A 72,089-nucleotide genomic window follows, 5' to 3' on the forward strand; every position below is an offset into this window, starting at 1 on the left:
AGAAGAAACCCGCGGAGACATTCCGCGAGTATGCTACTCACTGGAGATCAAAAGCTGCTAAGGTCAGACCGACTTTAGAAGAAGAACAAATGAACAGGTTTTTCATCCGAGCTCAAGACCCACAGTACTATGAAAGGTTGATGCTGATTGAAAGCCAGAAATTTTCCGACATCATCAAGCTAGGTGAGAGGATCGAGGAAGGCATCAAAAGTGGTATGGTCACAAACTTTGAGGCTTTGAAGGCAACCAACAAAGCTCTACAGTCTAGTGGCACGACCAAGAAAAGGGACGTGAGCACCGTGATGGCTGCATAGAGAACCAAGTCCCCTATCAAATACCAAACCTACTCAATGCCTCCACTCACATATCAACCTACCCCAAATTACCAAGCACCGTCGCCCTCTTACCAAGCTCCACCTCCTACTTACCCATCACCTTCACCGCCCACATATCAGCCTACTTCACCCAGATATTCCCAACCCGCACATATCTACCAAGCCTACAATACTCAACCCTCTCACTATCAATCACCTCCTACTCGCCAAAATTTTCCTAGACCCCGACCAAATTTTGACCGGAGACCTCCCAAACAATTTACCGCTATTGCCGAACCAATTGACTAGCTGTATGAAAGGCTTAGAGCTGCTAGTTATGTCACCCACATCCCCACTATAAATCCTAAAAACCCTTCCCAATGGGTCAATCCTAATAAATCCTGTGCATACCATTCCGGCATGAAAGGGCATGCCATTGATGAATGTCGTTCTCTGAAAGATAAGATCCAGGCACTGATCGATAACAAGATTATTGTGGCAAAGGAGCCTACTCCGAATGTCTGCAACAACCCTCTGCCCGACCACAAGGGTGGAGGCATTCACATGATTGAGATAGAGGATGATTGGGACCTCAAGGGATCGATCAGATTGATCGCAGAATGTGATGAGCCAAAGAAACCAACAGTCACTCTTAATCCGATTGTAGTCCAGATTCAGCCTTCTGGGGACGCCGAAGTGAATATGTCCATACCACTTAAGTTCGAAGCACCCTCTTCTGCAAAGACGCCAGCACCGATTGAGGTCGAGTTTGGGTCTCCAGCAAATGCACCTGCACCATTTGAAGTTGTTGTGTTATCTTCCAAAACACCTACTCCATTTGGAGTAAAAGTGCCAATTCCGATAGCAATGTCGGCTATAACCCTATTCCATACAAAGGCCATCCCTTGGGACTACATAGCCGAGGCAAGAAGGAAAGGGAAAACCAAATTCGGAGAAGCAGTTGCAGCATAGGGTATGACAAAAACTGACAGGGTCTATACTCCGGAACATTTGACTGAGCCAAGCAAGCAGACCTATGGTCGGCCGACCATCACTGAAACCGGCCTGATGATCTCTGGAGGAAGATACAAGCAAAGGAGTACTTAGTCATTGATTAGTTGAACAAAACACCGGCACAGATCTCTATCCTAGCTTTGCTGCAAAGCTTCGATGCACATAAGAATGCTCTGTTAAAAGTGCTAAGTGAGGCATATGTACCGAGAAACATCACTGGAAGAGAAATGGCAAATATGGTAGGGCAGGTATTGGAGAGTCACAAGATCACGTTTCATGAGGATGAGTTATCGCTAGAAGGGTTGAGTCACAACAAGGCGTTGCACATCACTGTGCAGTGCGAGGATTATTTATCACCAGAATCCTAATTGACGGAGGGTCCAGCCTCAACATTTGTCCATTGGTAACGCTCAGAACATTGCGAAAGAGACTGCATGAGATCAAGGATGGGGCCATCAATGTCAAAGCTTTCGACGGTTCCCAAAGGTCTACTATTGGGGAAATTAGCTTATGTCTGCAAATGGTGCCTACTTGGTTTGATGTTGATTTTCAAGTAATAGACGTTCCATCATCTTACAACTTGCTTTTGGGACGGCCTTGGATTCATGCTGCTGGGGCTGTAGCATCGACCCTACATCAGGCAGTGAAGTTTAAGTGGAACCACCAAGAGGTAATCATTCACGGTGATGGTAGCAATCCCATATACAGTCACCAAACCATCCCAGCGATCGGAGGTAGAAGAAAGATAGGCGAGGAAACCTACCACCACATCGATCGAGTCAACGTAGTTGCTAAGGACAAATGGTGGGACAACAAAATTGAAAGCATATTGAACTGGAGTGGATATGAACCTGGCAAGGGACTTGGCAAGAACCTCCAAGGAATCACCAAACCTATCAAGTTGAAGAAACATGGCACCACTTTTGGTCTGGGATACGAGTACACTTGAGAAGAGCTCAACAACTGGTCTCCACCATGGCGTAGTCCTTACTACCCACTGGAGCATCCGATACCCCATTTGGAACAGACTTTCCAGCCAACCGATGTCATATATGATTCGGAAGAAGAGGAAGCACTGGCAGCAATGAGGAATTTGTTCCTGGAAGACGATAACATGGATTGTTGTGTCATTTTAGAGGAGGAGGGGGAGGAAGGCCCTTCTATACAAGCCGTAAGCTGAGGAGAATGCCTTAACAATTGGCTCGTCATAACCACCAGAGCCCGGAAAGCTTCGGGGTAGCAAGGCTGAACAAAGCACCATGCATTATCTTTTATTTTCGCTAGTTGACTTTCTTTTCGCATTTTTTTTTAAAAGAAGAGCTCCAATGTTCAAAACAGTTATGAAATTTATCAAAGCACTTCAGTTTCTTATAAATCTTACTCTTATTACTTTCTCTCATTTACTTTATTTATACAGCATTACTATTACTTATCTTGATGAACCGATGATTGTGACATGTAACGAGACAACGCAACAAATGAATATAGATTCAGAGGAAGATGATATACCGGAAGAGATTGTTAAAGAGGTTGAAAATTTTGAGAATAGACCTAAGTCCAATCTGGACTAGACTAAGATTGTTAACCTATGAGATGCAGAAAATGTCAAAGAAACGCGCATCAGTGTTTATTTATCACCGTCAGAAAAGGAAGAATATGCAAAATTTCTAAGGGAATATGAGGACATATTCGCCTGGTCATATGACGACATGACTGGTTTGAATACATCTATTGTAGCACACAAACTGCTGACTGATCCGACATGTCCACCGGTAAAGCAGAAGCTTAGAAAGTTCAAGCTTGACATAAGTTTGAAAATCAAGGAAGAAGTCACTAAGCAAGTCAAAGCTAAGGTTCTCAGGGTAGTAGAATATCCGACATGGTTAGCCAACATCGTGTCAGTGCCGAAAAAGGACAGGAAGGCCAGAGTCTGTGTCGACTATCGGGATCTCAACCGGGCCAGTCCAAAAAATGACTTCCCTTGCCAAACATACACATCCTAATTGACAATTGCGCCAAGCACGAGTTGCAGTCATTTGTGGATTGTTTTGCTGGGTATCATCAGATCTGGATGGATGAAGAAGATGCTGGGAAAACGGCTTTCATTATGCCATGGGAAATGTACTGTTAGAAGATGATGTCGTTCGGGTTAAAGAATGTTGGGGCCACCTACATGAGGGCCATGACTACTATTTTCCATGATATGATACATAAAGTGATCGAAGTGTATGTAGATGATGTCATCATCAAATCTAAGAAAGCCACTGATCACATGGAAGATTTGAGGAGGTTCTTCAATAGACTGAGAAGGTACAACTTGAAGCTAAATCCCGCAAAATGTGCATTTGGGGTTCCTACCGGAAAACTACTTGGGTTCATTGCGAGTCGCCGAGGAATAGAACTAGATCCATCAAAGTCAAAGCTATTCAAGATTTGCCACCGCCAAAGAACAAGAAAGAAGTAATGAGTTTCTTGGGGAGACTCAACTACATCAGCTGGTTCATAGCTCAATCTATTGTCATCTGTGAGCCAATCTTTAAGATGTTGAAGAAGGACACCGCTACCAAATGGATTGATGACTCCCAGAGGGCCTTCGACATAATCAATGAGTACTTGTCCACACCGCCAATTTTGGTCCCGCCCGAGCCGGGTAGACCCCTATTACTCTACCTTGCAGTGCTGGATGGAGCATTCGGTTGTGTTCTTGGGAAACATGATAAAACAGGGAGGAAGGAGCACGCCATCTATTATCTCAGAAAGAAGTTCACCCCGTACGAGGCCTGATATTCTATGTTAAAACGCACTTGTTGTGCTCTAACTTGGGTAGCTCAAAAGTTGAGGCAGTATTTCTGTGCATATACTACATATCTCATATCAAGGATGGATCCGTTGAAGTACATCTTTCAAAAGCCCATGCCCACTGGCAAGCTGGCCAAGTGGCAAATCCTGCTGAGCGAATTTGACATTGTCTACGTAACTTAGAAAGCAATCAAAGGACAGGCTTTTGCAGATCATCTTGCCGAGAATCCCGTGGACGGAGAATATGAACCCCTAAAGACGTATTTTCCTGATGAAGAGGTATCATTCATAAGAGAAGATATTGCAGAATCCTATGACGGTTGGAGAATATTTTTTGATGGAGCAGCTAATTTCAAAGGAGTCGGCATAGGAGCAGTCTTAGTATCAGAAACTGGCCAGCATTATTCGGTGTCTGCTAAACTTAGGTTCCCGTACACCAACAGCATGGCTGAGTACGAAGCCTGCATTTTGGGACTCAAGATGACCATTAACATGAACATTCAAAAGTTGCTAGTGATCGGGGATTTAGACTTGCTTATACATCAGGTCCGAGAAGAATGGGCGACCAAGAACTCCAAGATACTCTCTTATCTGCATCACGTACAAGAGTTGTGAAAGAGGTTCACAAAGACAGAGTTTCAGCATGTTCCCAGAGTCCAAAACGAGTTTGTCGATGCATTGGCTACCCTATCATCCATGATACAGCATCCAGACAAGAACTTCATTGATCCTATTCCGGTAAAGATCTATGACCAGCCAGCTTATTGTGCTCATGTCGAGGAAGAAGCAGACGAAAAGCCTTGGTTTCACGATATCAAGGAATACTTGGCAAAAGGAGAGTACCCAGAACTTGCAAACACTACTCAGAAGCGCACACTTCAAAGGTTGTCTCACAATTTCTTCCACAACGGAGGAATCCTATATAGGAGGACTCCGGATCTGGGATTACTAAGGTGTGTCGACGCAAGGGAAGCATCTAAATTGCTAGAAGGGATCCATGCCGAAACCTACTGTCCGCATATGAACGGCTTTGTCTTAGCCAAGAAGATACTCCGAGCTGGTTATTTTTGGATGACTATAGAAACGGACTGCATCCAGTATGTCCGAAAGTGTCACCACTGTCAGATACATGCAGATATGATAAATGTGCCTCCAAACGAGTTTAATGCAACAAGCTCACCGTGGTCGTTCGCCGCTTGGGGAATGGATGTTATTGGACCAATCGAACCTGCCGCATCAAACGGGCACAGGTTCATCCTAGTGGCAATTGATTATTTCACCAAATGGGTTGAAGCAGCATTGTACAAGGCAGTGACTAAGAAAGTCGTGGCAAACTTTGTCCACGACCGTATCGTTTGTCAGTTTGGAATTCCAGAATCAATCATTACTGATAATGGTTCCAATCTCAACAGTGATTTGATGAAAGCCATGTGTGAAATCTTCAGGATCAAACACAAGAATTCTACAGCCTACAGACCTCAGATAAACGGAGTCGTCGAAGCCGCCAATAAGAATATCAAAAAAATACTAAGGAAAATGATAGAGAAGCATAAGCAGTGGCACGAAAAGTTGTCATTTGCTTTATTGGGGTACCGCACCATAGTTCGCACATCAACTGGGGCAACTCCCTATATGTTGGTTTATGGTACAGAGGCGGTCATTCCCGCCGAGGTAGAGTTCCTTCCTTAAGGATCATACAGGAAGCAGAACTCGACGACACAGAATGGGTGAAGAGTTATTACGAGCAGATGACTCTTATAGATGGAAAAAGAATAAATGCAGTTTGCCACGGTCAACTTTATCAGAGCAGAATGTCCAGAGCCTTCAACAAAAGAGTCAAGCCGAGACAATTCACACCGGGGCAGCTGGTGTTAAAGAAGATATTCCCGTATCAGGATGAAGCCAAAGGGAAGTTCTCTCCCAACTAGCAGGGTCCGTACATGGTCCACCGGGTTCTAACAGGAGGAGCCCTCATACTTGTACAAATGGACAGAGAAGTTTGGCCAAAGCCGGTCAATTCAGATGCAGTCAAGCGATACTATGTGTAACCTTTATGTTTTCCTTTATGATGTAATTTGAACTACGCCTGACCTGATTCCTGTTTAAGAGGGGATACGTAGGCAGCCCTATGGGTTCGGTCACAATGCTATAAAATTTTCATTCCCCCCCCCCATACAATTGGAAACTGGGGCAGAATTTTGAGGAGGACCCTCAAAATTCTGAAGTCGATTTCAGCCATTTACCGCAAGAAACCGTCAGAAGTACCAGCCCAGTAAACTGGGGCAGAATTTTGAGGAGGACCCTCGAAATTCCGGAGCAAGAGAGGTTGCAATGTCTTGAACCACGTCGCAGTCGTCGGTTCATATAAAGAAAACTATTTATGTTATATTTTTACTAAATCATGCATGTCTATTATCAAAATTGCTTTGTTTAGCGACGCTGCCCCAATGATGCATACAGTATCACCAAAACAGAGCTAAGCAGGACAAGCGAAGTCAACGGGAATACGAACTAACCTTCCCCCTTTACAAAACTCACGATTTTTCTTTGGATGCAGGCACCCAAGTCGCGAAATCGAACACATTTATACACTCATACTTTTAAGGAATACAACCCTCAGAACCATCACACCTATTCACAGTTTGCTATCCGTGCACAACATCCCCGGTAGCCACAATATCGCAATCAGCTATCAGCTAAGAAATTTTACTACTATTCGCTTTTTATCTTGCATTGCATAAGCTACCATTCTGCCTTCCGAGACTAAGCTCTGTCTCCATCTGTATTCTCTGCATTGCATAAGGCTACCATTTTGCCTTCTAAGACTAAGCTCTGTCTCCATCTGCATTCTCTGCATTGCATAAGGCTACCATTCTGCCTTCCGAAACTAAGCTTTGTCTCCATCTGCATTCTCTGCATTGCATAAGGATACCATTCTGCCTTCCAAGGTTAAGCTCTACCTCCATCTGCATTCTCTGTATTGCATAAGGCTACCATTCTGCCTTCCGAGGTTAAGCTATACCTCCATCTGCATTCTCTGAATTGCATAAGGCTACCATTCTGCCTTCCAAGATTAAGCTTTGTCTCCATCTGCATTCTCTGCATCGCATAAGGCTACCATTCTGTCTTCTGAGGTTAAGCTCTACCTCCATCTGCATGGCTGAAATATCACCACTTCATTTACACCTTGCATGGCTGAAATATCGCCACTTCATTTACATCTGCATGGCTGAAATATCGCCGCCTCATTTATACCTTGCATCGGCAGAAAGATCGACACTTATTGCATTTCATCGGTTAAAAGATCGCCGATTCATTTATACCTTGCATCTGCTGAAAGATTGCCACTTTATTTACATCTGCATGGCTGAAATATCGCCGCTTCATTTATACCTTGCATCGGCTGAAAGATCGCCACTTATTGTATTTTATCGACTGAAAGATCACCGCTTCATACCTTGCATCGGCTGAAAGATCGCCACTTATTGCATTTCATTGGCTGAAAGATCGCCACCTATTGCATCTCATGGGCTGAAAGATCGCCAAATTGTCCAAAGGCATCATTGTTCAGAGGCACCATTTTCATAGCCCGAGAACGCCATTTCATGGCCTGAGGACCCCTTTTATCTTTTGCATATCATTATTCAAAGACATCATGGTTCGGAGGTATAATTCTCATAGCCCGAGAACATCATTTCATGGCCTGCGAATCCTTATCATACGCTTCATGGCCCAGGACGTTATGGTCTGAGGACGTCATCCTAACCGTCCAAAGACAACATTCATGGTCCGACGGGAACTTGCATCATGTTTAATTTTGCGCACAACATACACTTGTGTTGCTTATTTGCAGGTAAACCGGCTAGCAACAGCTGTCTCAGCATGAGCGATCTCGCTCCAGTTCCCGCAGCCCTGTTAGACTTTAACCATCCATCCCAACCTAAATATCGCGTCCGTCTTTGAAGAAATCTCCATCGGCATATTCCGCCGACGGATCCTGAACTACATATGGCCTGATTCCTGTAAGACCAGGGATATGTAGGCAGTTCAGGAACCAAAGCAAGGTCAAGTTCTTCAAACCGTTTCGTTCGGTCAAATTGGCCATCATATCTTTACCCGACAACACTTTCATCCTTCCCGGGTAAAGAGGGGCATCTGTTGATGCCCAATTTTTTTCTATGTATTTTTACATGCAAATACTTTCAAAATAGTATATATATATATATATATATATATATATATATATATATATATATATATATGCATATATAAGTATGTCCAAGTGTTTCAATAATTTTTCTAATTTCTAAAAGATTTTTAAACTGATTTATTGCCCATTTTAGTAGTACAAAAACCAATAATTATTCCCAAAATTATTATTTTGGTGAATAACTTACTTTATTCTCATATTTATACCAAAATATAGCTAGGGTAATTTTTATACATCTGTGCTCGAGGTTCTCTACGAGGTTCTCTCCGATTTTTTCTTAGATCTGTCACGTATCTGTGCTCTACTTAGGTTTTTAAATGGTTTCCACAATTTTTCTTTCAAAAAATTATCTTTGTAAAACCATTTCTCTTCGATTTAGGGTTTTCTGAAAGGTTTAAAACGTTTTTCCGACTTTTCTTTTTCTTTCTTTGTGTGTATTTGTATCCACTGTGCTCATATATTTCTGTCCTTTTACCACACATGTGCTTCTACCGCTTTCTTATACTTTCCTACTACTATACATGTTCTTCTGTGCTTTCTATTGTTTCATTTTTTCTACTGTGTTTCTACACCACGCTCTCACATGTTTATCTTACTATATTTCCCTATGTGTTCTTTTGCTATGCTTTTCCGATATCCTTGTGTTCCTCTACTGTATTTTCTACTAAGTTTTTAAGTTCTTTGTTTTCTCTTCTACTGAACCCTGTTTAAGTCCCTTCTAAAAGGTTTTTCTTAAACATGTTTCTTCTACTACCATGTTGTTCTCTCATTTGTGCTTTGAAGTTAGTTCATTCACTCTGTTTGCTTTGAATTTTCTAATGTATTTGCTTGTCTTCTCATGAGATTCTGAAAAGAAATCTCTGAGCCTGTTGCCTCCTCATCTCTGTATTTGACTCGAGCTGAAAACCCTAGAATTTGGGGGGTTCCTCCGAGTTTGGGCATATGATCGAACTAGGGTTCTGTTTGAGAACCCTTGACTCTTTTAGACTAATTTCTGAATCTATGAACTAAGTGTGAACTTCTTTTATTTGCACACAATTTTGATTCTCCTACACTAGACTCTTCTGAATAGCATGACAAATTTCTTCATGTTTAACGTGTCTGTATGCTTTTATATATGAGGAATCTTCCTTCAGAATGGTTTTCCAACTTGTGATTGATTCAGAATTCCTTTTAATAAGTCTAATTGATTGGTACTGATTTTCCTTAAGTTGAAATCTTTCCCATCTTTTTGACTTGGTTCATTCATACAAAATCTTCAATTTTCGATTTTCTTGGTTGTTAACTGATTTCCTTTCCTTATTTACACAAATCGTATGTTGTCAAGACCTTGTCCTTAAATAGGCCTTTATGTATTTACCCCTTTTATGATGCATTGAAAAAGTATTTGATGAATCTCTTTCCCTAATTAGTTTTGCCCGTTTGAAATCAGAATCCCTTAATTAGGAGGAAACCTTGTGTAATTGATTTTCAAACTATTTTCTTACCTATTTCTGCTTGTTTTCTACACTATAAAAGGGCACGACCCTTTTTCACTTTAACACACCTTCAGTTCAACACTTTTACACTTCATACTTCACCCTTACAAACTCATGATTCTTTTCTAAGATCATAGCATTCTGACTGCCTGTTTGCACTTTGGCTTTGCAAGACTACTCCTTTCTTTCACTTGTTTCTTTGAGACTGGTATGTTCTAATTTTAGCTTCAGCATCATCCCAATATGTTCACATATAGCCTTTACATCCATGTCCACTTTACTATCTATATAGAGTTGAATGTTTAATTAGCATGTTAATTTCTTTTACTTATTTCTGCTATGAATCCCTGTACCCCTATTCCCCTCTATGTGATTTGAGTTGTAGTTCATGACATGACAATATGTAAGTTATTGTTCATGTTTGGACTTGATCCCTTAGAGGATCCCGACTCCCAAAACAATGTGTTCTAACAGGTTTGTGGGGTGTGCCAGCACTTCCCATTGCTAGGTATGCCCACTAGCATGTCCCTGTTTTTCTACCACTTCCCCTTTCCCCTTTTCAAACTCTGCACTTACACTTACTCTTCGCTTCTAAGCTCTGCCCCCCTCCTGTAAGCCTTGCCTTGGGACCTTGAGTTCCCTCTGAACTTGGATACTTGAGGGCTGGCCCTTCTACATTACACTATGTTCTTAATCCTGTATGTGTTTGGGTGTGAGCACTGCCCAGAGTCTATTTGAGGCTCTTAGGGAACTTTGACTCATCCAAATAAGAGAAAGGCTTTGGATCCTGATCTTTGGAGTTGGTTCATCTCATATTTCAGACCTGGAGTCTGAATTAGGCTCCCCTTGGTTGTACTTTAATTTCTGATGTAATTTTGCTTTTCTTATTCATTCTGGGTTGTAATAATTTGTAATAACTATTGGGGCTATTAGTGAAAAAGGGAGGGTCAATCGTGCATGCAAAGGGGTAGATACCATGTTCATAGGGGATTACTATACTTCTGCATTCACGTATCCTGCTTTCAGCTTTCGCTTCTGCATTTCATATAGATACCATGTTCATAGAGGATTACTATACTTCTGCATTCACGTATCCTGCTTTCAGCTTTCGCTTCTGCATTTCATATAGATACCATGTCTATAGGTTTTTGCACTTCTGCATTTCATATAAATACCATGTCTATAGGTTTCTGCACTTCTGCATTACATAGAGACCATGTCTATAGGTTTCTGCACTTCTGCATTATCATATAGATAATATGCCTATAGGACTTCCTGCATTTTGCACCTGCATTTGTCACCAGGCAAATGAGTTTATAGGCTTAAACAATCAACTGCATATAGATGACCTGCCTATAGGATTCCTGCACGCCAATAACAGTGTTTTAAATTAACAACGCCTAGAAAGTATGCCTATAGGAACTATCAATCAAATCTGAATCGCCTCGCTCGTTTTAAGTTTAATTTGCAGAACTTGGTAAAAAACTAGCAACCTTCCTGTAATCAGTTTACTGCTTTATTTCGGAAAATAATAGATATCATGCCTATAGGTTTCGCCTAACACCTAAGCAAGCTTTAGGGTAAAAGCTATAACTGCGCTAGTCTTTGATAATTACAACCAGCGGGCAGGTCTAATTCGGACTTCTTATCTGAAAATATGTGATAAATCAGCCTGCTTTAACCTTTTAAGTTTAATCAGACCTTAATCAGTACGTGTAAGACATGCTAAAACTATATGCTTTCTTTGATTTAAGGAGGTTTATTTGAGTCGTATATGTTTACATGCTTTCCCAATACTTGCTATATATGTTTTGATTGTCGCCTTAGAATTTTGTCCTTTAAAACTGCAAAACCTCATACCCCTTCCATTTTAGGATTAGTAGTCCCAAGTAACTCCGGGACTGATAAAAATGGGGCAGGTAATAGCATGCAATAAGTAACGAAACCATTCAGCGCTTTAATACCTTAACGGGGTGGGAAAGGGTAGATATGGATATGATGACCACACGATAACATCTCGCGTAGCCCCTCTTTGAGGAGTGATTACCGGATGTTGTGTGGCGTGATCCATATTATTTGTAAACCTAGGACCCCCCTGTCCTTTTAGTGTTTATTTTTCAGAATTTTCAAACTATTTTCCTCAAAAATTCAGCTTCCTTTTGTTTTCTTTAAACTTTAATCTATTTGCAACCATTACGTGAAAACCCCTTATATTTGAAACTTCTATTTGCCTACTTGTTACTTAAAGTCACAATTGTAGCATGGCCGAGAATTACTGTAGTGAATCTTGAGGGGTGCCTAACACCTTCCCTTCGGGATAGTTTCTAGCCCTTACCCAATCTCTAATTTTCTAGATCAATTCCTTCCTAGTGTCCTAATGCACTTTAATCATTAGGTGGTGACTCTCCAATTCAAACCCAATTCCCGAAGGGGAACGAGTTGTCCTCCCAAATATCCTAAACCCGATTTCGCAAGAAAAAGGGGGGGCGACACAGATCAAATTTGAAACGCAAATCCTATATCTTCAATTTAAAATCAAATTACATAGACTCTTTTCTGCAAAAATTCTGTTCTTCGATATTTTTCCTTAAGCCACAAATCAAAAAAAGATAAAATCATCAACAAATTCGAATCAAATTGTAGAAATCAGTTCTGCAAAAGCTCAGTTCGTCGATATTCTCTCTACATCTCTCTCTATTTCTCAATCGCAAATTTCAGTAATACAAAGCAAATGAAAAGAGAGCAGCAATTCCACCATTGATAGTCATTAAAAAGCTTGAAAGCTTTGAATTCAAATTTGGGTTTTCAAAAATCATTATTTGTTTGGATTGGGTGTTGTTGAAAATAATCGGGAATATGGTTTGGAGTTTATATCTCAATTTTGAGGGGTTTTGGTGAAGATTAGACTTGGTTTTGACTGAATTTCAGATTGAAACTCGAAGAAGAAGAAGAAGAAGAAGAATTATTTTATGTTTTTGGTTTTGACTGAATTGTAGATTGTTTGTATTCTGATTGTAGATGCATTATTTTCTGTTTTCACAAATTCAAAACGACTAAAACTTCTACAAAATCTTCTGCAAAAAACATAATTATGTCGAAAATACCAATTAAGCTACAATTGAATGGGAATTGGGATATTAAAATTCAATGTACTCGGTTTGTAAATATTTTATAGATAAATTGTAGATTATTTGTATTCTGATTGTAGATGCATTGTTTTTTGTTTTCACAAATCCAAAACGACTAAAACTTCTACAAATCTTCTGCAAAAAATGCAATTATGTCAAAAATACCAATTAAGCTACAATTGAATGGGAATTGGGATATTAAAATTCAATGTACCCAGTTTGTAGATATTTTGTAGATAAATTGTAGATTATTTGTATTCTGATTGTAGATGCATTATTTTCTATTTTCACAAATCCAAAACGACTAAAACTTCTACAAAATCTTCTGCAAAAAACACAATTATGTCGAAAATACCAATTAAGCTACAATTGAATGGGAATTGGGATATTAAAATTCAATGTACCCAGTTTGTAGATATTTTGTAGATAAATTGTAGATTATTTGTATTCTGATTGTAGATGCTCTGTTTTCACGGCACAGGTAGTATGTTTACCTTTTACCCTTAACTTATCCATGATCCGGCAGTTACTTGTTTATTCCCTTTATCTAATCTAATGTATGCTACTTGCTTTCATTAGCGTGCAAAGATGAAAGAGTTAGCCAGGCAGCGTGCCTTACAGCTACAGAAAGAAGAGGAAGAACGAAGTAAACAACAGAAAGCCAAAGCTCTTGCTAAATTGGAGGAATTGAATCGCCATATGCAGGCAGGTGATGCTTTGTCTCAGAAGGCTATAAAGGATTCGTCACCTGATGTTATGAGGCAAGATCTGGAAGGCTCCTCACCCCCTGAACCAGTGGTGCCTAGTATCAGTACATAAACGTGGGTGAGGGTGAGGTTTTGGGAGAGAGAAACGTGGGAGGGGTGGGATATACGGTACCTTGAATTAAGGAGGGATATACGCTGCATTAATTGTACCCTTAAAATACACTATGGTATAGAATTGGTAATTTGGTATACTAAGTGTAATTAAGTCAAACCTAAAACATTGAGAGTAATAAGCTTTCCTATGTGGCATAGGAATGTAAAAATTCTTTTAATATAAATGCCAAGTAAAGTGAACGGAGGGACTACGGACTAAAATCCAAATTTAGCAATGACCATAAGACTAAAGTGTCATTTCCTAAATAATAGAACACAGATGCGCGTGTGTATAAATTAATATAATCTGCAACTTGATATTTTGGCATAAAGCGAGTGGTAATAAGAATAAGTCAACTAACCAACTTAAGAGCAAATAGTTAAGAGCAAATTTCATGAAAAACATACACCTAATAGGAAATTGTACAATATTTTGTACCAAAACATGCAGATACACCTGGAGAAGTTAGCTGGCACGTCAAGATCTAATTATAAACAATGCAGATACTTGCTTTTCATTCTGATAGTCATTTATTTTCCTTGCAGATAATAATAAAGAATCAAATATGAAATCTTATCTTCATTGAGAAAATGTCATAATAAGAAGTTAAGGTGAAATCACAGCTTTAATAAGTCATTATTTGGATCATTGAGCACAACATGTTTTTCAGAACTAGTGAGACCGGAGAATAAAGGGGCATTTCAGCAACTCACTTACCTTTTCATCATTCAAGTTAAAACTGCAATTTTCCTTGGCTTTAAAGGAATAAAAAGCATTCAGCAACTTTTAAATGGTAACATCAATATGCATATACTTGCAATGTCCAGAGGCCCACAAACTCTTCAAGAAATCAAAACTTGCAAGTAATAGCTTATAAGTTTACCCGTATAACTCATCTGCCTTAACTTGTAGCCGTATTGATGGCAAAATGGATAAAAGAAAATAGTTGTCCCCCCATATTATTCATTAAAAAATTGGTTGGATTATGAACTTTTTAAAAAAACGGGTCAAATATGGATAAGAACCATATTATTCATTTAGAAAATGGATAACTAATGAGCTTAATTTTTACATTTGTAAAGCCTCAAATTGGGGTTCCTCAAGTTTGGGAGACTATGAATTCTCCCAAAAGTGATCATATTCAAGAAGCCATATTATCCGTCGGTTAGCCCATTTTTTATCCATATTAAATATGGGTCAGGTCAGATAATTTATCCGTTTTTGCATTACCCGTTTTCGACCTGCCCATATCCGACTCCACCTGCTTGTTTGTCACCCCTACTTGTAGGTGATCATTTCTATTGGTCTGGAAACAAAAGGTGTTTCTTGCTTTCTTTGCCCTTTACATGGGATTGAAATGTCCTGTCCACCCTTTCAACTTTTTTTTCTTCTAACCCTCAGATTTCTGAAGCTCACTAATCCGGATTCGTGCCTAGTAGGGTCCATTAAGGGAGTAAAGTATTCCCTGGTGAATGGTTCTCATTCACAGTGCATGACCTTTTCAAATTTCGATGGTGACAATTAGCATATAAACCAAGCTCAGTATGAACTACCTTGTGCAGTGACAAAGAGGGCTTCAGCATTTCACTTCACCACACGGAGGGAGTCACAGAGAAAATCCACAGACTTTAATATAATGCAAATATGGCACTCCAAGCAAAGTTCAGTGGCCAGATACCACTGCCCCTTGAAGAAAGTATTATAAGATCAATCGAGCCAAGCTATTTAGTACTAGTATTCTTTAGTGCTCCATCAGTATGCATGCTCTTAAAAGGTATTCATGTCACAAATTTTATCCTACTATAGCTTCTGCGAGATTGACGCTTTTCCAAAACAATCCAGCTACCTGTTCCATAACATGCAATTCATTTAAAGTTCCACCAGGTGATGGCATTTTACCATCAAAACTGCACCAGCACCTTGAAAATGAAATCTTTTACCAGCTTATCGATGTTCCTACATCAATTACCTACATAATATACACTGATATCAAATTTCTTATTCTATTTGAAAGCATAACATCATGACACATTGGCCCAACATTTTTCTGTAGTTAGTTAGTGTGCCTTCACCTATATTATATGGCCTGATCAGTTCAACACAACATTCCCTGCAAAACAAAATTAGCACCCAAACCAGCTCGGAGGGACAATGACCTTTCCAGAAATTTCAGAAAATGAGTAGTAATTGGAGTAATTAGAGCCACAACAAACTGAATTCCAACATAGTAAAACAACATTTTGGTGTTCCAAAGAATAGATGCAAATAAATTAAGACGAAGAATCAAACTTGATACAACTGGTTTTTATAACTAAGGGTCCAGTCAGAATCTGCAGAAGAAACTAAGCCACCACCTTCAGTCCATATGGACTCTGCACATAAATTAACTTCTGGGGGAGGAGCCTTTGACTTTCCATTCCGAAAATGCTCGTGTTTGTGCTCTAGAAATTCAGGAGACTGTAGACCACTCTCTGGTAAAAGATCATTTTCTTCAACAAGATTTGTATTTGCATTAGCGTGACAATAACCCCCGTTTTCATCATCTGATAAGCATCTGCAGCAATCTAAATCATCCGTCTCAAAAATCCGACTCACTACTCCATCCCTCCATGATATCCTCATTTGAGATTGTGATACATTATCTAACGTAGAATCAGAAACCCAGGAGGTACTGGTAAACTTAAAAAGCAGATTAGGCTGATCCCAAGCTGATGTTGTCTGAGTCGTAGGTGATAAGCTTGTTTTCTGAAGACATTCTGCCACTGAATCAAGTTCAGACCTAAAGTTCTTTCCACGATCACCTGAATGTAACCATGAGAAGCCACCACTCTTGCCTGAGCTCGATTCTGATTTGGGGGTTTGAATAACATTCCCACTGCTTAAAGAAGCCGTAGAGCAAGGAGAATTCTCTCTAACAAGACTGCATGAACATTTCCACTCATCCGGGACTTTTACATCATTACAACAAGATATAGCTTGGGGAAACAAATTCCTCTCCCGCTTGTCATATGACGAATCTTTAAGTTCAGAACTTCTTGGAGAGAGCAAAATAATCCGAGCTTTTCCACCACTTCGTGCCACATCCTGATTCACACTATCACTGTACTTTCCTCTGTGACGTACTAAACCAAAAGAACTACCAGAACATGTTGAAGTTGAATACGGCATTTGAGACGTGGCAGATCCCGTCAACATTCTAAATTCGCTTTCAGAATCGCCCTCACAAACGTCATTATTCTCGCGGCGTGGAGATAGAAGCCAATGCATAGAAGCCTCGGCAGGCAAAGGAATCAAAGAATCCCTACTACACTTACTATCCTTTGAGCCACCGGCTTTTTCGCAGTCAACTAAAGTTCCTATAGTAAGAATACCTCTAGGCTTACATTTTCTTTTATCACTGACACCAGAGAGAACATGGCCAGCAGCATAACAAGGTGTTGCAGCTGAAACCAACACATTTGATATCCCACATTGTATCTCAGGAGACACTGAAGCCTCAATTGGAGGTGTTTTCGTAGTATTACTACTAGTTGCATTTGAGTTCTCTCCTATATTAGTATGATTTACTAATTTACCAAGAGGAGTACAATTTGCATAACTAATTAAATTACTATCTAAATCCAAAAGCTGAATATGCTCACCTGAACCATTTCCTCCCTCCTTTTGCTTCAAACTCTTCCCTTTAACCCCAATCCTTGCTGACCCAAATGCTGATTTCTTCACAGGATTGCTCAACTGAGAATAAAGATTTGATTTTTGGGAGGTGGTTTTTTTCCCAGATAGGAAAGGTGGGATCCTTTTGGGTTTTTGTGAAAAGGGTCTTGGTAAATCATTCTCATTGGTGGATTTAGATCTCAAACGTGAAGATTTAGGCACTGGATTTGAAGTTCCGTATAAAAATTTGGGCTTTTTTTGGAGAGGAGTTGTGTAAGAAGAAGAAGATGATGAGGAAGAAATTGAATTTGAAGAGATGGACATGGAAGAGGAAGTTGAACTACACTTGCTTTTACATTTTGGAATAACATTGAGATCTTGCAAAGGGCTTCTCTTTTCACAACTCCATTTCTTCTGCTTTTTCTTCTTGTCTGTGTTGGAATTTTTCTCCATTTTTGATTTTGTGATGACAGTAATGGTCTGTCTAATTGGGACCTTTTTTAAATCAGTGTTAACTGAATGGAGAAACAGTAGCTAGGGCATAAGATTGAGGTTTTGTGTACTGTGAAAATGGTGGGTTTCAAACTCAGAAAAAGAGGATTTGTTCTTTTGTGTAACGTCTATCTTAGATCCTGAACTCCGCTTTTGTCAGTTTGTGACAGTGCCTTTCGGACTGGCCCATGTATTTCCTGGGCTGGATGTTGTACGTTTTCAGCAATATACCACTCAAACAACAATCAAATAGCCTTTCATCTAATCCCTTAAATCAAAAATAATCCGCAAATATATAATATATGTATAATTCATGTATCACATGTATAGGGCAAAATATATTGACAATCCCTTAAAGTTATCCACACTTTTCACTTAAACATTCCATATTAAGTTTGTTCCATTTGAACACCCCAACCACAGCTCAAATATGTCTGCTAGATACGATTTGGTGATATGGCATTATGCGCGTCGCACACTTCTTTAGAGAGCGTGACATGTATGTATAATGCTATTGCTGTGGGTCCCAAAGAATAAGTGCCAATAAAAAAAATCAAAGCAACTTTTTTTTGTTTCACCTAATCATCTTGTTACACCCCATATTTGCGTGCGTGGAAGTACGACATAAGTAAAGTGATGAAAGTCCGGAAATGAGATATTATATTCCGTATTTTCACATGTTAAAGCGCCGTCGTACGTTAAAGCTTCGTCATAAGATTAATCGACGTAAGTTCGGGAACGAGATTTATTTTGGGATTATAAGTATTACACTATTTCAAATAAGTGATAGGTAAATTCGTGAAGATGAGAAGGGAAGCGAGTCACAGAAAATAAATTTTCGTCCAAGTTTGGCATGTTGGGATAAAGTACGAGCCGAGCGTTAATACACGATATTTATGGACTAGTACCATACAAGGTACTACATGGCCATGATAGTAAGGTGTATAAGGTATATTGAAAGTGAATAGTATTTTAAGTAATTTGAGATAATTCTTAATTGTGTGGATAATTGGTTAATTATTGAATTAGTGGGATTAATAAATTAATTAAGATATTTGGTGGATAATATTAAGGGAGGCACTACCCCTCAATGTGGCAGCCAAGAATTTTATATGAAGGTGACTCTTGAATTCACATGAAATATGGTAAAGTTTGATGCATTTTGTGGCCAAGTCTTGCTAAGTGGGGAGAAGGGGGCACACTCAAATATTAAGAGAAACATTCCTAGTTCTTAATGGAATCTCTACAAAGCTCAAGAAAGGTTCAGCAAAACAAAGTACATAAGCATTCATATATTTCCATCTTGGATGAGATATAACGTGACTACTATTTACATAGCAGAAACACAACATCAAATGGATATAACTTCAACATGAATTTAAATTGTAGTAGCAGCCAACGGTCACCCAATGTTTACCAACTTCAAATTATTCTTTAGCAAATTAAGTTCACTGCTGCAGTGAAGATTTTTATTCTTCAACCAAAATCCAACGAGATTTCTTAGCACACTAGCAACATGAGATTTTGCGATTCTAAGGGAGTACGGTGCAACCTTTTCTAAGAATATCATAAGGATTTTTCCCTACTCCAGGTATGTTAAGGCTATCCCTTCTTTCTTTTTGGCATGATCCAAATAATACAAATGAAACGAGCAAAATACGCAACTTTCATAAATGACTCTATTCATAGAAATACTAGGGGTATCTATATTCTTAATTCCCCACGTGAATTATTAGTATATCTTCTGTGCATGAGTCTCGGAAAAATACGTATTTGATAAAGTTTATCCGAAAGGTATATTGATTTTTGTGGCATTCCAAAAAAAATTTATTAATGTATTTCATATGCATTTCATGCATTTATACATGCACATTAACCCATGACCAAATGGCGTTATATATGCGTGTGTGTGTGTGTGTATATATATATATATATATATATATATATATATATATATATATATATGGGGGATATGGGAAAGGTTATGGCGTTATATATGCACCACCACTTGATCAGCTGGTATACGTTGATGATTTTGCCCACAGTGGCCAAGATGATATGATGGGACGCCCTCAGAGGCTTGATGATAATATAAACCCACGTACTTATGCACGACATGATATTCATATGCATTTGCATGAAACTATAAGTATTTCATGATTTACAGAGTTGTCCTTACTTACAGGTTGAGTCATGTACTCTATATTTCTTCCATGTCTTTTATGCACTTATTTATGTGCCTTACATACTCGTTACATTATTCGTACCGACGTCCCTTTTGCCTGGGGATGTTGTGTTTCATGCCTGCAGGTCCTGAAAGACAGGTCGAGAGCCCTACAAGTAGGCTATCAGCTCAGCGAAAGATGTTGGTATGCTTCATTTGCTTTGGATTTGTTTGTTTGGTTAGTATGATTTAGACGTGTATTGTTTGGTATGGAGGGACTTTGTCCCGACCTTTATAAAAATTATGTATTCTTAGAGGCTTGTAGATAGATGTCATGTGTGTAAAAGATTGTATGGACTTGTCGGCCTATGTTCAGTGTACAAGTGGTTATTTTGGTCTTATAGGCCCGTATGTCTTACGTATAAGTTGGTATTATATGTTGTATTCTACTTAACTCATGGCAGCCTTCCGGCTCAGTTATCTATGATAGTATGACATAAAAAGATATGTTATGTTGGTACTCGATTGAGTAAGGTACTGGGTGCCCGTCGAGGCCCATCGATTTGGGTCGTGACAAAAAGTGGTATCAGAGTAGTTCTGTCCTAGGGAATCTACAAGTCGTGTCTAGTAGAGTCTAGTTTATGGGTGTGTCATGCACCACACTTATAAGCAGGAGGCTACATGGCATTTAAGACTGTCACTCTTTCTTCTTACTCTAGATTGTGTGATAAAGCTCAGTTGTAAAAATTCAAACTCCTAAATTTGATTTATTCGTAACACGATGATACCTATATTTAGAAAGACGATCAATAAGTGATATAGTTGTGGAAATGTTGAGTTAGAGGAACTCAATTTTGCATCTTGCTTATAATGAGTAAATGTGAGGTCTTCAACAGATTATGCGTGTACTAAAAGGTGTAAGGTTCTTAATAAAGAGCTTTAAGGAAGGAATACTTATCCACTCATACGGTAAAAAGGAATAACAGGATCGGAAGTTAGACACAAGTTTCAACAAGTAAAAAAAATCAAGGTGAATAAGGGAACGAAGTACCCACTTAATGAAGATTATCGGTATTTACAATTCAAAAAGAAAAATATCAGCGTTTTGATTTACCTTCAATTGTAAGAAAGGTATGTACAATTGGCCACATCCATCTCATTTATGCCCTATATAAGCTAACATAAGTAGTACAAGAGAAAGACGGATAGCAGGATCCGGCTAGGGTTAGAGTGACCCAAAATGGTGGATAGATTATTTGCATTTCCAAAGGATAAAGTGCTAAAAGATCTCCTTGTGAGACACCCCGATGGTGCACTCTAAAATAGTATAGCTAGCTATGGGTACTACAAGGATAGGCACTGGAAGCCTGAAAAGGATAAATATCATCTTAGTATGACTCCCTTCCCTAGTAGAGAGATAATGTTAAGCAACCCGAAGAGCCAGTGGATGGAGCAAAGGGGAGCTAAAAGCAAAAGAATATCATATCGGTAAGTTTTTCAGAATAAAGTAATAAACAGAAATGATAGCAGGAAATAAGAAGAGAGTGTATTATGAGTAAGATGTGATACATAGATGACAACGGTAGATCAAGACAAAAAAATAACAATATTACAGAGTTTGTAGTCAAGTGAAGGAAAAGACAAGAAGTAACAAGCCTTGAGACAACAAAAAAGTACAGGCCATAAAGTCATAACCTCATTTCGAGAAACAAGTTCGTGAACAAAAGGAAAAGTTAGACCCCCAAAGTAATACAAATCAGAATGGCCAGGTGAACAGGATAACTAAACGTGAATTAAGGACTGAGTGATTGGATAATAGTCAGCATCATCAGAATTTCAGATTTTGTCCCGGCATTAATAGAATGGACAAAGAAGAAAATTCATGAGAAATTCAGAAAATGGTCATTTAGGAACACACTTCCCTAAAGCAAGCAATGTGAGCAAAGTTAATCTGAAGGGACTATGCGTTCCAGTTACACTAGGTGTCTCCCTCTTAAGTAAGGAAATTTGTTATCCTTGGTACAGAACGATTACCGCAAGGCGAGTAAGGGTCATCGATAATGTGAAAAGACGCCAAAGATGAAGAGTTAAAACATTTATATGTAGATCATCATAGCACTAAATGTTAGTACCCCCCCTAAATGGGGGATATGGAGTGATGTCCCATGAAGTCAGAATTAAGTGGTGCTAGTAACCATGGAATGGTAAAGGAAGAATGCAGTAAAAACGAAAAAGGAATGAGATTACACTTATTCAGCTTCTACGTATATGCTACGATTCCAGAACTTGAAGTAAACATGACGCCAAGGAGATGAAGTAAGGGTTTCAGCCCGGGATGTTATTGATAAATAAAGAGCCAGCACAAGATATAAGTTAAGACAAAGGAAATAACTTAAGAAAGACTACGCGGAGTATTGATATGAGAGTGGACCAACGAGCAATTAATAGTTGATTCAGGAAGAGTCTAGTTATGGCTAGACAAGAGGATAAAGACAAATCAGCAGATCAATGTAAGATAAACACGGGGAACCCCAACATAGGGAATTCATCCTCGCAGTTATGACATTGTAATACTTGAGATATATTCGTATAAGAGTTGGGGAATTTAAAAAGGTATTGTATGAGTATTACGGAAATAAAAGAGAATGCCACTGGGAAGACAATCAAAATATCAGTTCAGAAGCAACCCTACAAGCACAAGGGCATGGAGGTAAGTAACTACGGATAATTAGAGGTGAGGAAGAACATCAAAAACTCCATCGGGTATAAGATGTAATAAGCTCGTAGCTTTACAAGAGTCAGAGGGTCCTCCTTAAGTACTACAATGAAAGACTAGTTGAGGAAATAAGAAAGAAGGCTTCAACCTAAACATATAAACTCGAAGTAGAAATGGTCATGCAAAAACAGTATCACTACAAAAATTGTATGCACTCCAAAAGAAAGTGGCACCTACCATGGCCAATGAACGGGGAGAAAAATCGAAGGTAATTCGAGACCATATGAGTTGCACAAAAAAAATTCTGGCATGCGTGGGAACTAGGATAAGTTAAGTATACACGCAACAAGGGGCAGAAAGACCAAAAAAAAGTAATTGCGTACGTTTAAAGAAAGCTAAGAAGGAATGAAAGGAATTATTCGATCAATGATCCTGAGTTGGTCACGTTATGAACGCACTTAAGAGTTTGGTGTTTTATACTTGCAGCATATACAGCCGTAGAAGATTCTAGTATATGTTAAAAGAAAGAATTGAGCCCAGGTCATAGACGAAAGATTGAATTGTTAAAGGATTGTATCATGGATATTCCAGAATGCCCATGAAGGGCTAGGGTAATGACTAATACCAGGAGACGCAGATCGGAAGATAGCTTAAGCCTACATAAAGGCTGATTAGAAGGAAGAGAAAACTAAAGAGTTACATCAACTAAGTAAATCAGGAGTCTGAGTATTGGACCCAGAAAATTATAGACATCATGATTGAGAACATTGCATAATCACTCTTAATATTAGAGGTACAAGAGAGATAGTACAACAGCCATATTTTATAACGACCCTACAAAAAAGCCAGTTAGAAAAGTACCAGCCTCATAAGAATTCAGTACGAAGCTCCCACCGGATTATGTATGCACTAGAGGTGCAAGTATTATAATAGAGCTTCAAGTTGTGGAGGTGAATTATACTTATATGGAAGGAAGGTTATGAAAGGAATAGAAGAGGTGAGGCGATATTTTAAGGAAAATAAGGTAAATGTACGACATACGCAAATGCAAAAGGTTGTGAATAGTCCATACTATTGATAGAATGCTAGAAGTACTAGGATTTAGTATCCAGGAATGATAGCAGCATCATCAGTGCCATATTTTCTGGCCTATGGTTTTTAGGTATCGAGAGGTCTAGTTAAGAGAGTAAAGAAGAGTTAGAGACGATGTCATGTCTCGCTGGATGTTCTAGAATTAATAAGGAAACCTATGGTACAAGCAAGTTGAAGGAAGATTCCAAGTAGTATTAATAGATATGTGTAAGTCCCAAGCTAAAGTATGATAAAACGACAGAATTTTAAGAATACATGAGTAAGGGTAAGAAAGGGCGAGTGAGAAGGTGACGAGAATGGATAAGTCCTCAGGATTAAGCCATAAAAACAAGAGAGCTGATGGTTTCTCTATGTTATAAGAAGTTCAGTATCGCCTGAATGAACTCAAAGAAATCTAAGACTAATGGCATTTTGGAGAGATAGGATGTTGCCCTGGTACTAGAATAAGGGTGTAATTGTGATAGATGAAGGATGACGTTTGGTCCTTCGATTAAGTAATGATTTCATGAATTGTACAGGATTAAAATACCCATGTAAGACGAATCACATTGGGATGACAATGATATGAAATAGTGTTATGGAAGTACAGTATCGCCCAGGTGGATCAGGAAAATCACTTCAAATGTTCCATGATGCAACGTAAGCCCTAGTGGCAATGTATTACATAAGAAGTTTCAAGTTATCAATGAAAGATTGTAAATCAACATTGAGGTGGATCAACAATGGATGGATAAAAGTTATAAAAGTATTCACAAGAGCTATAAGTTATGATAATAATAAGTACATCAATCAACATTCGAGGACGAATGTTCCAAAAGGGAGAATGATGTTACACCCCATGTTTGCGTGCGTGAAAGTACGACATAAGTAAAGTGATGAAATTTTGGAAATGAGATATTATATTCCGCATTTTCGTACGTTAAAGCGTCGGTGTACGTTAAAGCTTCGTCGTAATATTAATCGACGTAAATTCGGGAATGAGATTTATTTTGGAATTATAAGTATTACACTATTTCAAACAAGTGATGGGTAAATTCGTGAAGGTAAGAGGGGAAGCGAGTCAAAGAAAATAAATTTTCGTCCAAGTTTGGCATATTGGGATAAATTATATGTCGAGCGTTAATACCCGGTATTTATGGATTAGTACCATACAAAGTACCACATGGCCATGATAGTAAGATATATAAAGTATATTGAAAGTGAGTAGTATTTTAAGTAATTTGAAATAATTCTTAATTGTGTGGATAATTGGTTAATTATTGAATTAGTGGAGATTAACAAATTAATTAAGATAATTGGTGGATAATATTAAAGGGGACACTACCCCAACGTGGCAGCCAAGGATTTATATGAAGGTGACTTTTGAATTCACATGAAATGTGGCAAAGTTTGATGCATTTTGTGGCCAAGTCTTGCTAAGTGGGGGGGAGGGGGCACACTCAAATATTAAAAGAAACATTCCTAATTCTTAATTAAATCTCTACAAAGCTCAAGAAAGGTTCAGCAAAACAAAGTACATAAGCATTCATCTATTTCCATCTTGGATGAGCTATAGCGTAACTACTATTTACATAGCAGAAACACAACATCAAATGGATATAACTTCAATATGAATTTAAATTGTAGTAGCAGCCGACATCACCCAATGTTTACCAACTTCAAATTATTCTTTAGCAAATTAAGCTCACTGCGACAGTGAAGATTTTCATTCTTCAACCAAAATCCAACGAGATTTCTTAGCACACTAGCAACGTGAGATTTTGCAATTTTAAGGGAGTACGGTGCAACCTTTTCTAAGAATATCATATGGATTTTTCCCTACTCCAGGTATGTTAAGGTTATCCCTTCTTTCTTTTTGGCATGATCCAAATAATACAAATGAAACGAGCAAAATACACAACTTTCATAAATGTCTATTCATAGAAATACTAGGGGTATCTATATTCTTAATTCCCCACGTGAATTATTATTATATCTTCTGTGCATGGGTCTTAGAAAATATGTATTTGATAAAGTTTATCCGAAAGGTATATTGATTTTTGTGGCATTCCGAAAAAAATTTATTAATGTATTTCATATGCATTTCATGCATTTATATATGCACATTAACCCATGACCAGATGACGTTATATACGCGTGTATATATATGGGAAAGATTATGGCGTTATATAAGCACCACCACTTATCAGCTGGTATACATTGATGATTTTGCCCACAGTGGTTGAGATGATATGATGGGACGCCCTTAGAGGCTTGATAATAATATAAACCCACGTACTTAAGCATGACATGATATTCATACGCATATGCATGACACTATAAGTATTTCATGATTTACAGAGTTGTCCATACTTACAGGTTGAGTCACGTACTCTATATTTCTTCCATATCTTTTATACACTTATTTATGTGTCTTACATACTCGGTACATTATTTGTACTGACGTCTCTTTTGTCTGGGGACATTGTGTTTCATGCCTGCAGGTTCCGAAAGACAGGTCGAGAGCCCTACAAGTAGGCTATCAGCTCAGCGGAAGATGTTGGTGCGCTCCATTTGCTTCGGAGTTGCTTCTTTGGTTAGTATGATTTAGACGTGTATTGTTTAGTATGGCGGGACTCTGTCCCGACTTTTATGAAAATTATGTATTCTTAGAGGTTGTAGACAGATGTCATGTATGTAAAAGATTGTATGGCCTTGTCGGCCTATGTTCAGTGTGCAAGTGGTTATTTTAATCTTATAGGCCCGTATGTCTTATGTATAAGTTGGTATTACATGTTGTATTCTACTTAACTCACGGCAGCCTTCCGGCTCAGTTATCTATGATAGTATGACATGAAAAGATACGTTATATTGATACTCCATTGAGTAAGGTACCGGGTGCCCGTCGTGGCCCATCTGTTTGAGTGGTAACATATCTTCTCTTTGCATCACATTCTGTCAGTTAACATGAAGAACTCACACCTATATTTTTTCTCCTCACATTTAAATAGAGCTAAGAATAGGAGGAAAGCTGAAAGAGAGAGCACCAGCGCAACTAGCTTATCTTCTCCATTTGTCTTTCACCATGTGAGCTTTACCAAGTTTCACTCTAACACCCAAAACAGCCATGTCTAGCAGCTTTTTTAAGTCCAAAAACGAGCAGCCCCAATACCACCAAATAACTCGCGCATAGAAGCACAAAAATACCATGGAAGTTGCACCCATTGCCATCTCCTCAACCCAAAAATAAAAAAAAATCTTGTTAGTTTATCCAAAAGTAACATGAAAAAGAAAGAAAAATCTTGTTATCTCCATCTCCTCTTGAACAATATTTGGATCTTTCAAAAGCAACAACATTTAATATTCAGAAGAAAAATATGAACAATTAATATTCCCAGAAAAAAACTGAACAGTAACCTTGTCGGCGAAACTTATTTTTTTCAGCAAAGGCTCGTTTTTCTAAACATTCACGAAATTAAACTTTGTGACTTAAATATGAAAAAAAAAGTCAGATTTACATCTCAAAAATTCCGGCGAAGCTTCATGTTTTCGTCTTACGAATTTTGTATCTAAATGACACATTTGAGCTGTGGTTGTAATGTTCAAATGGAATGGACTCAAGATAAAGTGTTTAAGTAAAAAGTATAGATAACTTTAAGGGGAAGTTAATGTGTTTTGCCTATAATTAATGTACAATCTATGTATATCGGCTAAAAAAACAAACAGTAAATTTGATAAGCTATTTATGTTAAAATCCACAAATAATAGACAATATAGACTATTAAGGCCACATAGACTATTTATTGGGGGAAATCTACACAATATAGTCGTCCCTCAAAATAATAGCGAAAAAATTTATAGTTTTTGTGTATTAATATATTTATATCTATATTATTATAAAAGCACGAATAATAATCTTGAACGACTAAAATATCTTTGAAATATCTATCGATTTTAATAACCTAAAGTATTTGTATAATTGAAGGATATAATTGTAAATAATTAAGGCTAGAATTCTATTCTGATTTAAACTGTACATACGCCTAGCAAAAAAAGAAAAAAATGTGACGGTGGAATACTCGTATTCAAATTAATTTTGGATTCATCCTACCGCACTAATCAGCTGCTAACCATCTCCTATATATAACAATAGTATAATATACAAACCAAAAAAAAGCCAAATCTGTAGAGTTTTTATTTTTTTTAAAAAGCCTTATGTTTTATATTCCAGCAGCCATTGACTTTTGTAATATTTTGCCAGCTTTTTCTAAATTATGTATTCCATAAATTTCATGTTGATAAGTCACCGGAGAATCATCACGTTGTTGGGGATGCTTGAAGATAGTATTACGGTGAATTTTGTATTCTCGATTGTTAGATTATGTTAATTCTATCTGCTTTTGATTTTTTATGTATGCATTCTAGATAAATTTTTGTATTTTATTGTGTTGCAAGGATGACTATGTTAATTTGTAGACCATAAAGCGATATTTTCTTTTAACCACCTACTGTAGAGATTATTTGAATAAATGGACATCGAAGGATGAAACTTTTGGTGCTGCAATTCTAGCACCATACTTTTAGAAGATTTGAAACGCGATTGATCAATGGAGGAAAACTGTAATTACTTTCGCTTACAAGTGGAACGACTCAAAGTCCCCCCTATTGTCCTTATATAACTTTTAGTTCTATTCTTCTATTCTCAGTATTTTATTCAAATTATATTTTAAATTTAACAGTGTAAATCCTTTTTGTACTTGAGTTTAATATTGTGGAGCATGACATTGTAATTTTATGGGTTAAAAAAAGCTTATTACTTATGCTCGGCTTTTGAATGAACTAATATTGTCGAGAATAGTTTCACCATTTTGTGCTAGACTTAAATATAATATAATTATTTTTCTGTAAATGCATCAGATTAATATATTGTTTAGTTACTTATTTGTAATTAAATTTACCTTACATATTGTGTAAGTATTTTTCAGATACTCAAACTAAACTCACTTTGACTTAGTATTTGTGACGAGAAATATTTAACAGGAAACATAGAAGAAGATTTAAGTGATATATGTATGTGGTGGATTTGAGAACAAAATGCAAAAATTGTTGGATTTGAAAAGGTAAATTATTATTATCCTGACCCTAATTTTCCTCCGTAGGATGTTGTGATGTCACCTAATCTCTAAATAAAGTAATATAAGTCTGCCCAGGCATTTACACATCGCAATCGCGAGGAAGAAACAACACTGCCCCACAGAAGCACTACACGTACGCGCAATCAGGGATGCGAACGCGATGAAGCAATACTCACAAGCACGTGATCGCGGACCATTCATAGCGAACACGGAGAAAGAAAAATGGTCGGTCACCAAACAACATAACGCGAAGGCGAACAAGGACATTAGACACCAGCAATCTACAGTCTAAAACAAGGAGAAATGGCCCATAGCCCATTCGAAATACACCCGAGGACCCAAGGATCCTTTCCGAACATACCAAACAAAAAGCGGACCTGCTCGAGGCCTCAAATCACAACAAACAACATCAAAACTACAAATCACACCTCAATTCAAGCGTAATGAACTTTCAATTTCTACAACTCGTACCAAATCAATCCGGAATGACCTTAAATTTTGCACGCAAGTACCAAATGATACATCGGAGCTATACCAAACCCCGGAATCACAATCCAATCCCGATATCGATAAAGTTAACTCCCGGTCAAATCTCTCAACCTTCCAAACCTTCAACTTTTGCTAAAATACTTCAAATCAACCTACGAACCTCCAAATTCAAATCCGAACATACGCCTAAGTCCAAAATCACCATACGAAACTAGTGGAATCATCAAAATACCATTCCGGAGTCATCTACACAAAAGTCAAACTCCGGTCAACTCTTACGGCTCAATCTTCTAAAACAAGAATCATTCTTCCAAATCATCCGAAAATCGAACTCGACCACACACGTAAGTCATAATATATAATATGAAGCTTCTCAAGACCTTAAACTACCGAACGGAATGCTAACGCTCAAAATGGCCGATCGAGTCGTTACAAGTATTTAACATAATTTAAATTTATAAAATTATCTTTAACGTAAGTGTTTCAATTTATATAATCATCTTTAGCATATTTTCAACTTGAAGAGAATAAACATATAGCTTGATTCCCTCTATAAGAGTGCCAATTCATGTAATTTCGTATTTGATACAAATTGCAATCATAGTCTCTTGTTCATCTGTTGCAATGATCACCTCGAACTCCATTTAATAATTGAACCCATATTGCTAATAAGAAAATACAGGCTCTTGTCAATACTGTTATATGGTTAAGGTGCTTCTCATGACTCTATTTTATTATTCAAATATGTATAGCTGCCACTACCTATGTTCCTTGTATTGTTTCTTGTCTTTAAATTGTTGTATTAAAAATCAGTTACATTCTTTATCCCTTTAGTATACTTTTACCAAAATACTTATCATATTATTCTTTTAACATAGTGTTTAAATATATAATTTCTTTTTTGAAGTACAATATGTATACTTTCAATAAGTTTGTAATATTCTTGAGATGTTCAAATGAGGATGAAGTGTTTAATTTGTGGTTGGCGATTGCAACTTTAACTTTTTTTTCTTTAAGTACGTTCTTTCCAGTATTGGGATTAAAAAAAATTTGTTCTTTCTTGAAAATGTATTTTCTTCTTTTTATTTATGTCAAATTTTAAAAATTGAAAGCAATTTGATTCCTTCTTGATTTCCTATTTTATTTATATTAGGAATTTCAGTAACTTTTTTTTTTACTTTGTCCCAGATCGTTTTTGCAATGATCTTAGATCCATAGAGATAACATGAAAAAAAAAAAAAAAAAATCAAAGACTTTGCCGTAGTCTAATACGACTTGAAGTTATTCTCTTAGAATAAATAAAATGCTCCTTTAAATAATAATAAATGAGTAAATAATTTGAGTTAAGGCTATCGGAACTTATGTTTTGAAAAGTTCAAGTCGATATTTGGCTAGCATTATAATTATTTTGGCTGGCTGGCTGACCAAATATGTAAAAAGTCCTATTTATATTACTCCTAAATGGATTAAAAATTTAAGTTAACACTATATAGTAATAAAAAATTTACAATAGAATTTAACTGATCATAACAGGATGAATATTATCTTTCCATGTTGCTCTAATGGAGTGTTCTTTTTATGGAATCTAACTCATACATACTGATAGAGTAAAAAATATTTGCACTATTTATATATTTAATTGATCGTTGGAAATTAACTATCATTTGATTCTTGTTATAGAAATTGACCTTTTTAGTGAAACGAGTATATATGTATTTCTTATTTCTATCAAGTTTTCACGTCTTACCGTAGTGCCCGATTTATTTTGATTTCCGATTGAGGAACAAAAAGAAAAATGGAACTATTCTATTTTGACTCGCCCCCAACTACGTGTCCTTTGGACCCTTCACCTACCTGCCACTAGTGGAAGCAAGCTAGCTCCTATGTTGGAACGTTGGGGCAAAAGTGCATTTTTATCGTGAAAGATTCAATCCAGCCACAGGTTCTGGTATAGCTATCTTGTTACGCCTTTACCTTAGTCGAAGACCCATTGTGGTATGCACCAATAAGACCACCAAAGGCCTTTGTCGCTAACATTTCTTACCACGTAGAAAAAATTAATCCCCACATATAATCTAGCATTATTTTTATAATATTTGGTTGCCCTTTTTTATTTCCACATAAAATATTGCATAGTTAATATAATATTTGGTTCATGTATTGTTTTTCTCATATGCAGGAATTTATGCTTATATGTTGATTTTTTAGTTTTAATTATATATAATAATAGGATGCGGCATAAGAATGAAAATACGTGTATTAATAATACACTGACTAAATCTACCAAAATGACCTTCATAGCAAAGACTTTTCCTGAAGACACTCAAACAGGTGGGGGTAAAGATTTCAGCATTCAAAACAAGTTTTTGTTTTTTGCACAAACTTTTTCTCATGAATCTTCAAAATAAACTCAACAATAACTTTTCAGATGTTTTACTGAATCGACTGGGAAAAGGATAGTTCCTTATCTCATTTACGAACTAAACGAAATGGGAAAATGACACAATGTATTCCATTGTTTGAATAGGTGATGGTCTAAGCAAGCAATAAAATTTCCTTCTGTAGTTTATGAAACTTTAATCACTTATCTCGATTTAGTCCCTATAGTTTGAGTTTGAAAATCTTTAATATGATAAAAAAAAAATATAAAGAATTTGATGCCACTTTCTACCTCGAGCCAGGTCACAAGGGCTGTATATTTCCAGATAGATACGATGATCATTATCATGTGTAAGTAGAAGCTTAATGAATTGTAATTACGAGAGAAGAATGAATATTTCATCCTTACTTCATTAAGCTTAATGAATTGTAAAAGAGTTAAGAGTAGAAGATGAGAAGGATGATCCAAGTACGCTTACAACAAAGACTAACTATATAATGGAGTAGTATATTACATGATAAACAGAAGAAGGATGCTGATGATGTTGATGTCTCACTCTGAAATTAGGCATTTGGTTCTTATCTATTCTTCCTGTGGTAGTTACCCTAGCTTTCAATTTTGTTACTTAGAAACAAATGTCAGCGTGACATAACGATTTTTTTTTTTTTTTTTTTTTCACCAAAGCTCTAAAACTTTTATAGATGACACCATATGGTAAAAATTAACAAATTAGAAGATTAAACATCTTTTGAAACAAACAGAGGACTAGTCATACCACAATGTGAGAGCAGTTAAAACATTGTAACAAAGCTACATCCCATACTACATTTAAGCTTGGATAATGTAAGTCTTGATTTGTGCATAGCAGCAGTTTCCTATCAGCAGAAAACAAAGGGGGTACTGTTTCCTATACTCTCATACCAGATCGATCTGCCCACTCTCCACAAGTGGCTTTATGGACTTGTAAGGCAGAGCATATAAATCATTGGCTTCAATGTTCACTGGTTCTTCCCCACTGTCATCAAAGAAAGACAATTACAAACATAGAAGACAGGATTCCAAATAAAAACTACAATAAAGTAAGGAAATTTGCCTGTCATCAAGCTGAAAAGCTCCTAAAAATCTCTTGCTTCTGCAGATAACATACTGATCCAGCTGTGGCTCAGGAACTACAACACAAGCAGAGAAATCGTTACTTCACTACAAATGTAAATCCTGGAAGTCTTTATATCTGAGATGTCTAAAATGCTAAGATAATAAGCTGATATCATGAGTACAAGAATTTGCACCACGCCTTAAAATAACTCACAATCAGATTGCAGGTTTGGCAATTTGTTAGAGCATTTATATTGCTGCACCGCGTTCATAAACAATTTAAACCACTTAGCAACAAACCTTCTACTATTTCAAAATGCTCTCTTTACAGCATAACCATTTATCTTCCCAGAACTCTCTTAGGTCATATAGATTTTCAACACACACGGAGATGTATAAAACAAGCAGATAGCGGAAGAGACTAGAATGATTTATCTTAATCAATCTGTACGGAGTATGGCAAGCCTACCCATGTCATCTGCCAAACTTAGCGAAGATTGCTTCAAATGGGACTTGAAACCTTGAGGCAACTTTGAGAGAACAGATTGATCTAGATGTTGCTCCATATCGTCAACACACCTATCATCACAGGTAATCAACATCACAAACTTGGTATGCATTGAACACTTAGAATAAGGAATAACAAATCTACCTTTCAGCAAAATTCTGCTCTTGTTTAGATAAACGATTCCATAGGTCTGTAGTTTTTTGTATGTGAAATGCATAATTTTCAATCTGCAGTCAAATGTTAATTACAAAATGAATGAAGATGGGATAAGCTAGATCAACACAATGAGAGACTGTTGCTCGGGCTCTCTGAAAATGTTGCCGGGTACGTGTCGATCCACCAAAAGCAGTGCATTTTTGGAGGATCTGCCACGGGTGCGGCAAAATTTTGGAGAGTTCGCGCAACATAGCCGAGAGATGAGATCCAATCACACGCAAACAGAAAAAAATTGCTTTAACAACACTTTCAGTAACTTAAAGAACTATTCGAAACTACAAGTGGTTGGTAGACTGAGGTATCTCTCCAGCGTCACGACTATAGCTCTTTCCAGAATATGAACTTCACCTTTATCAAAGACACAATAAGATACTACAATTCACGGCTACCTTTTGGAGACGGGTTCTTAAATATGATCTCAATAGAAACAGAGTTCTATCCAAGTCCATCTGGTACAGAGACACAGTGAGTGGATCAACACCATTTTTTGAAAATTCCTCCACTGTTTCTTCCTGAAGAGCAAAGATTAAGAAGCATAATGCAATATATTATTGTAAACAATGAAGTCACATAAATTAATAATGAGTAACCTAACACGAGAACCTACAGCAAAAGTAAATTCACAAAAATGAAAAATATACCAGAAGACAAATGGAACTTTCAGCATTATCAAACGAAACATAGATTTGGACTGTTAGAGGAGTTTTACAATCCACTTCAGAAACTATGACAACTGATTAGTGCACCAATACTGAAGATATAGTTTTTTTTTTTAAGAAATAAAATCTTTACATTAAATGAACTCATAGGGTGAAGTTTTATAGCTGAAGCACAGATAAGAGCTCCCATCAGATACATTTCTCAATCATAACATCAAGATTACCTAATCAGAGCTACTAAACAATGGTTCCCCAATCATATTAACAATTAAAGCTTCTGCAATGATTTCAACAATGTCCTATTCACGACCTGTCTGACGGCATCTTTCATCCTAACATGTCTTCAGCCAGTGTTAGCTTGAATTCATAACACTCTGCTGAAGTAGATGTTCATGAAGTGTCTCGATGATTGAAGCCAATCAAAATAAATATGGGTGCCAATTGGATATAGGAAAAAAAATGTTGTTTGCTCCAGAAAAGGTAATACATCATAACCTAAAAAGTTGAGGTAATGAAAGTAAGAAGTAGATACCATGAAGAGCAAATTTGACAGCAAACCAGGAATGAGACCATGAGCCATCAAAACAGGTGAGAGAAAATAATGTAAGACATACAGCAAAACAAACACAGGGAAAAAAGAGTTGCAGTGGACATTAAATGCATACACACGACCATTCTACCAACTGTTCCATTAAGTAGCAGCAACAGCACAAAATGATAAAGTCACAATAATCGTTGTTTGGATGAGAGCGTAACAGCTTTTACATTATGATTAGCACACAATTTTATATTACAAACAATAACTTCATTTGTACATAGGCTTCAGTTTATTAAAAAGCAATCACAAGAAGCTTTCTACCGGACAAAATCATCACATCCAAAACCACCATGTTAAACAACTTATTAGACAGCATCAAGTTCCTAAGCTCTCGATTCACCAGCTTCAACTGTAAGCCACTCACTTATAGACAAACAACTATTTCCAGTGAAAAAAGATTCTAACATTTCTTTCATGGTTCTTCCATTTGTTATTTAAGTCTATGTTGTCATTTACCTTCCTGTTTTATACCTCCAAATAGAGCTCTCCAACACTACTGGACTAAGTTACACGTAAAGTTGGTCTTCCCCGACAAACTTAAGTTCCAGTACTAACTTTTCAATCTTTAGAGTGGCAGATGCTTCTTAAACTAGGATATTTTATGAGTAATGCTCCTAGTATTGTGCTTTAAAAAATTATGCACAACAAAAGGTGTTACTGTAAGTGTGTCATTGTATATGACATTAGAAAAATTACTAGTTACAGGGGAGACTAGAGAGAGAGGGTGCGCGAACAAAATAGTCATCATGCTCCTATAGGAATATTAATAGAAATAGCAGACAAAGTGCAAACAGATGCTCTAGACTTAAATTTCTGTTATGCATTAATTGAATAATTGTTAAGGAAACACAGTCAAGGATACTTATAAGAACTGGAGTTTACAGAGTTGATAAAGCCATTAGGAAAATCTGGTAAATGGTCCTTGCTTGTATTTTCTGGTGCAATTGGACAAAGAGAAACAAGAGATGTTTTGATGGAAACTCAACTCCTATAGGTTCTTTAGAGATGTTAGATAGTTATGTGTAAATAGTCCTAGTCCTATATGTAGTAGAGTAGAATATGTATTATATATAGGGCTCATTATATCATTGTTAATAAAATAGATTTTTCTCCCGTGCATTCTCACATGGTATCAGAGTTTCAGTGAGAAAATTATCGTTGTGCGTCATTCCAGCGATATCCGGGAAGAAAGATCTCATTGCCGTGCAATTTTCCGGCAGCTTCGTTTTGTTCTCAGGGTTCATCATTGCTACAATGGTACTGTACATATAATAGTACCACCATTGGATTCTAAACCCTTGTGCGACCAAACCCCATAAATTCTAGTCCTATCGGAACATAAAAGTCATTCACAATGCGTCTTTCCGGTTGACGACTCAATTGATTTGTGTTATCTCCTCATCGGTAAGTGTCGTACGAAAACCAACACTACCATCCTATTCGGCAGAAAGTCCCTCACGCGCCTCCAGGTGCCGCCAGAATTACGGTTCCGACGAGCTACTTTTCCGGCACATGTGAGCCATTCCGGCCACTTTTTGACAAAATTTCTTCAGGACAACTTACTCGTCCAGTGATTCCAAGCCTACCCATATAAATTACATCAAATTGTAACATTTTTTATTTTTTCCTGCGTGAACAGTGCGCTTTTTCATGTGTGAACAGTGCGCTTTGTCATGTGTGAACAGTGATTTCCAACAAAAAAAAGTTTTTGTTTTCTGGTGGTATTTTAAAACCTATTTTGTAGTGTGGAATTCAGCGTAGTCTCATTATTTTCAAATTTTTTCGGAGACTTTTCGACATCAGCAACCACCTGGTTTTGATGCTCAGGGGGAGTTTATGGCCTTGTATGTCGAATGATCAGTTTGCAGATATTTTTATATGTAACAAGATCGGTACATATGATTTATACGCACCGGCTTGAGGGGGAATATTAGATAGTTATGTGTAAATAGTCCTAGTCCTATATGTAGTAGGAGTAGAATATGTATTATATATAGGGCTCATTGTATCATTGTTAATAAATAGATTTTTCTCCCGTGCATTCTCACACTGTTTATTACCAATTTGTTTTTCTAGTCAAGACTGTACCCTATCAACGATATTGATTATCTTTTAGATTTCAGTAGTTCTTTAGCTCTGGCTTAGTCAATTATGTATAGGAGCCAGGAATATTTTTTGTAAGCTCAAATGCCAAATCATGTACTTCTTGTATCTTCTTGATGCCTTCTACAGAAATCACTTACTTTATCAGAAAAAAATTAATTGAATAATTTTCCAGTGAAATTATCTCTACTAGGTAAGTATGTCCAGCTAAAAGTGAATCTCATCCTTTTAAGAAGACCAAGAAACTTCAGTTGAATCATGCTAGATGTCTAAGGCAAAACAAAAACTTGTGTGTTTCTACAGCATAGTCAGTTATAAACACCCATCTGAAATTATGAGACCAGCTAAAAATTCCCAACCAGAGCCATATGTCCACCACATAAGGTCAAACGAAATACAAGTTTAACACAAAATAAGTATTAATACCTCTGTCAGTTTTATGTGGTGCACTTTTTTTATTAGTCCATCTTATAAAGAATAACACCCTTCTATATTTAAAAATAATTTAACCCTCAATGAGATGAATTACAACCACAAATGTGTATGGCTTATTTTAGACTACAAGTTTCAAAAGTCTTTCATTCAAAAGTCTTTCATTCTTAAATTCCGTGTCCAATCCTTACATAAAATGGGACGGAGGGAGTGACATAGAAAGGAATCTATCTAATACTTAGAATATAAGGTGAAAGCTAAAGTTCAAAATTAACCCGTCAAATCTAATCTAAATATGTAAAATGTGCATACCATCAATTGGATCTGTTCTCTAGACCGCTGAACTAAAGCAGCCTCAAATTGAAGAATTTCAGGAGCGGCCTTTTCATTCCGCCATGCCCGTTTCAAGAGCTCCGCATCAGTTGTTGACAGTAAAGATTCATAATCATCGTCCACCCCAGCTGAATATCCGGATGCATCACCTGAATCCATTTTCTCCCTTTCTCACCAAAGATTCAAGCTTTTCTGCAGTGGAACACACCTTGAATTACAATCCTAAAACAATATAAAATAAATAGAAAGAAAGAATAATTGTGCAACCAGTGCTTTTTCACTATATTACACCAGGAATTGACAAAAACGTTGGCCAAAGATATCAAATATAAGATGGGCATTTTCACAGTGAAGGGTCAAGCTAAAACAAAGAGGAAAGAATTCATATTAAAGGGGAAAAAGACTGGCAATAGGCAATATCTAAAAGTTCTGAAAGAATTTTTTTAAGAAAACACAAAGCTACAGGATTCTAAAAGGAGAAGATACCAATTAGACCCAGCGAAAGAATTCAAAAAAGGAAGCAAGCCCCTAAACACAGATGAAATTGCTCCGGTGGTTTAAGATTTTGAGATTTACTTAATGCGCGGCAAGTGAGGGAGGGCAATTCAATTTGGATCGATGGGCTAGGAAGCTAAAAGGAGCTCAAGAAAATGGATAATACGTGATTTGCACGTGATGATTCCTTTTTGTGCCGTGTCTACTATTAGAGAGTAAATATCAGATTTATCCTCCCCATTTTTTAATTTCCCTGACTTAAATTACAAAATTAACATATCCAAGGAACTTATAACAACAATAACAGGGGAAAGTGGGTACATGTTAAATTGAAATAACATCATGTTCATTACAAGTCGAGATTCTACTTTTCTAAGGGAACTGAGAAAATTCAAGATATAAATATTTTCAACAACATTAGATGGATTAAAATAACTCCATTTTTGCTACAACGTTCGCCACTTAACTTTGATTTTTCTGAAAAAGTGACAAATGCTAGGACAACCAACTTCATTCATCAGTCACATTGATTTCGATCACCAATGTTTTTTTGATATTAACCAGTATTGAAATAGGACTAAAGTTTTTGTTTTTATTTTATTCTAGGAAACGGTGTTTGTAATAGGAAAACTAAAATAAGAAAGCAAAATTGTTGATAAGATTTAAACACCATACCATTTTGGTGCAAATTGAAGAATGAAGAGCCTTTGGTGGCAACACTAACGTCCTATAATCTCTCTTTACCTTTACTGCTTTTTTTTTTTTTTTTATGGCTACGAGGGGCAAATGAAAGTGTGTGCATGTATATTTGGCCTTAGATGAACAAGTTTTTCTTCTCCAATTTCCTTTAACTTTGTTGGCCATGTATAGAGATAGCAGTGGGGCGTAGTAGGGCTGAACAAGTCTTGACCTAACATTTTTCCAGATTTTTGTCCTACCTTGCCCTGCCACTTTAAGTCATGCATAGGTGAGTTTGCTTTAATTATCTAAGTTCGATTTTATTTTACGATCATATACAAAATTATGCTAATTCATCATTTATCGAAATTTTTTTTAGTTGCTTTCCAAATATGGGATGTATTAAGTTGGATTTGATTTTTATGGACATATATTTGGACTAAAAGTGTCCAATTCCATTTCTAATCCAATTTTAGAGCTTGCTATAACATTCATCTATATCAAATTATCAATATTACACATAATTTTCTTTTAATTTCTTTTCCTAAAAGTACCAACCGAAGGTTCAATATCCAATTAGTGGCTGCAACATCACTTTAGACAAAATGGTGTAGTGTTCAAATCTCACGAGAAGTGCCTATTTTATCAACAAGGAAAGAAAAGGGAACTAGAAAAAACTGTATTAGCAACTAAAGGAATAATAAGGAAAAGGGACTCCACGTGCTGCAGATCGAACAAATAGGGCAGCTACCACAAAGTCTCCAATACAAGCTACTGAGTAGTTGGATGGGTATTGTTGTGCCTCGTTTTCTCGCGAAAGCGGGTTTCGACATGTGACAAATCTTTTAAATAGGTATTAAAAGAGAAAAGTCATCACCTAACGATTTTAAGGTGCGTTAGGGTATCTACTTGCAAATAACTTCGATTTGACTAGTCAACGTCACCAAAGATTGGATAAGAGTTCAAATTACCTCAAAGAGAAGGTGTTAGGCACTCTTCGAGGTCCACAAATATGGTTCCCGGCCGAATTTTAAACTCGGTGGAAATATTGGGTTACTGCTCGAAATTAAACTAGTTTGTTTACTAGGCGGTTAAATATGCAAACAATTAGAGATGAACAAATAATTACTTAAAAGTTAAATGCATAAAGAAAAAACTAATAGACTAAAGGAACTAATTAATATAAAGGGGGCCTAAATTTTTAGAGATTTTTATATACCTATACACTATTGGAAACTTTATTACCATCTCTACTCAAGTTTTACTTTAATTATCTCCTATATACAAAATTACCAATTATGCACATTTTTAGGATTTAAGGATAATTGATCAATTCCTACAATCACTCCCACTTAGGGGTGTTCATAGTTCGGATTGGATCGGTTTTTCCCTTAAAAGAAACCAAACCAAGTAAGTCGTTTTTCAAATATTAGAACCAAACCAAACCAATTAAGTCGGTTTTTTCTCGATTCGGTTTATGTCAGTTTTTCGGTTTTTTCGGTTATTTGTCGGTTTTTTCTGAAATATAAGACATACACTACCAAACACATATTCCGGCGACCACATTTTCAACGTAACACTATCAAATCAATTGCCCTTTAAGAAATCTATTATTTACCAAGATATATTGATGATAATTGAATCAAATAGTGATGAATAATTTAAGGACTAAATTAAAATATGTTATTTTTAACACGAAATGGATTCTTACACTTAATAAAAGAAAATTACCAATCAAACTAGAATGTAAGGAAAAGAACTATACTAAAAGTGCAAACTATTAACATTTACCATTAAATTTTTGAAACTTTGTATAAATATATATATATATATATATATATATATATATATATATATATATATATATATATATATATATATATATATATATGTATATATATATATATGAAATAGCTACTCCTATAGTCGGTTTGGTTCGGTTTTTTCTAATTGAAACCAAAACCAAACCAAATTTGATCGGTTTTTTAAATTTGAAACCAAAACCAAACCAAACAAAAAAATATCGATTTTGTTGGTCGGTTTGGTTTGGTTTTCGGTTTTTCGGGTTTTTATGAACACCCCTACTCCCACTCCTCCCACATTTCTCTCTCTGTATCTCCCCAGATTTTTCTCTCCATATCCCACCCCCTCCCCCACGTATCTTGCACAAGAGAGCAACAATTCCACCATTGATAGCCATTAAAAAGCTTTGAAGCTTTGAATTCGAATTTGGGTTTTCAAAAAATAATGTTTGTTTGAATTGGGCGTTGTTGCAAATAATTGGGAATTCTCTCTACGTCTCTCTCTATCTCTCAATCCCTAATTCCAGTAATGTAAAGCAAAGGAAAAGAGAACAGCAATTCCACCATTGACAGCCATTAAAAAGCTTTGAAACTTTGAATTCGAATTTGGGTTTTCAAAAATCATTATTTGTTTGGATTGGGTGTTGTTGCAAATAACTAAAAATATGGTTTGAAGTTTATATCTCAATTTTGAGGGTATTTTGTGAAGATTAGACCTGATTTTGGCTGAATTTTAGAGAAGAAGAAGAAGAAGAAGAAGAAGAAGAAGAAGAAGAAATTGTAGTAAAGTGTAGTAAAATTGTAGAAAAATTATATATATATATATATATTTAAATATTGTATGAAAGTTGAACAATATCGTATAAAAATTGTATTTAAGTTGTATGATATTGTAGTTATATATAATTGGGTAGAAATAATGTATAAAAGTCATAGATAATTTGTGTATAAGTTGTATAATATATAATTAATTGTATGAAATTTGTTTTTACTATGTATGAATCAGATACAAATATACAAAAGATATATTGTATAAAATTTGTATAAAAGTTATATTTAAGTTGCATGATACTGTAGTATAATTGAATAGAAATAATGTATGAAAGTTGAGATAAATTGTAGATAAGTTGCTTGAAAAAAATTTCATTTAGATCTGGAGTTTTACAATTTTTATGTCCAAGCGCCCACTATATATTTTTCTCTACTTCCTCTGTTTGGTTATTTGTCACTTTTAGCTTAATCCGTGCAGTCACCGACCAACATTTTCAATTGTATTCATTCACATTTTTATATGAGAAAAAAATATGTTTGATATTACTCTAAGTTGATTTTTGAATTCCAATTTTATTTTATTTTTAAAAACAAAGAACTAATGACGAAGCAATGTTAGATGCAGTTCAGTTGTCTGTCTCAATACATATGTTTGCTAGGAAACATTCACAATGGAGAGTTGGGACACGGCCATCTCTCTGTGGTATTTATTTCCAATGTAAATGGTTTCATGCTATTCCCAGATAAATTTAATTCAGCTCAAGCAATCATATACGTGTTCGTCCGTTGGCTTAACTAATTACGTTTTACTCCGGCTACGATGGAGACTGAAAATAAGGAGAAAGACAAGCATATTTTTCATAAAACAAATATTTTTAACCTAGAATATATGGCAGGAAGATATGAGGGATTAGATTCTCTAAATCCCTAAATATAAGTTCAATCTGGAGAGAAGAGGGGAGAGAGGAGAGAAAAAAGGAAAAGGGTGTAACTAAATCTCTTGATTGAAGGCACAAATAATGGATTGAGAGCCTTTTAAGGTGGATTGTATATATTTTGTAACTAAAATGTATTTAGGTTGGGTAAATACCAAAACATCAACATTTTTCGTAATAAGGTTTCAAATAGTGTATAGGAATAAAAAAAATCAAATTTTAAGCCTAATGGATCAATTCTCGTGCAAAGTCTGCTAAGGCTTTTATAGCCAAAGTGCAATGGCTATTCGGGCAATTTGTGTATCATCTCCGCTACACTCATTACTGTCGTTAAGTTGTTACCTAAAGCACACTAATTGATCCTAACACATGACTTAAGACTGCTACCCGTTCCTCCCTATAGTCCAGGAGGCATTGGACACCATCTAATAGGTGGTGCTAGACTTAAAGAAAAGCTCAAGTTTCTAGTTTAATTAGTTATTAGCATCACATAAAGGGGAGCACATTGCACTTAAACAAGTTGCACAGGACGAACAAGGTCTCACATTGGCCTCCGAATATATTATGTAGGGGTGGTAAAATGGGTAAAACAAAACAAGTAACCACCCATATTATCCGCTAAAATATGGGTTGGATAATGAATATTTTAAAAACGGATCAAATACGAATATTACCCATATTATCCATATTTTAAATGGGTAACCACCAGTTATCCATGGGTAATAAAGTCAAAACCTCCCTCAAAAACATTTTCGCCCCTTTTTACCCCAAAATCATCACCGAATCCAAAAGCATTACCATATATGTTCTGCTGTAGTGCTTTTACTTCATTTGTCAGTCCTGAGTTGGAGAAATCCTATGTAAATGCGGGGGTTCAACAGTATAGGAATGAATTTTGTACATGTAGTTGATGGCTGTCAATTGTATCTTCCTCCGTTTTGCTCGATGATCAACTGGGTCACTAAACAGTTGAAGCTAATGTGAAGCCATGAATGGATAATACGGTTAACCGTTTTATCCACCGATTAACCCGTTTTTTGTCCGTATTAAATATGGTTCGGGTCGGATATTTTATCCGTTTTTGCATTACCCGTTTTTTTACCCGAACCGTATCCGACCGACCCGTCCGTCTGCCACCTCTATTATTAAGTAATTAATAATTACTGGAATAGTAATCTAGGGTCTTAAAATGAACTAAGTTATATGATATAGTAATACTCAAGATCCGGAAAAAAATGAAGCAAATATAATTGAAAACAAGTATGATAAAGGGCGTGTTTAAAAAATGTATAGCATAATATTTATAAGGCAATTTTGATTTTTTACTAACCAATGTATCAAAAAATAAAATATTATTCATCAAATTTTTATAAAGCCAAATTGGCAGGTGTATTGGTAAAGAAAATCTTAACTTAATGATAAGGCCAAATATCCAAAATACTTGCGAAACTAACCCCAGATTATCCCTTTTTGAACCACAATGAAAGAAAATTTCAGATTTTAGATAAAGCCAAGTGAACTTATATGCTTAGAAAAAAAAAAAGGAAAGAGTTTTCGAGCTAAAATGAGATACAAAGAGGTGCAGATAATTTCAGAATAGGATCAAGTGCTTACAAAGCAATTTAATACTATAATAGACTCAGTGTTGTGAAGAGCGTGAAGCGAGGAAAAGCGATAACCCTCATTTTGCTTAAACGAGAAGCGAAGCGCTTGCTTTTTTGAAGTGAAGCTGAATTTAAAACAAATATATTAAAATAAGAGGAAGGGCAGTATACCATTCTGTTAAAAACTGGGCAACATAAAAATAGTGAACGAAGAACTGGACAGCATTTCAACGAAGAGGAGAAGACTGAGAAAGAAGAACCAAAGGGAAAAAAAATCGCCAATATTTCGCTGCTATTTGGACGCTGAAACAGTGAAAGAAGGAGGAAGAAATCATCATATACCTGTTGCTGCTGGTCGTATGTTTTAATAAAAGAACACTGAACACCTTTCTTTTTTAATTAAATAGGTTGGTAGGTGTTTAAAACAGAGAAGCCCTCGCTTCAGTCGCCTCGCTTCGCTTCGTCGCTTCTCGCTTTTTAGTGGGAAGCGCACGCTTTTGTCTACCTGAGTCGCTTCATATAGCAGAAGCGGTAATGGGATTGCCTCACTTCGCTTCTCGCTTTAAGCAAGGAAGCGACCGCTTTTCACAACCCTAAATAGACTCAAATGGACTACAAAAATTAGGTACTAACTTTCAGCAAGTCCTTACATTCTTAAGGAATTACTTATCCAGATGTAGATTAAAGGGTTAGGCAAATTTCATTATTAAACCAAATATGTTGCTTCTAGCACCGCAATATTTGGAACTTAAAGCATGGTCCTCGACACTTTAATCACGAGACTCTTAGGACACTGGGATGCTTAACACATGAGGAATAAACAATATTTGCACTAAGCTAGTGCAACAGGCATAATTACAGGTTGTGCAAATCAGCAATTGCGTCTAAAATATCATCTACGTCTGGTACAAGAACCAGTTTGCACCAAAATCCGATCAACAAAATGCAATTAAGTTTAAGGCACTGAAAAATTCTTCTTTTGCCTTCAAAAATTCTACTGTTTCTTTCATGCAAGACAGACCACCATATAACTTGAGAAACAGTGTTCCAGGTCTTTTGAGCTTTCTTGCATAGACCCTCCCTGGTCCAGCACTTCAACAATTCTAAAATGGAGTTAGGCATGGTCCAAGACATACCAAATATTGAAAAGAACATGTTCCATACATGGAGTGCAGGCAACCCGATTTACATGCATTAAATTCATATCTCATTTTCTAACAGGACCTATGTGTTCAAGCAAGTTTTAGCAGGATGACCAATCCACAGAAAGCAGTAAAGGCATGATACAGACAGAGAAGTTTCACGCAAGTAAGTTAGCAATGTTAATAAAGAATGAGCGAACTGACCTGGGAGCTTTCAGGATTAATATAGCATTCGAGCAGCATAAATATTTAAATCAACTACTCTACATATGACTACCACGCAAGAAACTAAGAAATGGCATCGAACAATACTACTTTACACATAACTAACGCATAGGAAGCTAAAAACAGTATCGACAAGAAGCTAACCAATTTGCAAAGCTCCGAATTAATAAGAAAACCATAAATCCAAATACCGATAAACAAACAGAGCTTGGGCAGCAGTAAATAAGCCAAACAAACTTCAGAATACTCAGTGATAAAAATTTTGAACGGCAGCAACAAGAAACCAATACTCGAATCTTCACGCTCCGAGATCGCAAGAACCTCTAAAGATTCCGAGCAATATACTCGTATCGAGTGAAATAAAAGAAACCAAACTTTGCCGCGGCTTATAGCTAGCAAAGCAATAGCTGAAAAGCAGTGAATATAGTATATCCTAGTAATATTATAACAGTGGTGAAGAGCAGTGGCCCAAAAGCCATCCCAATTCGTTAACAGGGTAAGGCCGTGTATAATAAACCTTGGGGTCCGGCTCTTCCCCGGACCCGCGCATAACTAGAGCCTACTGCACCAGGTTATCCTTTAATTAGCAGAAATCGGAGGCCACAACTTTGGGGAAAATGATCTTTTTAATATTTATAAAATACGATCACTAATACAATTAGAGCAAGAAATCATGTCAAGAAGGAAAGAAACTTACAAGATTGAGATTCTCTAATCAAAATAAAATTATATCAAATCAAACTTGATAATAGAGAGAGTGGAACCCGCGAGAAATTCGAAATTCTTACCTATTTGGTGACATCTTGAACATAGACTGATTCTCCAAAGAGATTCGTACCCAAATCTTCTACTAAAATTCGTTCTTTAAAGGAAGAAATACTTTCTGATTTTGAGTGATTAGGCAAGAAATTGTGCTATGACACTTAGTAACAAAATGGTAAAACAATTAAGGAAAGAAAATAATTTTAAAAAAAGGAAATAAAGAGACTAATTAAAGTGATAAAATAGAGAAATAAAGGAAAAGGGAAAAATGGGTATTGTGGCGAGGAAGATAACGAGGAGGAAGATGGGGAATTTAGAGAAAGGATTTTTGTTTGGAAAATACTGTGAAGGGTAAGTGAATTATTGGGGGTATTGGGCTTAGTTTAGTCTACAAGTAAAACCGGCTAGGAGTGGGCTTTTGGCATGGTATAACAACATACCCATATAATTTGCAGAACATAGTCCTAGTTATAGATATTGGCATCAAATAGCCAATAAATGTATATCATAATAATAATATGTAATTATGTATATCACAACTTTTTTTTGTCTTCTTTGTCTATATCAACATGTATATTAAAATTTTAGTTTCATTCTTTGTATATAAATAATATTATTCTTTGTATATTATTAATATAAAATTATATATATAGTTATTGCCGCCTTTATATCAATGTATATCACAATAAAAATATTATATTATTTGTATATCACAGTGTATAACACATCGGACATGTGTATACCAAAATAGATATCATAAATTTATTTTTTTTCTTTGTGTATATCAAAAATTAATTTTCTTTGTATACCAAAATATTATTTACTCCCACAATTATATTTATTATTTTTATCTTTTAGAACTTGTTTAAACATGCTATATCAAAAATTTATTTTCCTTTTTTGATCAATAATTAATAATTATATTGTTTGTATATTACAGTGTGTAACATAATAATGATAATAATGTGTATATAAAAAAATTTATTAAAATTTTATTTTTCTTCTTTGTATAACACATTTCAGATTGAAAACTCAAGTTCAAGACGACTACACATATGTATCCCCTATTGTAATCCGTGTATATCTCTATGTACATCAGTGATATCTCATGTATATTATGTGTGTCTGTGTATATCCATGAAAAATTGTGTTATATATACTATATACAATGTGATATACACGAGTGTCCATACAAAAATTTTGTTGTATACACGATATACAAAGTGATATACACAGACGTCCTTAAAAACTCGTATGTGATATACACTGATATACACGATATACAACGTGATATACACATATCGTAGTTGGATTTTTAGGTCTGATTTTTTAAACCAGTATAAATCACTTCTAATCTTACTCAAATTTTGTATATAGCCTCGTTTAGGTATTTTCAACCAATTTCAATCATACCCGCTCATTCAATCCAACCAAAAAAGGAAGAAAGAAGAAAACAAAGTTGAAATATATTTTTTTCCTCTTAGTTTTTGCTAATCTTGCTCAAATTTTATATATAGCCTCGTTTAGGTATTTTCAACCAATTTCAATCACACCCACTCATTCAATCCAACCAGAAAAAAGAGAAGAAAAATAAAGTTGAATTTTCTCTCTTGCTTTTTGCTTCTGATTTTCTCTGATGTGAGATCAACCTTACATTTTCATCCCACTGATTTTTTTTATTTTTTTTGCATAATTTGCAAAAAATTTTGCTAAACTATGAGAGCAAAAGAGAAGAGATAAAAGAAGAAATATAAGGAGAGAAAGGGGGAGGAAATCCAAAATAAACGTGTAGTTTTTTTAGAAAGAGAATATAAAAAAGAGTAGTTTTTTTAAGATTTGGCTATATAATGCCAATTATTTGGGGCTATTTTTGCCAAACTTAATATAAGTCTAAAAAATTGTCAATTTCTGTTATGTGTTGTTATAGGATGCTAATTTTTCTTAGTCAAGTGACCATAAATAATTTTTAAAAAACTAACTAATAAGTTATAATTAAAGAAAATATATAAAGTGAGAAATTATAAAAATAAATGTTACTTTACATAAATTCTTGGACAGGTTAAAATAAATTGCAATGCCTTATATCCCCGAAAATTATTAATTTAATGAATAAAATATGTGGCAAGTATTTATAATAAAGGTAAAAATATAAACTTCTAATACTTGAATTAAGATAAAAATACTACAACTATCATTATGACTTTTTAAAGTAAAATAGCAGCTCAGTGGGATAAATTTGGGTATAAAAGGACAAAATTGGGTGTTAACACGTACGACTAGTACCCCCTCAGAATCTGCACAAAAATGTGTAGAATTATAGTATGAGTACAAAATCACGATACTTAATAAGTATCAAGTCTAACTTCGAAGAAGTAGTGACGCGGGGTTAACACTAACACTTACCAATAGTACAATAAATAAGTAAACGCATAAATAGAACAAGAGATAAGGCATGATATAATCAAATTGCTACAAAAGTAAAGGCACAATTAGATCCGGGTAATTAGACATGTGTGAGCATATAATTTTTGCCCTACATAAAATTGCTCCTAAAAATAAATTTAAATTAGTAATTTATTCATTTGAATTTTTAAAGGATTTGTAGGAATTTTTATTTATTTTTGAATTTTAACTATATTGTTTCATTATTAATTGCATTTTAGTTATACTTTAAAATACAAAAATCACCAAAAATTGTATTAGTCATTCATCTTTGCATTTTAGAATTTATTAATTGCATAATTTATTAGTTAATAAAATTAATTGATAGTTTAATATTTAATTGTTTGATAATTTGGTAAATAGGTTATTTGTAAAAAGGAATTTTATTCAAATCAAGCTAAGTGGCTAATTGTAAAAGGTAAAGAAAGAAAGAAAAGGAGTTGTTTCTGTCCAAATCAAACAGGACCAAACATTTTTGTTGGCCCAATATTACAAAAATACCCGCCCAATCCTTTTTTCTCATTACCCAGTTCGTCTGCCCTAACCAAGCGGAAAAAATATAAAAATAGCCAGATTTACAAATGACCATTCAAAAATAACTACAGTTTCAAAAGTAATCAAAATTTAGCCACTTTTTAATTCCCTGGAGTTCCAGTATAATACACTAGAGTTCCACTATATTATACCGGTCCAGCATAATATACTGGAGAGTGGAGCACCGGTGCTCCAATCTCCAGTATATTATACTGGCACTTTCCCCGTGTTGGAGTTCCAGCATACTATGTTGGAAGTTCATACACAGGTACACTGATCTCCAGTATATTATGCTGGAACTTTTCGTGTTGCAGCAAAATAGTGGCTATTTTTCAATGACTTTGCAAACGCTGACTATTTTTGAATGACCAGTCCGAAAACTGGCTAGCCCGTGCTATTTTTACCAACCAAGCCCCAAACGGTGTCGCCTAACCCTAAAATGACGTAGTTTCTCACCTCCTTGTAGCTAAAACGACTAATCTTCCCCTTTGATCTCATAACTCATCCCCAAACCCTCAAATGTCTAACCGACCCTTTTTCCCCTTTTCTCTCTAACCGGTCGCCACCTCCGCCATCGTGCACCACCGTCGGTGGTGGTTTAAGGCATCCTCAACTTATCTCAAAACTTCCGTCTCTTCATCCTCTACCTAAATATACCGACCAATCCTCTCAATTTCTTTCGGAAAGCCACGAATTGACCATAGAAAATTAAAAAACCTAGTTTTATGTTCCATTTCCCAAATTACCGTGAACCAGAGTCTCATTTCCCTTGAAAATTACATCAGTTGGTAGGTCTTGTAAAGATTTACCTGTTGATAATTTTAGCTCGATTCGACGATGGTCGGTGCCGGTCAACCCACTATTGCCCGGTGCGATGACCCAATAGGTCATCTAAGGTTTTAACCCTTACATCTGTATTTCAAAACCTCAAATAGCTTCTTTTAGCTTTTGTCATTTTGCGTACACAATCCGTGTCTTTTTCCAGAAGGCTTTTATGTGAAAAAGTAATTAAAATGTGAAATCGTGCTTTAAAACTCACTTTGGTTGACTTCGGTCAAGATTTTGAGCAAACGAACTTGGATCCGTATTTTGACGGTCCTAGTGGGTTCATATCGTGATTTGGGACTTGGGTGTATGCTCGGAATCGAATTCGGGAGTCCATAGCTCGATTATCGCAATTTATTGAAAACTAGAAGCTTAAAGGTTTAAAGAATTAAAAAGTTTGACCAAAGTTTGGCTTTGTTGATACGAGGTCCGGATTTTGGTTCCAGAACATGATATAGGTTCCATTACTGTATTTATGACTTGTATGCAAAATTTGGTGCAAAACGAAAGTAATTTGACGTGATTTCGAATGTCCGGATGTTAAAATAAAAGTTCTTAAGTTTTATTGAAAATTTCATTCATTTTGGTGTCTGATTCGTAGTTCTAGGCATTATTTTGGTATTTTAATAGAGAGAGCGAGTTCGTATAATATTTATGTACATGTTTGGTTTGGAGTCCGAGTGCTCGGGTGAGTCTCAGATAGGCTACGAAAGTTTTGAACTTGGAATTTCTGGTTTTTCTAGCTTCTGCTGTCATCTGATGATTTCTTCTTCACGATCGTGAAGCTACTCCCGCGATCGCGCAGAGCACACTGGGATGGGAGGGGATTTACCCTATCTGAATACAAGGAATAGATCGCGAACGCGAAGGCTTGGGGGGTTTAACCTCCGCGAATGCGACCACCCTCACGCGAACGCGAAGGAGGCCTGACGCCAGTTATTTAAAATGTTTTAAAGATGGGATTTCACCCATTTTTCACAAACTTTCCATTAGAGCTCGGCCTAGAACGATTTTGAAGAGAAAATTCATCACCAAATCATAGGTTAGTATACTTTAACTCATTTCTTCCATTTCTAACATCACTCATTAATTTCTAGCCTTAATCTTTGTTCTTCCATGATTGTAAACTAGGGATTTAGGAATAATTAGGGGGGGGGGAAAGGGTTGCAAATTCAGAATTTAGACCTCAATTTAGGATTGAATTTCGAAACTAATTACATAATAGGGATTGGGGGTGAATGGGTAAATGAGTTTTGGTCCGAATCTCGGGTTTTGACCATACGGGCCCGAGGTCGATTTTTTTGACATTTTGGGAAAAGTGTAAAAATCCTAACCTTATGCATTGTAATTAATTTACGTAGCATTATTTGATGATATTGAGTCGATTTTGGTTAGATACGATTGGTTTGGAGGCGGATTCTAGAGGAGAGGCCCCGATAGAGCTCTGAGTTGACTGCGGAGTGAGGTAAGTGTTGAGTTTAACCTTGATTTGAGGGAATTAGGTACCCTTGAGCTATATGTTATGTGATATTCATGTGTGCGGTGTATATGCGAGGTTACGAGTATATATATGCTGCCAAAATACTTGTTTCCCTATTTTTTCGCGTTTCATTAATTATTTCACTACATGCCTTATCTGTTACATGCTTTAAATACTTTCATGATTTACTGTTGCTTGCCTTAAATGACTTACTTGTATCCGTTGTTGCCATTTATTTGAATTGTCATACTGTTTAGTATTCACTATTATAGGGAAATAAGAGAGAATTGTGTTGTATGGTGGGATCGGGTTGCGCGCTGTAACAAGTGAAATAGGGGTGGACTGATATGGTGAAATAAAGGTGAATTTTGATATTGATTCTGATATTATATGGTGGGACCGGGTTGCGCACCGCAACATACATTTATTTATTATTGTTGATATTGTTATGGTGGAATAAGAGAGGATTGTGTTTTATGGTGGAATTGGGTTGCGCGCCGCAACAGTCTATATGTTTCTATTTCCTTATCGTGTTGTGTTGGCTTCGGTATTTTTATACAAGACTCTAAGGATTGGTATTTTTGGCAGTTATTGTTTTGCTTTCGGAGGTTGAGTTACTTTCATGTGTTAACTGCTTTTATTCGTTCCTGTATTTTCTTTCTTGCCATTATTTTTATGCTTCATACAGGTTATTGTAAGTGACTACCTTAGCCTCGTCACTACTTCGTCGAGGTTAGGCTCAACACTTACAGAGTACATGGGATTAGTTGTACTTATATTACACTCTGCACTTCTTGTGCAAATTTTGGAGTCAGTCCCAGCGACGGTTCATAGATTGCTCGGGTCGGCTATTGAGTGGAGACTTGAGGTATAGCTGCTCGGTGTCTGCAGCTCCTAAAGTCCCCTTCTTATTTATCTTAGCTGTATACTTTCCCTCAGACAACTTTATTTTTATTCAGACCTTTATTTGAACTATTCTAGTAGCTCGTGCACTTGTGACACCAGATTTGGGAATGTATTTATATATTTCGATTGTTTTGGTTTTTCGCACTTTATTTCGGTTCCATCTCAGTTATTTTAGTAATTGGCATCATTTAGATTTGATTTGTCAGTTATTCGTGACAAGTTGGTATCAAAGCACTAGGTTTCCTAGGTCTTGTTGATACCCAATTTTTTCCTGTATTTTTTATATGTGAAACACCTTTCAAAATAACATGTATATGCATTTATAAGTATATCCCAAGGTTACATTATTTTTTCTTAATTTTTCAAAGATTTTCAAATCAATTTACTGCCTTATTTTATCAAGAAAAAACCAATAATTATCCCCAAATTATCTTTTTGGTGATTTATTTATTGGATTCTCATGTTTATATTAAAATATATCCAAGACATTTTTCACACATTTTTTTACAAATTTATTTGGTTTTTTTAAGGATAAAATTGCATAATTGCAATATTAGCCATTTTTATGTTTAAATCTGTCTCATGTTTATAAAATGGGATTCTGTATTTCTAATTTGATAATTATACGTTATAAGTCATTTTAGTGCTTTTAATTTGTTTTCAGAAATTTGTTTATTATTTTTATAAATTAAATGGGGAAAAAGGGGCTATTTAACTTATAGCCACATTTGGCCTTTTAATTTGGCCTGATTAAACCCAATACCCAACCCAAATTAAACCAACCCTAGACCCAAGCCCAATCATAAATCTACTCGACCCAACCCAGACTAAATCCTGGTCGTTGATCATTTTTGATCAACAGTCCAAATCCGCCCTTACCAAATTAAACCAAACGACCCCCCAAGACTCCTCTCATTCTTCACTCAACCGACTCTCTATCTATCTCTGTATCTCTGGTTCTCTCTAGAACCTTCCCCTTCCCCTCCTCTCCGATGAGTTCCATCCATCTTTCACAGCCACCTCCTGGCCTGAATCCATGGTGGTTTCACCACCCACCAGCCTTCTATAGCTCCTCACGCTTGGTTACTGAAGTTTCATGACTTGACCACGAAGATCTGGGTCCAGACCCTTGTTGATTCAAGTTTCACTGCCATCTCCGATTTTGCTCCGGCAAGCCATGTCTGTTTCGAGCCTAGCCTCAACTCCTCCTGCTTAGATCCAAGCCTTTCTCACTGTTTGGGTTTCTCTGAAACCCTAGCTTTTGAGGTTTTTCTGATCTCTATAGATTTGTTCCAGATCCATGTTTTCCCTAAGCTTTTAAACGATTTTCTGATATTTCTTTCAAAAGTTATGCTTTCAAAGCCCTTATTTTCCGATCTAGGGTTTTTAGATGTTTCTCTGATTTTTCTTTTTCTTTTGTGTGCTTCTTCTACTATGTTTCTTCTACTATGTTCTTTGTGTTTCTTCTACTACGTTTCTTCTACTGTGTTATCGTTAAGTTTCTGCTACCTTGTTCTTATCAGTTTCCTCTACTGTGTTCTTAAGTTTCTGCTACTGTGTTCTTAATCAGTTTCTTCTACTATGTTTCTCATTAGCTTCTTCTACTATATTTTTTTTACTGTGTCTCGCATGTTGTTCTTTTACTATGCTTCTCATGAGTTTCTACTACTGAAAGAGCATGCTAAGGGTCTCAGTTCCTTTCTGAGACCTCTGAACCTGTTTCGATTAGTATCTTTTCCTTGATTGCTTGTCCTCTCACCTCTGCACTCGATTGATGGTAAAAACCCTAGAATTTGGGGGTTCATCTGAGTTTGAGACCATTGGCTATGTGATTTGCTTGTGCTTCATCTTTGAACTTGCCTGATTTCAAAAACCCTAATCTTTTGGACCTATTTGAGTTCCTCGAGTTGTTTCATCTACTGCTTCATTAAGTTTCAAAATCATTGTTTCAATTTTGTTTCTTCATATGATTCTGACTTTTGCTAAACTCTATAATACCTTTTACTTGACCCTTTTTCGCATGCCTGATACTTGTGTGCTCTTTATATGTGCTGAACTTCCCTCTAAAAGGGCTTTCAGTTTTTGATTAATTTCAGACTTCCTTTGTACAAGTTTGATTGATTTCTTTCCTTGTTTGCTGACTGCCCTGTTACTCGACTTAAGTTAAAAAAACTTTTCTCAGCTTTTCTGACTTGGTTCATTCATGGACCAGTGATTACAAAATCTTTGATCCTTGATTTACTGGCTACTAATTGATTTCTCTTACCTATTTATGCAACCGTGTATTTCAAAGCTCCACCCCTAAAATAAACTTCTATGTATTTAACCCTAATTGCATACTTTGCACAAGATGTTTATTTGATTTCTTTCCTTAAATAGTTTTACCTTTTGAGTCCGAATTCCTTAATTAAAGGAAGTCTTGTGTTGATTGATTCTTAATTGACATCTAGTTCCTTAATTGTTTTCTTACCTTATTTCTGCATGTTTTTCACACTATAAATACACGGCTCTTTCATTAGCACACCCATCACTCATAGTCTTTCTGAACTTACACTTACACGCAATAGTATTCTCTCTTATTGTCTGCACTGTGGCTTGTTTACAAGACCTACTACTTTTCTCTATTTGTTTCTTTGAAACTGGTATGTCCTGATTTAAGCTTTAGCACCACAACAAAGTGTTTATTTACTGCTTTCGTATCTATGTCTACTTACTGTTTCTGTATAGTTCAACACTTATTTTAGCATGCTGATTTTTTTCTGCCTGTTCTATTCTGAATCCCAAACCCCTGCTCCCTATGTGTTTGAGCTATGGTTTAAGGCATGGCAATATGCAAATTATTGTCCATGAATTAAATTTGATCCATTGGGATCCTAGCCTCTAAATAGTGTGTTCTAACAAGCTTATGGGTATACTGGCATTCTCCATTGCTGGGCATGCCCACAGCCTACCCTTGCCTCTTTCAATTTCCCTATTCCCCCTGAACCCCTTATGTGTACTTATCTGTAGCTATTTCCCTCTCCTTTCCCCCTTTTAGAATTCTATTTCTGCACTTGCACACTCTCTTAGTCTTTAAGTTATGCCCCTCTCTTGTGAGCCTTGCCTTGGGACCCTTTGAGCTCCCTCTGAACTTGGATACTTGAGGGCTGGCCCTTCCACACTGCACTTGTCCTAATATGATAATACATTTGGGTGTGAGCATTGCCCGGAGTTCTTTTTGAGGCTCTTAGGGAACTTTGACACACTCGAATGAGAGAAAGGTTTTGGATCTTGATCTTATGAAGTTGGTTTACCTCATATTTCAGACATGAAGTCTGAATCAGGTTCTCCTTTGGTTGTACTTTTATTTACATTTTTTTGATGTATTTTACTTTATTCTAGGCTGTGATAATTTGTAATAAACTCTTGGGGATGGCTAGTGAAAAAGGGCGGGTAACTATGTATGCAAAGGGTAGATACCATGCCTATAGGTATTTCTGAATTCTGCATTCTCACATAGATATCATGTCTATAGGTATTTCTGAATGCTGCATTCTCACATAGATATCATGTCTATAGGTTTTTCAGAATTCTACATTCTCTCATATAGAAATCATGTCCATAAGTATGGAAATCTGAATTATGCATATGCATATGGAAAATATACCTATACGTCCTTCTAAATCTTATATATCCATTTTCATCTAGAAATCATGTTCATAGGTCTTAAACAATCAACTGCATATAGATATCATGTTCATGTCTTAAAACAAATTCTGCCAGTTAGATCCCATGTTTAGAGGTTAAAACTCGTCTTCAGCACCTAGATATCATGCCTATAAGGTTTCTGCACTTTTAAGGCTTCTGACCAACTACGTGTAGAAAGCATGTCTATAGGAATTATTAATCGAATCTGAATCGCTTCATTCATGTCTAGAGCTAAACTAGTAATAACAAGGATCATCATTTGCAGAACTCATGACCTTCATAAAAAACTTGCTTTCTTTAATAATCTGACAACCTTTTTAACCAGTACGTATTTAGTTTATTATTATTGCTTTCTGAATTCAGTAGATACCATGCCTATAGGATCCTTCCCAACACTTAGGCAAGCCTTAGGGCGAAGTTATAAACTTAATCTGTGCTATTAACTACAACCAGCAGGCATGCCTGATTTGGGCTTCTTATCTGAATTATGTAATAAATCAGTCTGCCTCAACCTTTAAGTTCTTAATCAGACCATAAATAGTATGCGAAAGTCATGCTAATTATGTGCTTTCTTTGTTCAAGGAGGTATATCTGAGCCTTTTACTTGTTATGTGCTTTCCCCCAACTTGCTATACATGTTTTTGTATATCGCCTTAGAATTTTGCCTTTGAAACTACAAATAAGCCTAATATGCCTCCCCCTTAGGATTAGTAGTCCTAAATGCTTCCGGGAGTGATAGGATTGGGACGGGTAATAGCATGCAATAAGTAAACGAGACCATTCCGCACTTTAATACCTTAACGGGGTGGGAAAGGGTAGATATGGATATGATGACCATGCGATAACGTCTCGTGTAGGCCCTCACTAAGGAGTGATTACCAAATGTTGTGTGGGGTGATCCATATTATTAATAAACCTAGGACCTCCCCTTTTCCCTTTGTTTCTTTGTTTCTTCTAAAGATTTCAAACTATTTCTTTTAAGAAAATCAGCTTCCTTTTAATTCTTTCCAATTTTGTTTGTAACCATTATGTGAAAATCCCCTCTTATTTGAAGTTTTATTTGCCTACATGTTATTTGCACCTAAATTCACAACAATAGTCTGGTCGGGAACCATACTAATGGATTTTGAGGGGTGCCTAACACCTTCCCCTAGGGATAATTTCAAGCCCTTACCCAATCTCTGGTTACTCAAATCAAACCTTCTTGGTGTGCTAATGCACCTTAATAATTAGGTGGCGACTCTTCAATTCAAACCCAAATTCCCAAAAAGTGAACGAGTTGTCCTCCCAAATGTCATAAACCCGATTTCGCGAGAAAAAGGGGGCGCGACAGCATGACGACTCTACTGGGGACCTTTTAGGCTTTTACCATTTCATACTGTTATTGTGGCTTGACATTTTCTTTATATGCCTTTATTTGTTTAATACCTTTAAGCATTCAATTCCCCTTTTCAACTACAAAACTGACTTGTCTTTTTATTTCTTTCCTTTATTTCTTTTACTGCTTTCCTTTATTACTACTTTAAATTATGAAGAACTGTTGTTTTTACTGCTTTCTCAACATGCAAATACGTGACAACCTGCTTTAGTTATTTCATAAACATATTTTCAACGTCATATTCCACTCGTGCCAAACAAAATACTATAGCAACGCTTATAATGAGTGGTTGCGCTCTTCCGATATTATCACCCCTAAATCCGGCAAAAGCATATTTGCGGTAAAACCAGTCGATCAACGGTGTAGTCAACTGTTTTGCGCCTTTCCCTCTTGAGTTGTCCGCTCAAGGGTACCAGTCTAAAACCCCATAGAAACCTTACTCTGTTTAATTGTGCATGCATCATGGTCAAACCTAGCCGAGTCAGTTATGTTGTCCGCATAATGACTCTTTAAGATAGCCTTGTCCAAAGTCCACTAGGTTTTCCTAAAACCAAACGGATACTACCACGTTTTGTGCATTTATTTGGAGAACTAAATGTTTTTATGCCAATTATTGATATTTAATAGTCGAGTCTGGTGGGAGTAAGGGCCTAACCCTTTTGTCTTGCAGAAATATCAGGCACAAAGTCCCCAGATTCGGCGTCACCAACATCCACCCAAAATTGCTAAGCTGGTGGGAGGATCTTCATTCCAGTGATCAGACTCTTGTCCGAAAATACCTAGGAAATCTACCTTCTCTCCTGGAAATCCAACCTAACAACAAGATCATAGAAGCTGCCACTCTGTTATGGGATTGTGATAGGTCTGTGTTCCACTTCGGAGACATTGAGATGACACCCCTGCTGGAGGAAATAGGAGGATTAGCTGGTATACCATGGGAAACTCTGGGTTTGTTAATGCCGGAAAACCGCAAGGGTAGAGGTTTCCTCAAAATGATGGGTCTAAAGAAGAATCCAGACTTGACATGCTTGAAAGAGTCGTATATTCCCTTTGATTATTTGTACGAGAGGTATGGTCACAACAAATCTTACCGTACTTATCCTGACAAGTTCACCCTTACATCATTGGGGCATATTCACCGAGGGGTCTTTGTTTTCATGTTTTGCTTCTTGGGGATGATAGTGTTTCCAATGAAGAAAGCAAGGATCCACACCAGGCTAGCTATGGTTACCAAAACTCTAATGGAGGGAATTGGTGGGCAACCATTTAGCATAGTGCCCATGATCATTGCAGAGATATACCGAGCCTTGGAGAAGTGTCAACAAGGAGCCAAACATTTCGAGGGCTGCAATTTGCTACTCCAGCTCTGGCTCCTGGAGCATCTCCAAAGGGGTAAATATCGGTAAGAGATTCAGCGAAGGGATTGGGATGATCACATTGCCTTCCATCATACAAGACGAATGAACTACATGCCCAGCATGTTCGCCCAGCTAGAAGACGCCAAGGGGTGGTTAGAGCTATTTGAAAATCTAACTGAGGATCAAGTACAATGGATGTTCAAGTGGTTCCCTACTGAGGAATTCATCGCTCGATCCAGGGATGCACCATTTCTAATACTGATCGGTTTGAGAGGAACCTACCCATACATCCCTCTCCGAGTTATGAGACAGGCTGGTAGGAAGCAGGTTATACTAAGGGTCGACAAGATGAGTCACTTCCGGGCTGAATTTCAGGATGATGATAGCCCTTATAAGTGCCAATCTCAGTATATGTGGCACTGCAAAATCGTCATGGGAAGGGATACCATCGAGCCAGACAGATACCATGCTGGTTGTACTCCATACTATTCAGGCTGGTTGGAGGATAATCATAATGGTCTGGGTCAACCCGGGTTTGTTCGAGGTCACAGAATCATAGATGAAAAGTCCGAGGCACATGTCAAATACAATCAACTGCGCAAGAGGATTCGATAATGTGAAAACGAGCACTGTGAGATACAAGAAGCCCACCAAAAGCTGATTGAAGAGTGGAAAGACATGGCTGACAGTGCCAACAAACGACTGGGATACTTGGAGCGGGGTTTAGTAGAGCTGGAAAAGAAATTTCTCAAAAGAATCGAGGATTGCCAGAATGTTGAAGGAAACGAGGGTGGATACCTAGCCAGAGCCTACCTATTGCTGGGACTTCGCGAGTTGGTGAAGATGTTCGATGGAGCCAAAGATGCCGAGTCTGGGGAAGGTCCTTCTGGGACCAAATAGATATGAGCTTGTTCTTTTGCTGTGAGAAATGTAATAAGGCCGATGGCCACTAGTGACATTTTATTTCCTGTTATTTAGTGTCGTTTTGGGATTCGTCTACTTTTAATCAATAAAATTAGGCATTTAACACTCTAAATTCTTCAAATCAATTTGTCACTAGGCCTACCTCGGGCACAAAGAGGTTCCCCAAGTTAGGACACGATTATATTCTTGCACTATGCGTTTAAATATCACAACATTTTTCTTATAATACTTACTAACTTGTTACCTTTTTGTGTTTACTTTTATTTTATCCCCCTCCCCAAAGGTTAGTTCGTACACTCTGGCATCATAATCCTATTCCACGAGATCCAGGGGCCCTCCACCCACTCCTCCTCTTAGTCCTATAAGAAACATGAACAAAGGGAAGATGGAAGATTCAAACAACACCAGAAAGGAAAACTCAACTGAACGGGTAGAGGCCACTCATGGTACTCAGGTTTCCAAAGAAAGTGTGTCCCAACTCGAGCAAAAATTGTTGAAGTTCCAGGAGGAACTTGATCAAGTTCGGAATCTGGCGAATTTGTCATTTTCCCTCACCACTCCAGAAGTTAATTTCCCAAACACTCAGAACCCCACACCTCCACAAAATATCCCAAAAACACAAAACCAACCCTCTCCTCACCACCACTGCAACACTTGTCACACCTCCAACAATACTCCACTGCTCATCCCAGAACCATTGAACTCCACAAATGACCATTTTCACGCTTATCATAACACCCCCATCTATGCGGAGAACGTACCACACTCCACTCAACCCATCTCAAACACACCCGAGTTTGATGATAAAGACTCACTCATCAGGAACCTGGATGAAGAACTTAAGAAGTTGACTAGCCGAATTTAGGGCGTCGAAGGAAGTAAGGGGATTGAAGGGTTGAACTATGAAGATCTTTGTATACAACCCGATGTCGAACTGCCCGAGGGGTACAAACCTCCTAAGTTCGAGATGTTTGATAGTACATAGGATCCAAGAGTTCATTTGAGAACATATTGCGACAAGCTGGTCGAAGTAGGAAAGGACGAAAGGATTCGCATGAAACTTTTCATGAGGAGTCTGAAAGGAGATGCTCTGTCTTGGTACATTAGCCAAGACCCAAAAAAATGGTCGAAATGGGTGAGTATGGCATCCAACTTTATAGACAGATTCAGGTTCAATATAGAAAATGCACCAGATGTGTTCTACATCCAGAACCTAAAGAAGAAGACCACAGAAACATTCCGATAGTATGCTACTCGCTGGAGATCAGAAGCTGCTAAGGTCAGGCCTGCTTTAGAGGAGGAACAAATGAACAAATTTTTCGTCCGGGCTCAGGACCCGCAGTCTTATGAAAGGCTTATGTTGATTGAGAACCATAAAATTTCTGACATCATCAAGCTGGGAGAAAGGATCGAAGAAGGCATCAAAAGTGGTATGGTTACAAACTTTGAAGCCTTGCAAGCTACCAATAAGGCTTTACAGTCTGGTGGTACGTCCAAGAAAAGGGACGTAGGTGCCGTAATTGTGGCACAGAGAACCAAATCCCCTATCAAATACTAAACCTATCCAATGCCTCCACTCACATATTATCCTACTCCGAACTACTAGGCACCCTCACCCTCTTACCAAACTCCACCACCCACTTATCAATCACCTCCACCTCCCACATATCAACCTACCTCACCAAGATATTCCCAACCTGCACATGTCTACCAAGCCTACAATGCTCAACCATCCCAATATCAATCACCTCTCACACGGCAAAACTTTCCTAGACCTCAACCAAATTTTGACCAAAGACCTCCCAAACAGTATACCGTCATTGTTGAACCCATTGACCAGTTGTACGAAAGGCTCAAAGCTGCTGGTTATGTCACCCCTATCCCTGCTATAACCCCTGAGAACCCTTCTCAATGGGTTAACCCAAACAAATCCTGTACATATCATTCCAGCATGAAAGGACATACCATCGACGAATGTCGCTCCTTGAAAGACAAGAACCAGGCCCTAATTGATAACAAGATTATTGTGACAAAGGAGCCTGATCCGAATGTCCGCAATAACCCTCTGCCAGACCACAAGGGTGGAGGTGTTCACATGATTGAAATAGAGGATGATTGGGACCCCAAGGGATCGATCGGTTTGATCACAGAAGGCGATGATCCAAAGAAGCCAATAGTCACCCTTAATCCGATTGTAGTCCAGATTCAGCCTTCTGGGGACGCCGAGGTAAATATGTCCATGTCACTTGAGTTTGAATCACCATCCTCTGCAAAAACACCAACACCAATTGAGGTCGAATTTATGTCACCAGCAAATGCACCTACACCCTTCGAAATTGCAGTTTTACCGCCTAAGGTGCATGCTCCGTTCGGAGTAAAGATAGCCACGTCAATTCCAGTGGCAATGACTGCCGTAACACCATTCCATACAAATGTCATACCTTGGGACTACACAACCGAGGCAAGAAGAAAAGGGAAGGTCAAGTTCGGGGAAGCCGTTGCGGCACAGGGTATGACAAGAACCGATAGGGTTTATACCCCGAAACATTTGGCTGAGTCAAGCAAGCAGGCTTCTGGTCGGCCAACCATCACTGAAACCGGGCCCGATGATCTCTGGAGAAAGATACAAGCCAAGGAATACTCGGTCATTGATCAGCTGAACAAAACGCCAGCATAAATTTCTATCCTAGCTTTGATACAAAATTCCGATGCACACAAGAATGCCTTGTTAAAGGTGCTGAGTGAGGCATATGTACCAAGCAACATCACCGGAGGAGAGATGGCAAACCTGGTAGGGCAGGTATTGGAAAGTCACAAGATCACTTTTCATGAAGATGAGCTGCCACCAGAAGGGTTGAGTCACAACAAGGCATTACACATCACCGTGCAATGCAAAGATTATTTTATCACCAGAATCTTGATTGATAGAGGGTCCAGCCTCAACATTTGTCCGTTGGTAACACTCAGGACATTGGGAAAGGGGTTGCATGAGATTAAGGACGGGGCCATCAATGTCAAAGCTTTCGACGGTTCCCAAAGGTCCACCATTGGGGAAATTAGCCTGTGTTTGCAAATGGGGCCTACTTGGTTCGATGTTGATTTTCAAGTGATAGACGTGCCGACATCTTACAATTTGTTGTTGGGACGATCATGGATTCATGCCGCTGGGGCTGTAGCATCAACACTACATCAGGCGGTGAAATTTGAGTGGAACCACCAAGAGGTGATTATTCATGGCGACGGTAGCAATCCCATATACAGTCTTCATCCCATCCCATCAATCAGAGGCATAAGAAAGATAGGCGGGGAGACCTAAAATTGAAAGCATATTGAACTGGAGTGGATACAAACCTAACAAGGGACTTGGCAAGAACCTCCAAGGAATCGCTTAGCCTATCAAACTAAAGAAACATGGCACCACCTTCAGTCTGGGATATGAGTACACTTGGGAAGAATTCAACAACTGGTCGCTACCATGGCACGGTCCTTACTATCCGCTAGAGCAACCAATACCACATTTGGAGCAGACTTTCCAGCCAGCCGATGTTATCTATGGGTTAGAAGAAGAGGAAACACTGGCAGCAGTGAGGAATTTGTTCCTAGAAGACGATGATATGGATTGTTGTGTTGTTTTTGAGGAGGAGGGGGAGGAAGGTCCTTCCATACAGGCAGTAAGCAGAGCAACATGCCTCAATAACTGGACCATCAGAACCACCAGAGCCTAGAAAGCTTTGGGGTAGCAAGGCTGAACAAGCATCATGCACTATCTTTTATTTTTACTAGTTGACTTTCCTTTCGCATTTTATAATTTCGCAATAAGATCTTCAATGTTTAAAATAGTTATGGAATTTATCAAAGCATTTCGATTTTCCCTATAAATCTTACTATTATTATTTTGTCTCATTACTTTACTTATACAGCATTACTATTACTTATATTGGTGAACCAATGACTGTGACATGCAACGAGACAACGTAACAAACGGACATAGATTCAGAGGAAGATGACATACCGGAAGAGATTGTTAAAGAAGTCGAGAATTTTGAGAACAAACCTAAGTCCAACCTGGACGAGACTGAGATTGTTAACCTGGGAGATGTAGAGAACGTCAAAGAAACACGAATCAACGTTCATTTGTCACCGTCAGAAAATGAAGAGTACACAGAATTTCTAAGGGAATATGAGGACATATTCACCTGGTCGTATGATGACATGACTGGTCTGAGTACATCTATTGTGGCACACAAACTGCCAACTGATCCGACATGCCCGTCGGTAAAGCAAAAACTCAGAAGTTCAAGCCTGATATGAGTTTGAAAATCAAAGAAGAAGTCACTAAGCAGGTCAAAGCCCAGGTTCTCAGGGTAGTAGAATATCCGACGTGGTTAGCCAACATTGTGTCGGTACCAAAGAAGGATGTGAAGGTCAAAGTCTATGTCAACTACTGGGATCTCAACCAGGCCAGTGCAAAAGTTGACTTCCCCTTGCTGAACATACACATCCTGTTCGACAATTACGCCAAGCATGAGTTGCAGTCATTTGTAGATTATTTTGCGGGGTATCATTAGATCTGGATGGATGAAGAAGATGCTGAGAAAACGGCTTTCATTATGTCGTGGGGGATGTACTATTACAAGATTATGCCGTTTGGATTAAAGAATGTTGGGGCCACCTACATGAAGGCCATGACCACCATTTTCCACGATATGATACACAAGGAGATCGAAGTATATGTAGACGATGTTATCATCAAGTCCAAGAAAGCCACTGATCACATGGAAAATTTGAGGAAGGTCTTCAATAGACTGAGAAGGTACAACCTAAAACTGAATCCTGCGAAGTGCGCATTTGGGGTTCCTGCAGGAAAACTACTTGGGTTCATTATAAGTCGCCGAGGAATAGAACTGGATCCATCAAAGGTCAAAGCTATTCAAGAGTTGTCACCGCCAAAGAACAAGAAGGACGTGATGAGTTTCTTGGGGAGACTTAACTATATCAACCGGTTCATAGCACAATCTACAGTTATCTGTGAGCTAATCTTTAAGATGTTAAAGAAGGATGTCGCTACCAAATGGACTGATGACTGTCAAAAGGCCTCCAATAGAATCAAGGAGTACCTGTCAACACCACCAGTTTTGGTCCCGCCCGAGCCAGGTAGACCTCTATTACTCTACCTCGCAATATTGAATGGAGCGTTCGGTTGTGTTCTGGGGCAATATGATGAAACGAGGAGGAAGGAGCAGGCCATCTATTACCTTAGTAAGAAGTTCACCCCATACGAGGCTCGGTATTCTCTATTAGAGCACACCTGTTATGCTTTAACTTGGGTAGCTCAGAAGTTGAGACACTACTTCTATGCCTACACTAGATATCTCATATCACGGATGGATCCTTTGAAGTACATATTTCAGAAGCCCATGCCTACTGGCAAGCTAGTTAAGTGGAAAATCCTTTTGAGTGAATTTGACATTGTCTACATAACTCATAAAGCGATCAAAGGATAGGCACTAGCAGATCACCTTGCCGAGAATCCCGTGAACGGAGAATACGAACCCCTAATGTATTTTCCTAACAAAGAGGTATCATTCATAGGAGAAGATATTGCAGAATCCTATGAAGGTTGGAGAATGTTTTTCGATGGAGCAGCAAATTTCAAAGGAGTCGGCATAGGAGCAGTCCTAGTATTAGAAACCGGCTAGCATTATCCGGTGTCTGTCAAACTCAGGTTTCCTTGCACCAACAACATGGCCGAGTACGAAGCCTGCATCTTAGGGCTCAAGATAGCCATTGACATAAACATTCAAGAGTTGCTAGTAATTGGGGATTCAGGCTTGCTTATACATCAGGTCCGAGAAGAATGGATGACTAAGAACTCCAAGATACTCCCTTATCTGCATCATGTACAGGAGTTGAGAAAGAGGTTCACAAAGATAGAGTTCCAGCATGTTCCTAGAGTCCAGAATGAGTTTGCCGATGCATTGGCTACCCTATCATCCATGATACAACATCCAAACAAGAACTTCATTGATCCTATTCCGGTAAAGATCTATGATCAGCCAGCTTACTGTGCTCATGTCAAAGAAGAAGCAGATGGAAAGCCTTGGTTTCATGATATCAAGGAATATTTGGCAAAAGGAGAATACCCAAAACTTGCGAACACTACTCAGAAGCGCACACTTCGAAGGTTGTCTAACAATTTCTTTCACATCGGAGGAATCCAGTATAGGAGGACTCCGAATTTGGGATTACTAAGGTGTGTCGACGCGAAGGAAGCATCTAAACAACTAGAAGAAATCCATGATGGGACCTGCGGTCCACATATGAACGGTTTTGTCTTAGCCAAGAAGATACTCCGGGCTAGTTACTTTTGGATGACTATGGAGACAGACTGCATCCAGTATGTCCGAAAATGCCACCGCTGCCAGATACATGTAGACATGATCAAGGTACCCCCAAATGAGCTTACTGCAACAAGCTCACCATGGCTGTTCGCTGCCCGGGGAATGGATGTTATTGGACCAGTCAAGCCTATTGCCTCCAATAGGCACATGTTTATCCTAATAGCAATTGACTATTTCACCAAATGGGTCGAGGTAGCATCTTACGGAGCAGTGACTAAGAAAGTCGTGGCAGACTTCGTCCGCGACTGTATTGTATGTCGGTTCGGGATTCTGGAGTCAATCATCACTGATAATGGTTCCAATCTCAACAGTGACCTGATGAAAGTCATGTGCGAAACCTTCAAGATCAAACATAAGAATTCTACAGCCTACAGACCTCAGATGAATGGAGCCGTAGAAGCCGCCAATAAGAATATCAAGAAGATACTAAGGAAAATGACAGAGAAGCATAAGCAGTGGCACGAGAAGCTATCATTTGCTTTATTGGGATATCGCACCACAGTCCGCACATCAACTGGGGCAACCCCCTATATGCTAGTTTACGGTATAAAGGTCGTCATTCTCGTTGAGGTAGAAATTCCCTCCCTAAGGATCATATAGGAAGCTGGGCTCGACAATGCAGAGTGGGTGAAGAGTTGTTACGAGCAGCTGGCTCTTATCGGTGGAAAGAGAATGAATGCAGTTTTCCATGGTCAACTTTATCAGAATAAAATGTCCAGAGCTTTCAACAAAAGAGTCAAGCCAAGACAGTTCACACCAAGGCAGCTAGTGTTAAAGAAAAAATTTCCGCATCAAGATGAAGCCAAGGGGAAATTCTCTCTCAACTGGCAGGGTCCATACATATTTCACCGGGTTCTGACAGGAGTAGCCCTCATACTCGCAGAAATGGACGGAGAAGTCTGGCCGAAGCCGATCAATTCAGATGTAGTCAAGCGTTACTATGTGTAATCTTTATGCTTTTCTCATATGATGTAATTTGAACTATGCCTGACCTGATTCCCGTTTAAGAGGGGATACGTAGGTAGCCCTATGGGTTCGGTCACAATTCAATAAAATTTCATCCCCCCCCCCATAATTGAAAACTGGGGCAGAATTTTGAGGAGGACACTTAAAATTCCGAAGCAATTTCAGCTAGTCATCGCAAGCAGCCGTTAGAAGCATCAACCCAATAAGCCAGGGCAGAATTTTGAGAAGGACCCCCAAAATTCCGTAACAAGAAAGGTCGCAATGTCTTGAACCACGTCGCAGTCGTCGGTTCATCTAAAGAAAACTATTCTCGATTATGTATTTATGTTATAATTTTTACTAAATCATGCTTGTTTGTTACTAAAATTGCTCTGTTTAGCAATGCTACCCCAATGATACGTACAATATCACTAGATCAGAGTCGAGAAGGTCAAGCAAAGCCAACAGGGATACGAACTAACCTCTCCTTTACAAAACTCAGGATTTTTCTTTGGATGCAGACATTTAGATTGCGAAAGCATCTGACATGCTATACATTCACGAGATAAACGGTGTTTAGGAATACAACTCTCAGAATTGTTCATGTTTACCAGCATTTGCTATCCATGCACGTCGGCGATATTCCCTATATCGCAACATCCCCAGCAGTCACAATGTCGCAACCTGCTATCAGCTAAGAAACTCTATTACCATTTGCCCTTTTATTTTTATTTCTGCATTGCATAAGGCTACCATTCCGCCTTCCGGGACTAAGCACTGTCTCCATCTGCATTTCCTGCATTGCATAAGGCTACCATTCTGCCTTCCGAGACTAAGCACTGTCTCCATATGCATTTCCTACATTGCATAAGGATACCATTCTGCCTTCCGAGACTAAGCACCGTCTCCATCTGCATTTCCTGCATTGCATAAAGGCTACCATTCTGCCTTTCGAGGTTAAGCTCTACCTCCATCTGCACTTGCATGGCTGAAAGATCGCCGCTTTATTTTACACTTGCATGGCTGAAAGAACGTCATTTCTACATTGCATGGGCTGAAAAATCACCAAATACTGCATCTCATGGGCTGAAAGAATTCAAAATTATCCAAAGGCGTCATTGTTCAGAGGCACCATTTTCATAGCTCGAGAACGCCATGCCATGGCCTGAGGATCTCCTTTAATCTTTTGCATATCAATATTCAAAGGCGTCATAGTTCGGAGGCATCATTCTCATAGCCCGAGAGCATCATTTCATGGCCTGCGAATCCTTTATTATATGCTTCATGGACCAGGACATCATGGTCTGAGGACGTCATCTTAACTGCCCAAAGACAACATTCATGGTCCGACGGGAACTTGCATCATGTTTAAATTTACGCACAATATATGCTTGTATTGCTTATTTGCAGGTAAACCGATGAGCAACGACTATCTCAGCAGGAGCAATCTCGCTTCAGTTCCCGCAGCCCTATTAGACCTTAACCATTCATCCCGACTTGAATATTGCGCCCGTTCTTGAAAAGGTCTCCATTGGCATACTCCGGCGACAGATCCTGAACTACATATGGCCTGATTCCTGTAAGACCAGGGATATGTAGGCAGCTCAGGAGCCAGAGCATGGCCAACCTCTTCAAACCATTTCATTCGGTCAAAAATTGGCCATCATATCTTTACCCGACAACTCTTTCATCCTTCCCACGTAAAGAGGGGCAGCTGTTGATACCCAATTTTATCCTGTATTTTTTATATGCAAAACACCTTTCAAAATAGCATGTATATACATATATAAGTATATCCCAAGGTTACATTATTTTTTCTTAATTTTTCAAAGATTTTCAAATCAATTTACTGCCTTATTTTATCAAGAAAAACCCAATAATTATCCCCAAATTATCATTTTGGTGATTTATTTATTGGATTCTCATGTTTATATTAAAATATAGCTAAGACATTTTTCACACATATTTTTACAAATTTATTTGGTTTTTTAAGGATAAAATTGCATAATTGCAATATTAGCCATTTTTATGTTTAAATCCGTCTTATGTTTATAAAATGGGATTCTGAATTTTTAAATTGATAATTATACATTATAAGTCATTTTAGTGCTTTTAATTTATTTTCAGAAATTTGTTTTTTTTTATAAATTAGATGGGAAAAAATGGGCTATTCAACTTATAGCCACATTTGGCCTTTTAATTTGGCCTGATTAAACCCAATACCCAACCCAAATTAAACCAACCCAAGACCCAATCCCAATCCTAAATCTACCCGTCCCAACCCGGACTAAATCCTGGTCGTTGATCATTTTTTATCAACGGTCCAGATCCGCCCTTACCAAATTAAACCAAATGACCCCCCAAGACTCCTCTCATTCTTCACTCAACCGACTCTCTCTCTAGAACCTTCCCCCTTCCCCTCCTCTCCGATGAGTTCCATCCATCTTTCACGGCCACCTCCTGGCCTGAATCCTGGTGGTTTCACCACCCACCAGCCTTCTATGGCTCCTCACGCTTGGTTACTGAGGTTTCATGACTTGACCACGAAGAGCTGGATCCAGACCCTTGTTGATTTAAGTTGCACGGCCATCTCCGGCCTTGCTCCGGCAAGCCATGTCTATTTCGAGCCTGGCCTCGACTCCTCCTGCTTAGATCCAAGCCTTTCTCACCGTTTGGGTTTCTCTGAAACCCTAGCTTTTGAGGTTTTTCTGATCTCTGTAGATCTGTTCCATATCTATGTTTTCCCTAAGCTTTTAAACGATTTTCTGATATTTCTTTCAAAAGTTATGCTTTCAAAGCCCTTATTTTCCGATCTAGGGTTTTTAGATGTTTCTCTGATTTTTCTTTTTCTTTTGTGTGCTTCTTCTACTATGTTTCTTCTACTATGTTCTTTGTGTTTCTTCTACTACGTTTCTTCTACTGTGTTATCGTTAAGTTTCTGCTACCTTGTTCTTATCAGTTTCCTCTACTGTGTTCTTAAGTTTCTGCTACTGTGTTCTTAATCAGTTTCTTCTACTATGTTTCTCATTAGCTTCTTCTACTATGTTTCTTTTACTATGTCTCACATGTTGTTCTTTTACTATGCTTCTCATGAGTTTCTACTACTGAAAGAGCATGCTAAGGGTCTCAGTTCCTTGCTGAGACCTCTGAACTTGTTTCGATTTGTATATTTTCCTTGATTGCTTGTCCTCTCACCTCTGCACTCGATTGATGGTAAAAACCCTAGAATTTGGGGGTTCATCTGAGTTTTGATACCATTGGCTATGTGATTTGCTTGTGCTTCATCTCTGAACTTGACTGATTTCAAAAACCCTAATCTTTTGGACCTATTTGAGTTCCTCGAGTTGTTTCATCTACTGCTTCATTAAGTTTAAAAATCATTGTTTCAATTTTGTTTCTTCATATGATTCTGACTTTTGCTAAACTCTATAAGACCTTTTACTTGACCCCATTTTGCATGCCTGATACTTGTGTGCTCTTTATATGTGCTGAACTTCCCTCTAAAAGGGCTTTCAATTTTGGATTAATTTCAGACTTCCTTTGTACTTTGATTGATTTCTTTCCTTGTTTGTTGACTGCGCTGTTACTCGACTTAAGTTAAAAAAACTTTTCTCAGCTTTTCTGACTTGGTTCATTCATGGACCAGTGATTACAAAATCTTTGATCCTTGATTTACTGGCTACTAATTGATTTCTCTTACCTTATTTGTGCAATCGTGTATTTCATAGCGCTGCTCCTAAAATAAACTTCTATATATTTACCCCTAATTGCCTACTTTGCACAAGATGTTTATTTTATTTCTTTCCTTAAATAGTTTTACCTTTTGAGTTCGAATTCCTTAATTAAAGGAAGTCTTGTGTTGATTGATTCTTAATTGACATCCAGTTCCTTAATTGTTTTCTTACCTTATTTCAGCATATTTTTCACACTATAAATACACGACTCTTTCATTAGTACAACCATCACTCATAGTCTTTCTGAACTTACACTTACATGCAATAGTATTCTCTCTTATTGTCTGCACTATGGCCTGTTTACAAGACCTACTACTTTTCTCTATTTGTTTCTTTGAAATTGGTATGTCCTGATTTAAGCTTTGGCATAATAACAAAGTGTTTATTTACTGCTTTCGTATCTATGTCTACTCACTGTTTCTGTATAGTTCAACACTTACTTTAGCATGCTGATTTCTTTCTGCCTGTTCTATTCTAAATCCCAAACCCCTGCCCCTATGCATTTGAGCTATGGTTTAAGGCATGGAAATATGCAAATTATTGTCCATGAATTAAATTTGATCCCTTGGGATCCTAGCCTCTAAATAGTATGTTGTAACAGGCTTATGGGTATACTGGCATTCTCTATTACTGGGCATGCTCACAGCCTGCCCTTGCCTCATTCAATTTTCCTATTCTCCCTGAACCCCTTATGTGTATTTACTTGTAGCTATTTCCCTCTCCTTTCCCATTTTAGAATTCTGTTTCTGCACTTGCACACTCTCTTAGTCTTTAAGTTATGCCCCTCTCTTGTGAGCCTTGCCTTGGGACCCTTTGAGCTCCCTCTGAACTTGGACACTTGAGGGTTGGACCTTCTACACTGCACTTGTCCTAATCTGATAATACATTTGGGTGTGAGCATTTCCCGAAATCCTTTTTGAGGCTCTTAGGGAACTTTGACACACACGAATGAGAGAAAGGCTTTGGATCTTGATCTTATGGTGTTGGTTTACCTCATATTTCAGACATAAAGTTTGAATCAGGCTCTCCTTTAGTTGTACTTTTATTTACATTTTTCTGATGTATTTTACTTTATTCTGGGCTGTGATAATTTGTAATGAACTCTTAGGGATGGCTAGTGAAAAAGGGCGGGTAACTATGTATGCAAAGGGTAGATACCATGCCTATAGGTATTTCTGAATTCTGCGTTCTCACATAGATATCATAGCTATA

At 37.4% G+C, this 72,089-nt stretch overlaps 2 protein-coding genes across 5 annotated transcripts; both read right to left on the reverse strand.

Annotated features, from left to right (window-relative positions):
- Positions 1-15,971: 15,971 nt before the first annotated feature.
- On the reverse strand, positions 15,972-18,057 carry LOC104216509 (uncharacterized). Its single transcript, XM_009766565.2, has one exon. It carries the CDS (start codon positions 17,909-17,911, stop codon positions 16,088-16,090), a length of 1,824 nt encoding a protein of 607 aa, XP_009764867.1. The 5' UTR covers positions 17,912-18,057; the 3' UTR covers positions 15,972-16,087.
- A 14,560-nt stretch (positions 18,058-32,617) lies between these two features.
- Positions 32,618-46,377, reverse strand: LOC104216510 (DNA replication complex GINS protein SLD5). Of its 4 annotated transcripts, none has more exons than XM_009766568.2 (7): positions 46,290-46,377; positions 37,829-38,041; positions 34,114-34,236; positions 33,653-33,735; positions 33,470-33,579; positions 32,999-33,074; positions 32,618-32,920 (listed from the first exon to the last, which is right to left on the reverse strand). In XM_009766568.2, exons 2-7 carry the CDS (start codon positions 38,006-38,008, stop codon positions 32,821-32,823), a joined length of 672 nt encoding a protein of 223 aa, XP_009764870.1. In that variant the 5' UTR covers positions 38,009-38,041; positions 46,290-46,377; the 3' UTR covers positions 32,618-32,820. The 4 variants fall into 4 exon arrangements, with proteins under 4 accessions (XP_009764870.1, XP_009764869.1, XP_009764871.1 ...); XM_009766567.2 differs by lacking the exon at positions 46,290-46,377 and adding an exon at positions 38,336-38,508; XM_009766569.2 differs by lacking the exon at positions 46,290-46,377 and adding an exon at positions 38,426-38,494.
- Between the last annotated feature and the right edge of the window lie 25,712 nt (positions 46,378-72,089).

This window comes from Nicotiana sylvestris, chromosome 6 (assembly GCF_000393655.2).
Source record: "Nicotiana sylvestris chromosome 6, ASM39365v2, whole genome shotgun sequence".
Classification (NCBI taxonomy): Eukaryota; Viridiplantae; Streptophyta; class Magnoliopsida; order Solanales; family Solanaceae; genus Nicotiana; species Nicotiana sylvestris.

Bases quoted from the DNA above. Each gene is read 5' to 3' on its own strand.
- LOC104216509 (XM_009766565.2), bottom strand. From the start codon at position 17,911: ATGGAGAAAAATTCCAACACAGACAAGAAGAAAAAGCAGAAGAAATGG.
- LOC104216510 (XM_009766568.2), bottom strand. From the start codon at position 38,008: ATGGATTCAGGTGATGCATCCGGATATTCAGCTGGGGTGGACGATGAT. The intron at 34,237-37,828 runs GTATGCACATTT...TTTGCTCTTCAG, and splicing joins GAGAACAGATCCAATTGATG to GAAGAAACAGTGGAGGAATT. The intron at 33,075-33,469 runs GTAGGCTTGCCA...CTTGTGTTGTAG, and splicing joins AAGTTTGGCAGATGACATGG to TTCCTGAGCCACAGCTGGAT.